The sequence below is a fragment of the Scardinius erythrophthalmus genome (assembly GCF_964197995.2).
Source record: "Scardinius erythrophthalmus genome assembly, chromosome: 6".
NCBI lineage: Eukaryota > Metazoa > Chordata > Actinopteri > Cypriniformes > Leuciscidae > Scardinius > Scardinius erythrophthalmus.
In genome coordinates, this window is record NC_138226.1 from 47,039,571 (window position 1) to 47,111,659 (window position 72,089).

The 72,089-nt window shown below is 40.6% G+C and overlaps 1 long non-coding RNA gene across 1 annotated transcript; it reads left to right on the forward strand.

Annotated features, from left to right (window-relative positions):
• The first annotated feature begins 38,421 nt into the window (after positions 1-38,421).
• Positions 38,422-42,363, forward strand: LOC308692753. The gene is made up of 5 exons (XR_014030369.1): positions 38,422-38,458; positions 38,715-38,850; positions 38,987-39,181; positions 40,774-40,886; positions 41,622-42,363. It is a non-coding gene; the product is annotated as an uncharacterized lncRNA (long non-coding RNA).
• Positions 42,364-72,089: the final 29,726 nt, after the last annotated feature.

Genomic DNA, 72,089 nt, shown 5'->3' on the forward strand with positions numbered 1-72,089 from the left:
CTAAATAAAGGACTGATGATGGTGACATGTTCTCCTTTCTTTGTCACTTTAGAGGAAGAAAGACAAAAGGATAAAAAGTTACTCAGATTTGTCACTGGTAGATGAAATGACTTTTGATGATGAGAATAGCCTAATACTTTTAACTACATAATATATAAATCCCAATGTAAGGTTTAGAAGCAATGGTTAAAATTGACTTGCATCTTACTAAAGTTGATAATCGTGGTGGATTTGTCTCTCCGTTGGGTTCCTGTTCACCCCAAAAAATCTTCTTCCAATGCTTGAGATATATCCATATGTAAATGACTGTTTTATCAGTCACTTTACTCATTCGGATGCTCCTTCCCGAGAAAAATTTTTTTTAATAAAAAAATGATATTTAAATATATTTAGAACACATTTACTTATATTTAATTTATAATTAAACTTTATTTGGAGCCTTTCTTTAGTACACAATGCACATTTTTTAATATTACGACAACATTTTAAAAAATATATAACCATTAATAAAGTGTACCTAAAGTACACTTGCAATAGTTTCACTTTAACACAATAAAAATACACTTAACCTCAGCACGACTTCCAGATAACTAAAGTGCATTAAATACAACATTTTTTGTTCTTATTGACTTTAAGTATATATTTTAGGATACCAAAGTACAATTGCAGGGTATTTATATTAAGTACATGTATGTAAACGCTTTGCAGTAAACTTAGCATAAAATAAATGTTTCAAATATATTTTAGTATTTTTTTTATTTTCCATTAGGGTTTTCATGTGTTTGAGTTTTAAACTAACTGACAACATTGACATCAGAGGCTTCAACGTTAAATAAGTGCATGCTAATCGCGATTAGCATCTTACTGTAAACAAATCAATGGTAACGTTAGACACACAGTCACACACACAGCTGCAGGTTGTAGTACGTCCGTTTATCCGTGAAAGTTAACTTACAAAGAACATTTCTGGGAAGTTAATGAACTCCATTAACACACGATTGGCTTACCTGCATTATATATTCTACCATGCTGAACTATATTAACATTCTTATCCGCTTATTTTAATGTAATACCTAAACGTTTAAATCTGTATTATTAATTGATCTCTATTTTTCTAAAATGATAGTGGATAGGACATGAATACGAAGCCTAACTTTACGTAATAGAGACTGAAAAATATTCTCTTACCTGATATCGCCAAAATGTTTGCACGACTCACACATCCAGACCGACCTTCCTCTGTGTTCACATATCAGCTTCTGTTCTCCTCCGTTTACATGTCACAACGCAAATTAGTTTAAAATAATAATTTAACAGGCATAAGGAAAGACCGAGTAATCTTGCCGAGCAGTAGCACACACATGTCGTCATACAAACTGATGTATTTTCAAACTTGACCAGTAAAAAGGCGCGCACGGTTGTCATTGGCCAGTTACGTAGATGGCAGTCATATTAACCAATCATGATCAAAGAAGGTGAAAACAACCAATAGCAATTGTTTCAGCGTGGTAATGGAAAATATTACTTTTTTTTTCTTCTTTTTTTTTTTTTAAGAAATGTGTGTTCAGTTTTATTTGTAGACTATGTTATTTAACTAGTTGGTCAAATAGTGTTTTGATGACAGTGTGAATAAAAATGCAATCCTGCATGGTAAGCTTAGGCAAACACAAAATTGTCCAAACAAACAAAATCACACAAAGCAAAAAAGTTTCTGCTGCACTTCTCTCTTGAGATTGAAATTATATCCATTATTATTATTATTGTTAATAATATGATTATATTTTAACATACATTTAGATTTTTGAAGTGGTGTTTGGATCAAAATATTATACAATGCTAAAATAACAAAATAATAATTAGAAATAATTATAATTCAAAGATGTATTATTTGAAGACATGACATTGATTCAACATACAGATTTTGTAAAAAAAAAAAAAAAACCTTAAAAAAAAAAAATTTAACCCCAAACCTAACCCTAACCCTAACCCAACAACTGACATTATTTCAACCGTATTTCAACTTTGAGGGTCAGTCATGTGCCAACTATGACTGAGAATAAAAGTCTGTACTGTTGGCCTCAAAAGAAAACTGAACTCAAAACACAATATGCTAAATGAATGAAACTGCACTTTATTCTGTACTCCTGTATATGGTGCAAATATGATTTCTGAATTTACATTGGCTTTTTCCTTCAAACCATGAATTTCCATTCTATCTTTCTTTACTTGGGCTATTTCATCATCTGAACTGATGTGCCCCTTACAATAATCAAAACCCTAACCCTAACCCCAATATTCAATCTCTAGAATTACATTGTCACTAACCGACTGACCAGAAAACTCTGGAGTATCTCAATTGAATAAGGGCATATGGCTGTTGCTAGGGTTTTATTTCTTCTACCCATCTCTAAGCCATTATAATTCCATTATTTAGATAGATTTTGATAGACAGAATTTGATAACTTCTGTAACCCGTTCTTCATATTGTACAGTGACCATTTTCTGGATAATTTTGAACCATTTGTATATATATATTTGAAATAACTATATGGAGATAAGCATTTTGCAGTAACTCACAAAATCAGACCACTAAAAGTTGACACTTTGAATATTTAATGTCATGGGTTGGAACTAATGTCTGCTGAACACCAACACTCCAGGACTGGATTCGAAGAGACATGGCCTATACTGTAACCACATACACTATATTGCCAAAAGTATTGGGACACCCCTCCAAATAATTGAATTTGGGCGTTTCAATCAATTCTGTGGCCACAGTTTTATAAAATCAAGCACTAAGCAGACGCTTCTACAAATTTTGTGAAAGAATAGGTCGCTCTCAGGAGCTCAATGAATTCAGTGAGTTCAAGCGTGGTACCAGGTTTCTAATTGTGTAATAAGTCCACTTGTGAAATTTCCTCACTACTAAATATTCCGTAATCAGCTGTTAGTGGTATTATATGAAAGATTATAAATTACAAATATACTGCATATAATTGTTTTAATGATTGTACAGATATGTTGTTTACAAGTGTATAGTTTATGATGCAATTTACAGATGCACAATTTATATTTACTACATAATTCATTATATTCACAATTATACTTGTATGTATTTCTCCATTCAGGGTCCATATAGAGTTTACCTATGTGGCTACCACCATAAGACTGATTGTGTTTGCTCATGACACATATGGTTTATCAAAGTGGGTCCCATATGTTTTTCCCATTCATAACCCATATAGAGTTTACCTATGTGGGTACCACCTTGGGCCCATGTAGGCAGCCTATATAGGACTGATTGTGTTTGCCCATGTCTGACCCATATGGTTTATCAAAGTGGACCCCATATGTTTTTCCCATTCATAACCCATATAGAGATTACCTATGTGGGAACTACCTTGGGCCCATGTAGGCAGCCTATATGGGACTGGTTGTGTTTGCCCATGTCTGACACATATAGTTTGGCCAAGCGGGCGCCATATGTATTTCCCCATTCAGAGCCCATATAGAGATTACCTATGTGGGTACCACCTTGGGCCCATGTAGGCAGCCTATATAGGACTGATTGTGTTTGCCCATGTCTGACCCATATGTTTTATTAAAGTGGGCCCCACATATTTTCCCCATTCATAACCCATATTGACATTACCTATGTGGGTACCACCTTGGGCCCATGTAGGCAGCCTATATGGGACTGGTTGTGTTTGCCCATGTCTGACACATATTGTTTTGGCCAATTGGGCGTTTTATGTATTTCCCCATTCATAACCCATATAGAGATTACCTATGTGGGTACCACCTTGGGCCCATGTAGGCAGCCTATATAGGACTGATTGTGTTTGCTCATGTCTGACCCATATGGTTTATTAAAGTGGACCCCATATGTTTTTCCCATTCATAACCCATATAGAGATTACCTATGTGGGAACTACCTTGGGCCCATGTAGGCAGCCTATATAGGACTGATTGTGTTTGCCCATGTTTGACACATATGGTTTATCAAAGTGGGTCCCATATGTTTTTACCATTCATAAACCATATAGAGATTACCTATGTGTGTACTACCTTGGGCCCATGTAGGCAGCCTATATGGGACTGATTGTGTTTTCCCATGTCTGACGCATATAGTTTGGCCAAGCGGGCGCCATGTGTATTTCCCCATTCAGGGCCCATATAGAGATTACCTATGTGGGTACCACCTTGGTCCCATGTAGGCAGCCTATATAGGACTGATTGTGTTTGCCCATGTCTGACCCATATGGTTTATTAAAGTGGGCCCCACATATTTTCCCCATTCATAACCCATATAGAGATTACCTATGTGGGTACCACCTTGGGCCCATGTAGGCAGCCTATATAGGACTGATTGTGTTTGCTCATGTCTGCCCCATATGGTTTATCAAAGTGAACCCCATATGTTTTTCCCATTCATAACCCATGTAGAGATTACCTATGTGGGAACTACATTGGGCTCATGTAGGCAGCCTATATAGGACTGATTAGCCGCGTTTCCACTGTCGGGCCAGGGCCGGGCCGTGCTAGTGCGTGCCAGGGCCAGTCGCGTTTCCACTGTCAGTTCCGGGGCTTGATCGGGGCTTACTCGGGGCCAACGGCCAGGATTTCTGGCCCGTCGAATACCTTGGGCCAAAGCGGGCCAGCTCGGGCTAGAGGAGTGGTTACCAACAGAGGAGGAGTTTACCGTTGGGAGACGGCAGCGCCGGATGATTCTGTCAGCATTAAAGACTTAAAAATAAAATTATTTAAATCGCGTTCATGTTTGAATGCCTTCTGTTTGTGATGCAAAAGATTATGCGCGCTAACCGTTACCATAGTAAACATAGTAAACGCTTGAAGATACGCATAGTTAAAAAAAACATAGCGAACGCTTGAAGAAATCAGACCAATCTTAAAGGCTATCACAGTCATGTTTTTATTTTATCTGTCATAGCCTACGTCTCGTCTCTTTAAACCGGACTATCATAAAATAAAGTAACTTTTTTTTCGGGAGCTTCCTCAGTTTCTCTGACTGAAAATATCTGCATGGGAGTCGAGAAAGTGCTAAAGCTCCTCAGGTCGTATGGCATATTTGTAGAAATTATCATTTTTTCTAAATGTGATGTAAATATGTCCTGTAAACCTGTGGTAAAACATCGATGCTTGGGTTTTAAATATTCAAGTAAACAAACAAACAAAAAAAAGCTAGCAAACGGCCGCTTTTATCGTGTTTGTTTTCAACGCTGTTTCCAGTGATTTCTGATTAGTTTTCTGATAAAACTTCCATTTGTTGGTGAAATTATGGATTATTGTGACGTTGTTCCAGAGAGGCGTGTTACGGGTGTGTTTTAGTGAAGCGCTGTGGAGCTTCTGGCCTGACAGTGGAAACGCAGGCCCTATGCTATTGGCCCGAGGCTATTAGCCCGGCACGGCCCGTTTAAAGCCCTGGCTCGCACTGGCCCGACAGTGGAAACGCGGCTATTGTGTTTGCCCATGTTTGACGCATATGGTTTATCAAAGTGGGTCCCATATGTTTTTCCCATTCATAAACCATATTGAGATTACCTATGTGGGAACTACCTTGGGCCCATGTAGGCAGCCTATATGGGACTGATTGTGTTTGCCCATGTCTGACCCATATGGTTTATTAAAGTGGGCCTTACATATTTTCCCCATTCATAACCCATATAGAGATTACCTATGTGGGTACCACCTTGGTCCCATGTAGGCAGCCTATATAGGACTGATTGTGTTTGCCCATGTCTGACCCATATGGTTTATTAAAGTAGGCCCCACATATTTTCCCCATTCATAACCCATATAGAGATTACCTATGTGGGAACTACCTTGGGCCCATGTAGGCAGCCTATATGGGACTGATTGTGTTTGCCCATGTCTGACACATATAGTTTGGCCAAGCGGGCGCCATATGTATTTCCCCATTCAGGGCCCATATAGAGATTACCTATGTGGGTACCACCTTGGTCCCATGTAGGCAGCCTATGGGACTGATTGTGTTTGCCCATGTCTGACCCATATGGTTTATTAAAGTGGGCCACACATATTTTCCCCATTCATAACCCATATAGAGATTACCTGTGTGGGTACCACCTTGGGCTCATGTAGGCAGCCTATATAGGACTGATTGTGTTTGCTCATGTCTGACCCATATGGTTTATCAAAGTGGACCCCATATGTTTTTCCCATTCATAACCCATGTAGAGATTACCTATGTGGGAACTACCTTGGGCCCATGTAAGCAGCCTATATGGGACTGATTGTGTTTGCTCATGTCTGACCCATATGGTTTATCAAAGTGGACCCCATATGTTTTTCCCATTCATAACCCATGTAGAGATTACCTATGTGGGAACTACCTTGGGCCCATGTAGGCAGCCTATATGGGACTGATTGTGTTTGCTCATGTCTGACCCTTATGGTTTATCAAAGTGGACCCCATATGTTTTTCCCATTCATAACCCATCTAGAGATTACCTATGTGGGTACCACCTTGGGCTCATGTAGGCAGCCTATATAGGACTGATTGTGTTTGCCCATGTTCGACACATATGGTTTATAAAAGTGGGCCCCATATGTATTTCCCCATTCATAACCCATATAGAGATTACCTATGTGGGTACTACCTTGGGTCCATGTAGGCAGCCTATATGGGACTGATTGTGTTTGCCCATGTCTGACCCATATGGTTTATTAAAGTGGGCCCCACATATTTTCCCCATTCATAACCCATATAGAGATTACCTATGTGGGTACCACCTTGGGCCCATATAGGCAGCCTATAAAGGACTGCTTGTGTTTGCTCATGTCTGACCCATATGGTTTATCAAAGTGGACCCCATATGTTTTTCCCATTCATAACCCATATAGAGATTACCTATGTGTGAACTACCTTGGGCCCATGTTGGCAGCCTATATAGGACTGATTGTGTTTGCTCATGTCTGACCCATATGGTTTATCAAAGTGGGCCCCATATATTTTCCCCATTCATAACCCATATAGAGATTACCTATGTGGGAACTACCTTGGGCCCATGTAGGCAGCCTATATAGGACTGATTGTGTTTGCCCATGTCTGACACATATGGTTTATCAAAGTGGGCCCCATATGTATTTCCCCATTCATAACCCATATAGAGATTACCTATGTGTGAACTACCTTGGGCCCATGTAGGCAGCCTATATAGGACTGATTGTGTTTGCTCATGTCTGACCCATATGGTTTATCAAAGTGGGCCCCATATATTTTCCCCATTCATAACCCATATAGAGATTACCTATGTGGGTACCACCTTAGGCCCATGTAGGCAGCCTATATAGGACTGATTGTGTTTGCTCATGTCTGACCCATATGGTTTATCAAAGTGGGCCCCACATATTTTCCCCATTCATAACCCATATAGAGATTACCTATGTGGGTACCACCTTGGGCCCATGTAGGTAGCCTATATAGGACTGATTGTGTTTGCCCATGTCTGACCCATATGGTTTATCAAAGTGGGCCCCATATGTTTACCCCATTCATAACCCATATAAAGATTATCTATGTGGGTACTACCTTGGGCCCATGTAGGCAGCCTACAGATGGTGGTCAACCAGAATGAGACTTTTACCGCCGCCGTTCCCGCGGCGGCAAAATTGGGATGTGTATTTGCTGCCTTTTACCGCTGAGTGGCGCTGTAATCACAGACTTTGAAAAGTGTCAGTTTATTCTCTTTATGACGTAATCTGCCGCGGCAGTAATCTGAGCTGAGGTCACAGATAAATTCAAGATAAATATTGTGGTTAAACGAATTCAAATTCATTAAATTCAAACAAAGTAGACACACGTTAACATTGTGTGCCCAGTTTTTCTATAATTTAGAAAGGCTATGTCAATAGGTTACTTGTCATTTTCTTCGTGTTATTTTAATGTGTTTGTAGATTTATTAACTGAAACATAACAGTGAAATAAATTAAAATAATTTACCGTGAAATTAAAACATTTTCAGGACTTGCAGCTCCTAACCGATGTAGTCGGTTTAATCATTCTTTGTTATATTCAGAACTAAATATAGCCTTACATGTTACAAACTTTTAAAACAGAGAAAATAGTAGACGTTGGCGATTCAGACGGTAGCTCTGTGGTCAAAGCATTAACAATAGCCTCTCGGAGCTTCAAACGATCTGAGATCGAATCTCAGTGTAGCCGACAGTGTTGTTGATGCTTAAATATGTATCTGTTTATTAAAGTCAATCATCTTGTTTAATTATCAATTGTACATTACAACATAAATTTGCTACATTCCCGCTGCAAAGACGACACATCTGATGAAGGAAGACTGTCAGTCGATCGCACCAGAAAATGAAGATGATGAAGCTCGTCTTTAATCTGCTAAATTATTTTTTTGTGTGTGTGTGAATCATTCACGAGATTGAGATGACTGACAGTATACCCGGCCATATCAACGGAAGACATTTTTCAAAACAGATCGAACAAATCAGAAAAATACTTTCAATACAGTATTGCTTTCAATTAAAAAATAAACAATGAAAATGTAAAATAAAAATAAAATTAATTAAGTTTGAAAACCCATCGCACATTTTAAGATATGAATAAAGTGTCGGGACAGTTTATTTATTTAAACAGGGTTGCATCGATAGAGTTTATTCCCTTTGTGATGCAAAATAAGAAACACAGAATCTTAGGCCTATTCTTGCAACATTTTAAATTTCTATTGTCAAAGAAATTGCAGCTAAATTAAAAAATTAAAACGGTACAAAACGGAAAAAGTTCAAAGCAACATAAATTAAGAACAGGCGTTTTTCTTTGCCTCTCTCGCGCTGGATATTTTTTTAGTAGGCTAAGTTTGGTCTCCCTCACTGCGCGCGGTGGGTCTTTCTCGAAATTAAGCATTTCAGCGTAAAAAAACACCATACAGCTGATAATACTGTATATGTCGCTGTGTGTCATCCACACAAATCACGAAAGAAAAAACTGTAACAAATAGCTTTTGTTCCTTCAAAGATACAACATGCCTTGCTGAATTCACCTTACAATAAAACGAGGTGGGTCGCCAATAAAAGAGCTCTGTATCTGCTAAATTTAAATTGTTTGTGGAAAACCTATACAATCAATAAAACTACAATATATAATTTAATAAGATATAGGGCCTACTGTACATAGGCTATGGACTTTTGGAGATTTTGAGATTAATCCTTAAAAGAATTTTGCCTTTGCCTCATCAGGCTGGCTCCGACACTCTCCATATGAAAGACGGAACATTAACACCTCAGTCCTGCACCCCCACGATGAAGCAACTATTGCCTTCTCCAAACCCCCCACAGGCTAGCTGAGTTTGCAAAACAAAACAAAGAGTTTGCCACTCGTCGTGCCAAACAAATTATAAACTTCAATATTTAATTCAAAGCAATCTCAAAACGCTTTGTGACATTTTGAAAAGCCGTGGATGCATTACTGCCACTGGAACCATGAACGCAAATACTGGTTCTGATTTTATTGTTTGTCGTTTAAACGTCATATATATGAATTATTATAGGCTACAGAAGTAAAGTCATTGTATAATATTTGTTCCTTAGTGTAAAATGGAAATGCATGGCGATTTTATTTTGTAAATAGGCAAAAAAAATGTTTTAGAAGACAAATCTCTCTGCATCAACAATAGACTATAAAATGCATTAATAGGCTAATATAAAAACACCAGTAGTCCAAGTTAGTTCGGGATTCGAACCCGTGTCATCTAAATGATCGTATACGATATAACGTAAGTTCAACCACTCGGCCACTATAATTCACTCGTTGCGATACGGCCTAACGTTCCAGTGTGTGTTCGCTCGCACGAGCGAGAAGCGCTCTTCATTCAAATGAACGCGCCGCCGCATTTGTTGAACACTAATTCAACATGCCAGAATAAAACCTGGCTTTAGAACAATGCATAGCGCCACTCGTCGTGGTGTGCCAAAAAATGTACAATAATTTAGTTTAATTTATTTCAGTGTTAATGTTTGAGTTAAAAAATCCTCTACAAATTAAATTAACCCAAAGTCGGCTATAAGAGTCCTTTAGGCTACGTAAAAAAGTAAAGGGCTTACAGTCTTAACATTTAGGCTACTTTGCTTAAATTCGATACATTTATTTTCAGTAGGGCCTAATACATTTGTAGGGATGTAATTTCAGTATGCTTTACCAACGCTATGTATTCAATTAAAGTTCCAAGAGGTCTGGTCTCTATATTTCCTTCTCAGCTGACACTAATATGCAAGTGCACAGCAAAAATCACAACTTGTGCTTGCTGCGAACGCAAGTTATTTAAGGTGTCTCAACTGTACACAGTCTACAGTGTGAATTCGTTACAAGGTTTCATTTAATTACATTAACGTGCAGCAATTTGTACAAATAGAGTCTATAGGCCTACTATACTGTTGTAGACATTAAATAATCTCATTTAGTATCATATTTGTTAAAATATTATAATGTTGTTTTTTCAATCTATGTTGAATATGAAAAGTGAACAGCATGAGTAAGATAAGATGCATTATATCGAGAGATGGATATGGAGTGGGTCAGACATGATTTTGACCACTTCATTAAGTTTTGTTTAGTAGAAACCTTTTTTTAAAGTGAATTTCGTTTTCTATAAATTGTATCTTAATTTTAAAAATTTTTTCATCACCCAATTGTCTGGATTCAATAAGTAAGAGAAGCAAACAGACACTAATCATAGAGGCGCCCGTGAGGTCACTTGCATTGCACGTCAGCTGGAGCGCATCTCATCCTAACTTAACGAAACTCAGCGTATGCCTCACACAGACATGATAAATACATCAAATACACAAAGCTTGAAATGTCTTCAAACGAAATAATTCAAAACGAAAAAGAAAAAGGCTACTCTCTGATTATGTCTTTGTGCATTTCTCTCTAGGTGCGTTCACTACAAATATGGCGATCGTCAACTTCATCTTTGCAGTCGACACTGTCAGAAAACACTAGTTCATTGATAAAAATCATATGAAGACAAGGCATATATTAAGTTATTTTAGCTGTTATGAGAAAAATAAATCTAACAAAACCTAAAATCTAAATCTAATAAATAAATAAAAAAAATATTAACGCCAATTCAACATGCCAGAATAAAACCTGATTTTTGAACAATGCGTAACGCCACTCGGCCTGGTGTGCCAAAACACTACATTTTAAACTTCAATGTTTAATTCAAAACAATCTCAAAACGCGTTGTGAATTTTTTTTAAAGCCTAGCCTATATACATTAAGGGCATTGAAACCAGGATCGTAACTAAAACGTGTTCCGCGTAATCTCTCAAAAAATATGCCACACTACTCCATGTAATTTTTTTTTTAAGGACTGCTTTTGAAATCACTATAAATTACTGTGCAATTGTATCGCTCACGAGAGCTCTTCGTTTATCTAATTCCTCAATAGAATAGTAAAAATATTCAGCGTCATTGCTCCTAACATCGTCTCTATTTTTAACTTTTGATTCTATTTTTTTAGCTGTAAAATTGATTCTATCTTTGGTTCTATTCTGTTGTAGCCTAATAGGCCTATTTATATATATGAAAAATATGCCTATTATTTAACCCACTTACATTTTAAAATACGGCAATTGCTGCTGTTTTGCACAATGTCCCTTTGCGCCACCTGGCGGTCATTTCGGGAACGACTTTGAAATGCGGCTGGTTTATTTTCGCCGCGGTAATTTCGCCGCGGCAGCTGGCGCGGCGGTAATAGGCATTCTGGTTGACCACCATCTGTATATGGGATTTATTGTGTTCGCCCATGTCTAACCCATTTGATAAACCCAAATGGGCCCCATTTGTGTTGCCCATTTTGAACCCATGCACTCATTTCCCATTAGTGACCCAACTAGGACCCACATGGGGAGCCCACCTGTTTTTGCCCATGTGGAACCTACTTAGCTGACCCAAGTGGGCCCCAGATAAGATGCCCATTTTGGGACCATACCCACTTGGTACCCGCGTAGCCCAAGCATAAACCATGTGGGGCCCACATATACATGTTGGCTGGGATTAAACATTACACCACAATCAAAACCATTTCACTGTGTTACGCCCCATCTAGGGGAAAAGGGTGCAACATGAAAGACTCAGAAATATGCAGGATATTTGAACAAAGGTACATTTATTTACTTAATTTGGGACTTTTGATTCAGGAGCTGACTAGGCCAAAATAACAAACAAAACAACCTTGTCTTTAAACCTCTTTCCTAAACCCTTACCCAAAAGAAAATAATAGAGATCAAACAGTTTACAATAAACAAAAAATGGCATCAGACTCCTTACTTTCCCAAAAAATCAGTATTTACAATATATTTACAATCGGGCAAACAAACTGAAAAGGGCAGTCCAAATCAGTGTCAGAAACAGGCAAAGGGTCAAATATACCAACAAAGATATTCAGATACAAACATCTTTCAATTCAAATCAACAATACTCACAGTTTCATATACTATTAACACTCTGAAAATACTCTGACAATACTCTTAACACTCTGAAAACACTCTGAAAACTCTGAAAATACTCTTAAAGGAGTCATGACCTAGTATTACCTTGGATACCTACTGCTGTATTATAGTCTTTCAGGCCCTTCTAAAAAAGAAAAGTGGAAAAAAAATAAACACAGAGCTCCTCAGACCCTTATTTCTGAAGGCATTATTGTCTCGCGAGATCTGATGCGATATTTTGGCTGTCGTGGACAGTCATTTTAATAATGCAAATGAGGGGCGCGTTGATTGGTGGCAGGAAGGAGGGGGTTGACACCGCAGGTGACGCTTTAGCATATCATTACAAAATGGCATCATGGCGCAAATTATGAATGAACCCGACCTGGCCACGACCGGCTTCCCGGCCAGTGTATAAGGGCTTAAATTAAACTTCATTCACGCACACATATATGAAACACGCTTGCATACATACTAAGTAGTCACACATACATGTATATGAACTCTCCACGCACATACTCATACACATAGTTACTCATATGAGACGTGAGCACACACACACACACACACAAACTAGACGGCGCCTCATATATAAGCGTTAGGCAATCAATATACAATAGCCGAATTCATGATGATCTCAGTCATTTGTTGTTTGCAAAGTAACGTTAGCAGCCATTCCCCATGTTTACCTCGAAGCTAAAACTCCCGCTAGCATACAATAGCCGCATTAGCAGTTGGCTGCTGTTTGTGACACAGAGTAGAGCAATAAAAACACATTCTTACTGTTTCAATTGCAGGCAAGTGTCTGATTGTTGAAAATGGCCCCTTTTTCCCGAGCTTCGATGCCAACTTCGCCTGATATTGCCTCAAATTTGTGAAGGATTCCGGCGTAAAATGTTTAGTTAGCACAGACACATAACGTTAAGCCATTGGGAAGGGTTGTAGGAACCGCGTCATTAAAAATGAATTTAATCCACTGGTCCCTGACAGCTTGGTCCGTTCTTGGGAGAGAAAACACATTTACATGTTGATTCTGGCAGTCAACAACAGAGCAACTCAGTGTGTACTACGTTTCTGCTTCTTTCTCGACTGAATATGAGGGGAGGAGGGGCGCCAGGGCGCACTTCCTGCGGCAGGTCTGCGGTGTCCATATATGGGATATCCTGCCCTGTCATGACGTCAAGTCGGGGCTGAAATCAAAATCTCGTATTTGAGTGCGCGTGCACGCGCGCTGGTTTATGAACCCTGGGGTAAACGAACGCTTCACTTTTAAATATCGGCTTCCCGGCCAGTGTATAATCGTTAGGCAATCATAACATACATTGATTCTCGTGGAAAAGTGAAAATTGCAGGTCATGACTCCTTTAACACTCTGAAAATACTCTTAACACTCTGAAAATACTCTTAACACTCTGAAAATACTCTTAACACTCTGAAAATACTCTTATTAATTGGCCAAGAAGGAACTGAGGAAGAAATAAAAAAAGAAATAGTCAACTTTTTCTTTAATGGTTTGTATGACTTGCATGTCACGGGGAATTCTCTGAATGAACATGTCATCTTCTGTGTAAATGACAAAGTCACACCAGTCACACCCAGAAATCAACATTTGTCCCTGGACCTGCCAATAATAAGGATGGGTTCGCCTCAGTGTGTGTGTACCATCCTTTATCATAACGTAAGGGCAGTCCACATAGCTAGTTACATTTGGGCATTTAATTTCTACCAGGCCAAACGCTGGCTGCCCCTCAGGATCGTACACAATCCCATCAGGTGTTGACCCCATCCATGGTGAGTCAGGGTGGATCAGGAACCCACATGGGTAGTGGTTGACTTCCCTCACCTTGCAGTACTCCTCTACTGCTACAGGCTCCAGGGCAAGACCCCGACGCATGTCAGCACTCTGATGGCTAGATCCCAGAAGCCTTTTTGCCAGGTTTTCAGCAGAGCTTTCCCCCCGGGTGTGGCAAACTTCTCTAAATTTAGTAGAGGTGATGCGGCACCTCCTTAGTTGGTGCCACTCAACGCAGGAACTCTGCTCTCGCGTGCTTTTCTCAATTTTGTGTGCCGTCTCAAAAGATGTTGCAAGGGATGCCAGATGATGGTGCTGATGTTCAGAAAACACAAATGCACAGGTAGGGGGTCCCAGTCTGTAATCCGAGAGTGGCAGCTGTGGGGGAGAAGGGGCATCTGTGTGTGGACAGGTACTGGGGAGTGTCCTTACTGGTAGCTGATAGGAAAGCACACTTCCCTCCTGCACCAGACCGAACATGGACTCAACCAGAGGTACATCTATGGCGTCATTTTTTAGTCAAATGTCATGAGCGTGTAAGACATGCTCACGAGCACATTATGTTATTTCACGCGCGCAAAAATGAACCTTCAGCTGGCATGATAAAAGTACTCGCGCACAAATTCAACAACCGAGAGGTGTACAGGTAGCTGCGAGCGAGCGCCTGGCATACTCTCATGCTTGTACAGTGGAATCCTGCTCGCGCGCAGTGGATTTCTGCTCGCGGAGTGCTGTTTTGCTCGCGCAGTGGATTTCTGCTCGCTCAGCTGATTTCTGCTCGCTCGAGTCTACATGACTTTTGACAATTTGGGGGCGGGAACCAAGGAGGGCACTGACCCTCTTATGATTGGTCACTTTCATCATGGAAAATCTTGGGAAATCCTAACCCCGCCCACCTTCTGACGCAGCGCGAGTCACTCAGCTCGCTCTGCTACTCCGGCTATCTCTGTATATTTTAGACAACGAAATATGTGATAAAACACCATACTAACTCTTTTCGTTTTCATTTAAAGAAATCTTAAACATGATAGCCACACAAATGTGGTTCATGCAACGCGTATTGATTATATTCACTGCACATAACGTTTGCCTATTAAAAAAAAAACTAAATATAAAACACAAACCTGCCTCTTTTCGTTTTAAATATAATATAAAAACATTAAACATTTTAATATGGTCCAGGCAATATGTGCATTTGTACTAAACAACAGATTTTGCAGTAAACAACATTACAGTTTTTAAATTTTTAAATACAATTATTACAATTTAAAATGACAAAACTCAACCCAGTCTCTTTTTGTTAAATTTCAGTTTTATCAATATTAGCCATTATAAAAGTATAAGTAAAAGGTATAAGAAGCTATACAAATAAAGCAAACAATTCAGTCAAACACACAAAGTCAGCGCTCTACTAAAACCATACAACGGTAATGTTAAATAGCTTATAAAGTTATGAAACTTCCCCTCAGCCAAAACGATTGGCCACAATGGCCAGGGAATAAATTATAGATTCACGAGACCAAAAATCGCCCGTTAAATATACACAAGACGAATTATATCTCATGTTTAACCACTACAGAGACGCCAGCGAAAGCGGCGAACGTCAGAAAGACTATAACCGAGGAAAGGCTGTTCCAGGCGGGGTACATGAGTGCCGAGCGCCCGGTCATCGTTGTATGGTTAGACAAGAGCGCTGACTTTGTATGTTTGACTGAATTGTTTGCTTTATTTGTAGCTTATAGCTTCTTATACCTTTTACTTATACTTTTATCATGGCTAATATTGATCAAACTGAAATTTAACAAAAAGAGACTGGGTTGAGTTTTTTTATTTTAAATTGTAATAATTGTATTTAAAAATTTAAAAACTGTAATGTTGTTTACTGCAAAATCTGTTGTTTAGTACAAATGCACATATTGCCTGGACCATATTAAAATGTTTAATGTTTTTATATTATATTTAAAACGAAAAGAGGCAGGTTTGTGTTTTATATTTAGTTTTTTTTTTTAATAGGCAAACGTTATGTGCAGTGAATATAATCAATACGCGTTGCATGAACCACATTTGTGTGGCTATCATGTTTAAGATTTCTTTAAATGAAAACGAAAAGAGTTAGTATGGTGTTTTATCACATATTTCGTTGTCTAAAATATACAGAGATAGCCGGAGTAGCAGAGCGAGCTGAGTGACTCGCGCTGCGTCAGAAGGTGGGCGGGGTTAGGATTTCCCAAGATTTTCCATGATGAAAGTGACCAATCATAAGAGGGTCAGTGCCCTCCTTGGTTCCCGCCCCCAAATTGTCAAAAGTCATGTAGACTCGAGCGAGCAGAAATCAGCTGAGCGAGCAGAAATCCACTGCGCGAGCAAAACAGCACTCCGCGAGCAGAAATCCACTGCGCGCGAGCAGGATTCCACTGTACAAGCATGAGAGTATGCCAGGCGCTCGCTCGCAGCTACCTGTACACCTCTCGGTTGTTGAATTTGTGCGCGAGTACTTTTATCATGCCAGCTGAAGGTTCATTTTTGCGCGCGTGAAATAACATAATGTGTTCGTGAGCATGTCTTACACGCTCATGACATTTGACTAAAAAATGACGCCATATACATCACTGGAGATAGCCATTGCTGTGATCATAGGAGCTTCGTCTGCACTAAGTCCATGGTACGCCTCCTGAACTTTCAGAGTGGAGATGTCTGGCAGAGGGCAGTTAACTCCTTTATACAAATTGCTTCTGTGAAAAAAAGACAAACAAATGTGTTAGAATTAAGAAGTACATGTGCAAAGGCAATGAGTTTTGTGCGTGTGACAGATCGCAAATGTATATCGCAATATGCATATCGCAATGGCTTGCACTAACTGCGGTCATGAACAAAAGACAAAGAAAATCACTCACTCTTGGCTGAATAACTTTAGTAGCTTTAATAAGAATCAGTCAAAATTGTAGGGATGTTTTCTTGTCACAAAAATAACATGAAACATGTAGGTTATATAATTTTAAATATATTTTTAAGATAATTTAAGTTTATTTTACACACGTCAAGCATTATTGTATCACATATCGAATATCGATGTATAAAATATATCGTTTATATAAATAATGTTCATAAATCAATTTCCTAAACTTAAACCTCTATAACTTTTTTTGGTTTCACTTTTTTAAACTATTTTTTTGTTTTACTTTTAAATGAGACCACACTTAAGTTCTGTGCTCTCAAGCTTCATTTTTTTTGACACAGTCATTTTTGTCCACCATGGACCTATCACCTATGTGTAACTTTTTTTAATTGATGCACAAGGGTTGCGCAAGTAAGTACTTCTGAGGGTGCGTAAATTAATGTGTGCAAATGGATTTGTTGTGTGTGTTTAGTATAGATAACAACACATACCTGATTCCTTCTGCAAGTCTCCTTTCTTTTGGCCTGGCTGATATAACGACCATGTCATTAACAGGACCAGGTTTAATACCCTGCATCAAAATAAAAACATGTTTGAGAAACATGCACGAGTTATAAATACATAAAATGAAAGAGTCATTAAAAGGCTTGCTACCATGGTCCTTGGTTTGTGCCACTTTTGTTCAGTTTCTGTGCAGCTGAACACTGGGGGAACTGATGTAAGCCTCAGCTGGGAGTAGTGCGCTGTCTGGTACAGTAGAGCTGCCACATGACTGCACAAGGCTGTACCTGCCACACAGGTACACTGGCATCTCAGTAACTCCACTGGCTTTGAATCCCTCAGCACAATCTGTTACAACAACAAATATTTGTTAGAAAAATGTACCAGCTACAACTGCAATTAAACTAAGAGAGACAGCCTTTTACACAATAAACGTGTGAACTTCTGTTAGTGAACTTTAAAATGTGTAAAGTGATACAGGGATTGTTACAATTTATTTAGCTTATAGTTCTGTCAAATATAATAGATCATGATTAATCTCACTTTACTCATTTTAAAATAGCAGTGCAGAATAAGTAATGAAGAAACTATGAGAACTCTTAACAAAATATAGCTTCTGTGGGAGTCATTAATTTTACATTCTTTCTTGCACACCCTGTATTCATATTTCACATGATATCTCAGGTACCATATGATTCAGTGCAATATGGTGGTGTTTATCTGGATCTAATTCACAGCAATAATATGACTTACAGAAACTTTATTTTGACAAAAAAAGGAACCTGTTTCTTCTGAACCTGAACTGAACCTGCACTGAACCTGCAGAATGACTTTCCCTTACACTCAGACAGTGAGGCTTCTGGCTTTTCCTCATAGATCTGAAGCACTCAGACCTAACCGTGACCTCTGCTGACTCCTTGTTTGAAACTGTGATTAACATAGAGATTAGGGTATTGCATTTCAGAAACACAAAATATTCATGACGTTAACCTATCACTCTGCTAACATTATTAACGTTGCTTCCTCACTGTGATAACTTTGGCTAGTAAAGAGCCAAGGAGCTAACGTTAGCATGTATAATTTTTTTGTAAACAAAACAGGCTTGTTAACTTACCTTCGTAGTTGTTTATATAGCTGGACACATACAATTTAAAACCTTTGTCCTTTTTTGATGTTGGTGTCTTCGATGTGGCCTGGATGATCCGATTTACATCGTTTGCCGTCATACTCGGCAGGTCCTGAAGCGATCGCGTAAAAAACGACATGGCTGCGGCAAACGTTAACGCGAACCGGAAGTACTAAAGCTGGCTGAAGAGTCCGGAAGCATCAGAACGGAAGTGCGCGGCATTTAGCCTATTATTCAACCCGCCAAAGTGGCTAGTTGGAGTGACTGTGTTACCCGCCACGCGCAAAATCCACCCGCATTTGGCGGGTGTTAATGTCAAGCCCTGTACACATTCCAAAAAAGTTGGGACAGGTAGCAATAAGAGGCCGGAAAAGTTAAATGTACATAAGGAACAGCTGGAGGACCAATTTGCAACTTATTAGGTCAATTGGCAACATGATTGGGTATAAAAAGAACCTCTCAGAGTGGCAGTGTCTCTCAGAAGTCAAGATGGGTAGAGGATCACCAATTCCCCCAATGCTGCGGCGAAAAATAGTGGAGCAATATCAGAAAGGAGTTTCTCAGAGAAAAATTGCAAAGAGTTTGAAGTTATCATCATCTACAGTGCATAATATCATCCAAAGATTCAGAGAATCTGGAACAATCTCTGTGCGTAAGGGTCAAGGCCGGGAAACCATACTGGATGCCCGTGATCTTCGGGCCCTTAGACGGCACTGCATCACATACAGGAATGCTACTGTAATGGAGATCACAACATGGGCTCAGGAATACTTCCAGAAAACATTGTCGGTGAACACAATCCACCGTGCCATTCGCCGTTGCCAGCTAAAACTCTATAGGTCAAAAAAGAAGCCATATCTAAACAGGATCCAGAAGCGCAGACGTTTTCTCTGGGCCAAGGCTCATTAAAAATGGACTGTGGCAAAGTGGAAAACTGTGGTCAGACGAATCAAAATGTGAAGTTCTTTTTGGAAAACTAGGACGCCATGTCATCCAGACTAAAGAGGACATGGACAACCCAAGTTGTTATCAGCGCTCAGTTCAGAAGCCTGCATCTCTGATGGTATGGGGTTGCATGAGTGCGTGTGGCATGGGCAGCTTACACATCTGGAAAGGCACCATCAATGCTGAAAGGTATATCCAAGTTCTAGAACAACATATGCTCCCATCCAGACGTCGTCTCTTTCAGGGAAGACCTTACATTTTCCAACATGACAATGCCAGACCACATACTGCATCAATTACAATATCATGGCTGCGTAGAAGGATCCGGGTACTGAAATGGCCAGCCTGCAGTCCAGATCTTTTACCCATAGAAAACATTTGGTGCATCATAAAGAGGAAGATGCGGCAAAGAAGACCTAAGACAGTTGAGCAACTAGAAGTCTGTATTAGACAAGAATGGGACACCATTCCTATTCCTTAACTTGAGCAACTTGTCTCCTCAGTCCCCAGACGTTTGCAGACTGTTATAAAAGAAGAGGGGATGCCACACAGTGGTAAACATGGCCTTGTCCCAACCTTTTTGAGATGTGTTGATGCCATGAAATTTAAAATCAACTTATTTTTCCCTTAAAATTATACATTTTCTCAGTTTAAACATTTGATATGTCATCTATGTTGTATTCTGAATAAAATATTGAAATTTGAAACTTCCACATCATTGCATTCTGTTTTTATTCACAATTTGTACAGTGTCCCAACTTTTTCTGATTTGGGGTTGTAGTAGTACTCATAGTACTGGCATATATTTAGAGGAACTAAAGAACATTTTTGAGGTAGGTCTCATTGACTTTTGTGGAGAGGTTATACCCAGTGCCCCTGTATCTCCAGCGCCCCCTGTGTCTCCAGAATACCCGCCCAGTCTCCCTCTCCCACCTCCTCAATCAGACAGTTCCTCAGCCCGCCTCCGCTGAAGTCCTTCAGCTCCTCTGCAGTTCCCATTGGCATTGAGAACCTACCAAGCGTCTACAGGCCATCAGCTCCACCCAGCACTGAGGATCCCGTCTCCGTAACCAGCCTCCGGGCCCATCGCTCCACCTCGGCCTGTCAACACTTCGTATTTGGCTGTCTGCTTCGATCGCTCCCAATACCAATCGGGGATCGAATAAAAAAAAAATCCACTTGATGATAAAATTTGCCCATTGTGCTTAAAGTTGAGTGAGCTTGTTGAAGTGATATGTGCACCGAAAATGATCAAGTAGCCTTCATGAAATGTCATTATTTATTTAACTACCCTGAACTCGCACTTAAATTTGGACCACTGATTAGACTATGGACTTAGTAAGTAACCACACATATTTTAAACAGTGTGCATGAAAATTAAGAAACTTCAAAAACCTATGGGAGCACACAAGCTGAATGACATCATCTATTGCAAACCCATTTGAGTGCTGGCTCCATCTTTCCTCCAAATGTGCAAGAAGGTGAAGTTTCACAGTCACTCATATTACACCCGTATTCAAGAAGCTGTAAGGATGCAAGGCATTCATGACTCCTGACATGTAACACCTTTGTTACATTAACTGCTACATACAAAGGAACCAGGTACCAGACATCAATGGTTGATGTGGGAGATCACACCCCATACACAAAAGAAATATATTTGAAATATATTTTCAGGATATATTTTGGAATATATGCAAATATTTGAAATTGGCCCAATAAATATATTTCATACTTATATTTCATATATTTTTGTTATATTTTAGAATATATTTCAATGTATTTGGAATATATGCCACATATATTTTTGACACTTTTGGGGACCCATACAGAAAAAAATACATTGAAATATATTCTGAAATATGACAAAAATATATGAAATATAAGTATGAAATATATTTATTGGGCCAATTTCAAATATTTGCATATATTCCAAAATATATCCTAAAATATATTTCTTTTGTGTATGGGACTGATGCTCTTTACACATTCAGGAAATTTTAAATGATTCTGAGTGTAATGATTCCACTGATGGCAAGTTTGAAGAACCCAAGTGCAATATTTATTTAAATACAAACATGAACAAACTGAAAAACAAAGCCATGGCTTGACATGACCAGTCAAACTGAACAAAGTGGTTTCACGTACAATACAAGACAAGGACGGATGTTAAATACGAGGGCTTAAATACACAAGGAACATAACAGGTTATTTTTCATTAATCAATGACAACATGACACAAGAGACTAGGGAAGCGCATGACAAGATCACATGAGTGCAAAGTATCACTTGACAAGACAGGAGACATGACTGTAACATGAAACCAAAACAAACTTTACATTACACTGATACACTTCTCAAAATTTTTCTTTGTTGTTGAAAAGTGGAAATTAGTCCAAGTTCCCAGCTAACAAAAATAAGTTGTCAGAACGTTTTGCTAACATTCCCATTAGGTTAGGAAAACGTTATTTCGGAATGTTTTTTACACATTGAAAACGTTCAGTTTTTTAATGGATTAAGAACGTTCTATTTTATAACCCAAAGAAAACCTTCTCAGAACGCTCCCTGCAGGTTATTTTTAGGTTTTATTTAAAAAAAACTGGATGTTTTGAACGTTTAGAAAACATTTTTAAAAAATTATGTTTTCATAACATTTCCAAAATGAGAAAACTTTAATACTTAAAAAAACAAACAAAAAAAACAGTTGTTTGGAACGTTCAGAAAACATTCAGAAATAACGTTTTCATAACTTAATGGGAATGTTAGAAACACATTCTAAGAACATATTTTTGTATCTGAGAATGTTGTTCTATGAACGTTTTCAATAGTATGAGAACATCAGTCAAGTACAAATAACATCACAAGGACGTTCCATGAATGGTGTTATATATGAACGTGTTATAAGAACGTTTTCACTCAACATTATGAGAACATCACAAGGACGTTCAATGAACATTGTTATAAGAACGTTTTCACTCAACATTATGAGAACATCACAAGGACGTTCAATGAACATTGTTATAAGAACGTTTTCACTCAACATTATGAGAACATCAGTCAAGAACAAATAACATCTCAAGCATGTTCCATGAACGTTGTTAGATTCCAAGAACACAGGATGAGATGTTACTATCCTTTGTGCAAGCACTTCCAAGAGTTCATGAACAGTGAGCCTGATGAAATTTGGGGAGCGCATCATCAGTAGTGTACCTTTGGTTCCTAGGGTGTTTCGGCCTTTCACACTATACACCCTCCCCAAAGGCGGCCAGCGACAGGGTGATCAATCCTATGCTTGCGTCCCATTCCCAATTAGTCATAGGAGTTGCCTTGTTGTTGATAGACAACATCCCATGGGACTATGCATGGCAGGGGCGTCCTCCTCCCTGTGTCAAGCATTGTTGACCGCATACCTCCTTGCCCTCTCACTTCGGGGCCCAGCTGGGGTCTTTCCTCTTCATCCAGAGCCACTGACTGCTGCCTTCTGCCGCCTCCGATACAGCTCTGATTGCCGAATGCTGGCTCTGTCCCTTAATTCCCAGGTCTCTAAGCAGTCTGGTTGTAGATGTTGCCACAAAACCTCTGCAGCCCACCTCCACTGGTCGGACTTCTGTGTTCCAGCCATGATGCCGTGCTTCGGTAGCTAGATTGGCATAGCGCAGATGTTTTCGCTCATAAGCCTCATCTACTGAGTCCTCCCAGGGTACTGTTAGCTCAATAATGAAGACCCTCTTGAGCGAACAGGACCAGAGCACCCTGTCAGGTCTTAGGGTGGTCAACACAAGTTGCGACCAATGTCAGCTAGCATTTTCCAGTCGTGGGCCAAGCGCAGCTGGTCTCACTCTGATGGTGTAGAGCTGCTCTTCGGTGGTTTTGCCCCTTCGCGGACAAAAGTCGTCCGTAAGGGGTGTGATGCTGCTGGGGGTGGTAGGGAGTTGGTGGAAGCTCGCTTGTCCTCCAGGGCGGACGCAAGGTTTTTTAGGACTTGGTTGTGATGCCAAGTGTAGCGTCCTTGGGTGAGGCTTGTTTTACACCCTGTGAGAATGTGTCTGAGGTTGGCTGGCATGGAACAGAGGGCACAGTCCGGATCTTCACCATACCATTGGTGAAGATTAACTGGTGCTGGAAAGACGTCATATGTTGCTCTGATGGAAAAGCTCAACCGCCTCGCTTCCATGGCCCACAGATCCTTCCAGCTGATCTTCCTCTTCTTCACACTGTCCCATCGAGTCCACTGTCCCTGTTTGGCAAGAGAGACTGCCTTGGCCCACCTTGCAGCCTCCTCCTGATGGCGTACTTCCTGCACTACCATCTTCCGCCGCTCTGGTGCAGTGGCCTTACTCCAAACAGAACGGCTAGTTAGCCCAAGGCCTCCTCTCCCTTGCTGAACATGACCCACAATGTCAGCATGTCTGAGGGCTGCTGTTGCCTCCTGGACTGCTTTTCCTGGCCTCCATTTGCGCCCAGTTGCCAAGGTCGGTGCGTTGTTGCTCACCACTGGACGTTATAAGAACGTTTTCACTCAACATTATGAGAACATCACAAGGACGTTCAATGAACGTTGTTATAAGAACGTTTTCTCTCAACATTATGAGAACATCAGTCAAGAACAAATAACATCACAAGCACGTTCCATGCAAACACGTCCAATTGGGGCCCACATGGGCCTCACTTGGGCTAGTTGGGCTTCAGCTGGACATGGGCTCAGAGTGGGCTTTGTTGTTGGGCAGTAGATGGGCACATGGGCAGTAGATGGGCTAAACTAAGTGGGCTCCAGCTGGGCTCCACTTCTAAGATATTCAAAATTGATTATGTCAGATATGGATGCTATTTTTAACAATAGCCACTGGCCTAGGTCCACTTTTCATACAAATTTTATTAGACTATTAAGCTATTTAGAAGCCATAGCAATTTAATAGTGGTCTTAAGCACTATACGACTTTCAACAAACAAGTTTGCTACAGGTTTCCCCACAAAATGTTCAAACCCTAAAGTAAGCAGTGCGCACTCTGTGCAGCGCACATCCGGAAAGCTCCACCCCCATTACCGAGCGAAAGAAATTTGCCCAGCAACAACTTTGCTGCCTTTGAGTCTGCTGTCCATTAAGGATCCATTACAGTGTCGTGTGGACAAAAGACAGGTAAGAATCTGCCTCAATGTGTTATAACTGTACGTTCACACCACCGCCGGCGAGAGCGGCAAAATTCGCTCTCGCCGCTCTGCCACCAACGCCGTAGAAAGATTCGGGGACGCTCTGACACTCTGACGTAGATTAGAATACGTGATTTTTTTTTTACTTTATTTAAAGGGGCCGCAAAAACCGTAGCTACAATTGGTCAAAATCATTATTATTTTGAGCAAATGAATTGCATTCCCGCTGAAAAAACAAGCGTTTTTAGTTCAAAGAAGTTCTAGCGTGAAAATGTTGCCTATAAAAAATGTTGCGCGGCTTTTTCTAATCAATCTGACAACACTATGGATGACAAGTCGTACAATAACAGGAAACCCACAACAGAAATGATTAATTTTTCCTCCATTTTGCTTAGGAACTAATGTGGTCGGAACCAAAGTTTACAGGATTGTGTTCTCTTGTATCCTCTCAGGCGGAGGACTTCTACATTCCGATTGGTTGCCGCTGGTTGCCGCCGAACCGCATCATAGCTTATTACCATAAAGTTGACTTGATTTCAACTCCTCTCGCCGTCCAAGACGCGCCGCGCCGCCCTCGCCGGAGCTCGCCGCCGGCTCTCATTGAAAATGAATGGCTTCCGGCCACTTTGACGCTGTCGTCGCCGGCGGTGTGAACGCACAGTAAGAATGTTTTCACTCAACATTATGAGAACATCAGTCAAGAACAAATAACATCACAAGCACATTCTAAAAACTTTGTTCTATAAGAACGTTTTTCTCTCAACGTTACGAGAATGTATTTTAACTCTATACAAATTATAAGAACGTTCCAGAAACATTATTTCAGGAAAGTTTTTTACTAACATTTACATAACTTTTACATAACGTTAGTGAAAGTTATGGGAACGTTCCCTGTTGGCTGGGTTGTTGATCTGGGTCTGCACTTTCTGCAACATGATTTTGAGCTTTAATGAGGAGCAGTGGGTCCGAAATTTTATGATGAGCACGCCAACCTTTGATATGTTGTGTCAACATTTGTCCACATTCCTCTCCTACGACGACACAATGTTTCGTCAGGCCATCCGTCCCTTTGCAGATGTGCCTCTGGGTTTCTCTCGTCATTAAACTGCAGAGACGTAGCCTAATGCCTCAGAAAATTCCGATCTGCCTGTTTAAATGACAGTCACATTGGCACATATCTGATTTATATCTGATTTATTTCCACATATGAATGAGGCCTGAAACCGATCTCGAAATATCCGAATGCATGCGTTTTTTTTCCCGTTTACACGGTCATAGAACACATCTGATCTGTGTCACATGAGCAAAAAATCGGAATGGGGTCACATTTCACTGACAGTGTAAACGAGACCTTATTCATCTCTTCAAAAGTAGAGATTAGTCATTCGTATATATGAAATATACAGTTGATAAAAAAACTGCTTATTTGGGTTTTAAGCCATATTCATGATCAATGAAGTAGAAATATGTACATTTGTCAAATGATTAATTTACTGTTTATTAAATACTTTGTCACGTTTCTACAGTACATCTGTTAATTTAGATTTTTATGTTCAATATTTAATTTAGATAATGAAAATGTTGTAGTTACTCAGCCAAACATCTGTCCCAACTCTTCAACATTCGCTGTGCAGTATCATGGATCCAGTCCAGTTACAAATCAAATCAAGAGTCCTACATCCACTCCAGTCCCAGTTCAAAGTGAAGCATGAGTGTCAGATTTTCAAATCCTTGGGGTAAGATGACACCAAATGTAAGAACCTGTCTTGCACAAGGAAAGCAACCTGAAGCCTCAGATACGAGACACATGGTTAGGGTGATTGTGGATTCCATTAAAGAGGTTAAATCCAACCAAGCGGCAATGTTCAGAAATTGCACAGTCAATCATCCAGAAGTATCCAAACAGATTTAGTGACAAAACAGAGGAAGGAGAGTTAATTGGATGTGGTCACTACTCTTTGTTGTGTCAGTTGAAGACAAGGGTGTAACATCTTAACCAGAACAATACAATGGCTCGACATACAAAGCCTAAACGAACAGGAGACAAAGTGGATGATAGCCAATCCTCAACATCTAAATCCTCTAAACTGGATAGATATGGTTGTGTGAATTGGAACATTACTGAACTTCCTGAAGGGGAAACTTTTGAGACTTTAGAGATAAAGAGAAAGGAGATGCTTAGTCTATTTCACAAAGAAGGACCTTATTGCACAGCGTCATAGCATTAATGCCAGCCCTCCACCCAGCATCTCAGATCTTCAGGCAAGGTGGCCTTTTCTCTTCTTGAAGAGATTCTTATGCACTAATTTTAAGGAACTGACTGGGATTGATCCTGACATCAGATTAAAGGAATACCAAAGGAAAAAGTATTCTCTACTTCTTCAAAAATCTAAATTCCAAGAGGGAAAAAAAAGTTAGAACAGTCCTCAAAGACATCGACAGAGAGGGCAGAGATGTTGACCCAGGCCTTGCAGCTGTCGTGTTGATAATGGCCCACTTGAAAGAAAAGGATGAATCACTGTTCCTTTTTAGCCAATGTGAGTATTTTTAATTTATATAATTGATAAATCGATGTAACTGACAGTTAGAAAAACTGTGTGTGTGTGTTGGTCACAACAACTTCGACAGATGCAAAGACCAGACTTTCACTTCCTTCTACTTCAAGGCTGATCATGCTTGGTAAGATCATTTAATACAGTGGTTCTCAACCTGCGGCCCGTCGAAACTGCAAATGCGGCATACAATATGCTGACCACATTTAAAAAATTCCAGTTTTACAATTTTCTTTTTTAAATTATGGTTTAAACAAAAATAAGTTTGAACTGTAATGTTTGTTTTTTTGTCATATAAAATAATTTTGGTGATCAAATATTCATATATATATATGTATATTCATACATGTGCAGACTTACTATGCACTGACGCAACGCAGTTAACGAACACTTACAAGCGCACATTGGCAGAATTCCAATAGTATCAGTAGCCACTATTTTTGTTAATGGACAAATGTATTATTAGAGGAGAAAAGCGAAATGAGGAACATACCAATGAAGGAGCACATGCTAACAAGAAGAGTCGTAGCATCAACAGCGAAGATAGGAGAGTACAGGAAGAATGGAAGAATCAGTTTGCTGTCAATGTGTGAGATGGGCAGCCTGTTTTCTCTATAGTAAAGTGGCATATGCAAAACATACAGTGTCAAAAGACATGTGAAATGATGTGTTTGTTTGATATAGTTGTGTCATAATCCTCAGTCAGCATGTCACCTCTGCACTACATTTCCCATCATCCTCTCTGGCTACCACCTGTTCACTCTCAACAATCACCACGCCTGTCTGCAGCCTCATCATTTCCTCCATAAAAGCCAGCACCAAACACATTTCTCTTCACTACCTGAAACAAGACTTTCATTCACATGCCAGTATCACCAGAACTATCTGCAATCAAGAGACTCACCTGCTAATCATGTGTGTCATTCAATAAACTCCATTCATAGTTTACCTGTGTTTGCAATCTTCTGTTCCATGATAACTTGTATTTTAATGGCCGCGGGAATGCGGCCAACTCTCGGCCGTGCTAGCAGATTCTGTGCGAGATTCAGAGATGGTCTTATTTTAGGGAGATGAGAGGGCCTATACCTCTTACCATTGGAGAAAGCTTAATGGCTACTTGGATCACATGAGGCACCTCAGCCTATCATGTAATGGCAGTGACGTCAGTGGAAGCTGTTCAAATTTTTATGCAACCATTGAAACAATATTGAGTCAGTGTTGATGCGTCAACGCTGATTACATTGAAATGACGTTAGAAAGTGATGTTGCTTTAGCATCACTCTTGCACCCTCGGTTAATATTGAAATAATGTTCAGATTTCAACCACAAATCAATAGTGTTAATATTGCTTCAATATTACAAAGTGATGTTGTTTCAATGTCACTTTTGCACCCTCGGTTAATATTAAAATAATGTTCAGATTTCAATCACAAATCAATGGTGTTAATATTGCTTCAACATTACAAAGTGATATTGTTTCAATGTCACTTTTGCACCCTCAGTTAATATTGAAATAATGTTCAGATTTCTATCACAAATCAATGGTGTTAATATTGCTTCAACATTACAAAGTGATGTTGTTTTTGCATCACTCTTGCACCCTCAGTTAATGTTTAAGCAATGTTGAGATTTCAACCAAAAATCAACGGTAATAGTGTTGATTCAACATTACAAAGTGATATTTTATCAACATCACTTTTGCACCCTCAGTTAATGTTGAAACTGTTGAACAAAATTCAATAGTAATGCTACTGAATCAACATTACACTATGATTGATTCTACATCACCGATGCTGAATCAATACTGAAATTAATTAACGCTTGCGTGCCGCCCCTGAGGAGCTGGCCGTGGACACAAAGGGAAAAGGCGGACACAAAATTCAAAATAAATATGCTCTTTATTAAATAATAAAAACAATCTTAAAAAGTCTCTTCTTCAGCGTTCTCTTCGTGTATCTCAGCACTTTCAGACAGAGAGAGGAATGAACATAATTCACAGCTTCCGCGTTCTCTTCTTCAGCGTTCTCTTCGCGTATCTCAGCACCTTCAGACAGAGAGAGGAATGAACAGAATTCACAGCTTCCGCATTCTCTTCTTCAGCGTTCTCTTCGTGTATCTCAGCACCTTCAGACAGAGAGAGGAATGAACATAATTCACAGCTTCCGCGTTCTCTTCTTCAGCGTTCTCTTCGCGTATCTTAGCACCTTCAGACAGAGAGAGGAATGAACATAATTCACAGCTTCCGCGTTCTCTTCTTCAGCGTTCTCTTCGCGTATCTCAGCACTTTCAGACAGAGAGAGGAATGAACATAATTCACAGCTTCCGCGTTCTCTTCTTCAGCGAGCTCTTCGCGTATCTCAGCACCTTCAGACAGAGAGAGGAATGAACATAATTCACAGCTTCCGCATTCTCTTCTTCAGCGAGCTCTTCGCGTATCTCAGCACCTTCAGACAGAGAGAGGAATGAACATAATTCACAGCTTCCGCGTTCTGTTCTTCAGCGAGCTCTTCGTGTATCTCAGCACCTTCGGACAGAGAGAGGAATGAACATAATTCACAGCTTCCGCGTTCTCTTCTTCAGCGTTCTCTTCGCGTATCTCAACACCTTCAGACAGAGAGAGGAATGAACATAATTCACAGCTTCCGCGTTCTCTTCTTCAGCGAGCTCTTCCCGTATCTCAGCACCTTCAGACAGAGAGAGGAATGAACATAATTCACAGCTTCCGCGTTCTCTTCTTCAGCGAGCTCTTCGCGTATCTCAGCACCTTCAGACAGAGAGAGGAATGAACATAATTCACAGCTTCCGCATTCTCTTCTTCAGCGAGCTCTTCGCGTATCTCAGCACTTTCAGACAGGGAGAGGAATGAACATAATTCACAGCTTCCGCGTTCTCTTCTTCAGCGTTCTCTTCGCGTATCTCAGCACCTTCAGACAGAGAGAGGAATGAACATAATTCACAGCTTCCGCGTTCTGTTCTTCAGCGTTCTCTTCGCGTATCTCAGCACCTTCCGACAGAGAGAGGAATGAACATAATTCACAGCTTCCGCGTTCTCTTCTTCGGCGTACTCTTCGCGTATCTCAGCACCAGGCTCAGGCAGGGAAGAGGTTAATGGCATTTCACCAATGCAACAGGTTCAGGCAGAGAAGAGGTTGATAGTATTTCACCAGCGCAGCTGTACACTCACAGGGCTCAGGCAGAGAAGAGGTTAAGTATCTCAACAGATATTTCACCAATGCAGCTGTACACTCACAGGGCTCAGGCAGAGAAGAGGTTAATGGACAGCTGTGACTGCGAGTGAACGGCAGAAACACAATTCCCACACTTGTATATTCACCACACACTGTAAGGTTTCACTCGTGCTCATTTCCACAATAAAACTTCAATTCAACAGACTCACGGTGCAACCAAGGCTTACACCCGCAATCCAGCCGAAGTCTTCTGTCTCTCTCTTTCTCTCTCTTTCTCTCTCGCGGCCGCGGCCGCTCACGTGCTGCGTGCCTCACATCTCCTCTCTCCTGTCTGCCTTCTTTCCTCACCGCCAAAGTGTCCTTTTATGAGCCACCTTCCTCCTCCATGTCCCAATCACCATCCCATATCCTCTCCTCTCACACCTGCCGTGAGTTTTCCTCATCCGCTTTGGTTCGCGGCGCTTTTCCGGTGTGGCGGATAATATGGTTACTCGGTGTATTGGGTCCGGGCGAAGGACCCCATTAGTATGCCAGTAGTATGCCTGATCTAAATCTGTTCTCGCGATAACTTGAAGCTAACGTGAGCTGTTTTAGTGTTATTATGTGGTAGCTTTATGAATGCTAAATCCCGCTGGTCTTCAGAGAGACGCTATATGCAATGTATATTAAATTAAATTTTATATTGTACATGTAAATTGTGTATATTCTATAGCTAATATTTAAAATCTCAAGTTGCGTCAATAGCAGGAGAAAGACCACGAAATTTAAAAATACTACTGTTAATGTGTCACGAAATGTAGTTTTAAGAGTTTTTCAGTCGATAATGTAGTTGTTTTAATCTCAAATATGTTGTTTGTTTATACAGATAGCGCCTATTTAAAAAATTTTTCTGACGTTTTCGGAGATGTGAGATCCACAGGGATCAACGGGCGCTCAGCGCTCATGTATCCCGCCTGGCAGAGCCTTACCTCGGCCAGAGCTGCTGACGTTTTGCCGCTTAGTCTAGTGGAGTGGTTAAACATGAGATATAATTTGTCTTGTGTAGGCTATGTCTAACGGACGATCTTTGATATCATTAATTTGTTCCCTTGCAAATCGTTTTGACTGAGGGCAAAGTTTAGTTTTATAACTATGGCTACTTATACTTTCATAGTTGCTATTATTGATCAATAAAATTAAATTTAACAAAAAGAGACAGGGTTGTGTCATTTTATTTTATATAGCCTATGTAAGAATATTTTTATATATATATATATATATATATATATATATATATATATATATATATATATATATATATAATTATGATATCACCAACACAGCATGTATTTTTTTCATGTATGGGATGGGAAGTAATTCAGAGTAGCCTATGTTGTCTTGAAAGAAATCAAGCATCACTGACAAAGGCCCAAAAGAGACCATGACTTTCTAAAAGATCTTTTAAATGCAGATTGTTTGTGTTTTTGTTTTACTTTTTGGACTGGAGACGTGTTGTTTGTGTGTTTTTGCAGAGCTCCCTCAAGTCAGTCCATCCATGACACCCAGGTTCAACGGGCTAGCTGCGTCTGCTGCTGCGTTGCACCTTTGGGTTTGCATATTAAAAGCAAAAACAGTGAGTGGTGTTCCACAGCACTAAAGACTGTGCAAGTGTACAGTTGCATGTGACGTGTTGTTTGTGTGTTTTTGCAGAGCTCCCTCAAGTCAGTCCATCCATGACACCCAGGTTCAACGGGCTAGCTGCGTCTGCTGCTGTGTTGCACCTTTGGGTTTGCATATCAAAGCAAAAACAGTGAGTGGTGTTCCATTGCACTAAAGACTGTGCAAGTGTTCAGTTGCATGTGACGTGCGGTTTGTGTGTTTTGCAGAGCTCCCTCAAACTACAGCAGCTCGAGTTCTTACCAGAAGCAGGAAGTATGACCATATTAGCCCGGTTCTGTCAACACTGCACAAATTTTAAAATATTGCTGATTACTTACAAAGCACTAAATGGTTTAGCTCCCCAGTACTTGAGCGAGCTCTTAACGCATTATAGTCCTTCACGTCTATTGCGATCTCAAAAATTCCGGCCAGTTGATAATACCTAGAATATTAAAATCGACTGCTGGCGGTAGATCCTTCTCCTATTTAGCACCAAAACTCTGGAACAGCCTTCCTACCATTGTCCGGGAATCAGACACACTCAGTCAGTTCAAAGCTAGACTAAAAAACACATCTCTTTGACCTAGCATTCACATAACACATTATAGACTTATATAATTCCATATATTTTTTTAATTTAATCAATCAATGACAAAAATATATTAAAATATCATTTAAAAAAGAAAGGGGGAAAAATAGGACAAAAGCATTTCAACCTTTAAAAATAAAATTGGCTTCAGAAGTCTGATGTCATAACTACAGGTGGTCCAACGGTTCAGGTTTTTAAAAATCTGTCTTACATCAGACTACTGCCTCTTTTCCTTTGGGTTCTCTGAAATCTGAAAAAGCATGATGTTACTCAAGAACAAGTCAATTCAGTTGCCACATTCAAGAATGTTAATATACTAGTAAACAAAATATGATTAACTTTTTTAAAAAGTTGCTGAACACAAAATATTCTAACTACGATTAAAGTATCGTTAAATTCTGTTAATTTAATTTATTTTTCTAAAATCTATTAATGCTTCAATATCAAAAGAAAGCAGGGGGGTCCGATTTTATCTCCAGCCCTAATTAAACACACCTGAGGCAGCTAATCAAGCTAATCAAGGTCATTAGGATCAATGAAAACTTCCAGGGAGGTGTTGGAGCTAAACTCTTCATGAAGAGGAACAAACACCTATGAGCTATAGCCATTAACTGTATCTCAGTTCATTTTCTGTGAAACTACATAACATTCAAGAAACAAGTTTATCTTGTAGAATAAAAGAGCTTAGGTTTTTTCAATGACAATTTCTTTAAAGGGATGGTTCAGCCCGAAATTAAAATTCTGTCATCATTTATTCACCCTCAAGTTGTTCCAAACCTGTATGAGTTTCTTTCTTCTGTTGAACACAAAAGAAGATATTTTAAAGAATGTTGGTAACCAGAAAGTTGACGGTGGCCATTGATTTCCATAGTAGAAAATAAATACCATGGAAGTCAATGGCTACCATCAACTGTCTGGATGCCAACATTCTTCACTCTATCTTCTTTTGTGTGCAGCAGAAGAAAGAAATTCATACAGGTTTGGAACAACTTGAGGGTGAATAAATGATGACAGAATTTTCATTTCGGGCTGAACTATCCCTTTGAAGCTGCAGATTCACCTTATGTAGACCTTAATCTCTTTAAATATCACAAAATAGCCATGTCAGCCACTTTCTTAATAAACACAAGATGTTTTTTGTTATTGTGTTTCAGTGGAAACAAGTTAAACTGAATGGAAATCAGTTACATTTTTCAAATTGAATACAGATTCAGGAATATGAATGATTACCTGATTAAGCAGTGATAAGGCACAGGATATCATCAAGTCCCAGGTCAGGTGATTATGGTGTCGACAACAACTCAGTGTATAATCAATGTCAGCATTATCAGGAGGGTGCTTCTTTTTTTTTTTTTTATTGCCCATCTTCGTCACCTTCATTCCTACTAAAGGAGCAATGTGCTCTGCATGCAAGCACTGACAGATGCAAGACATGGGCTATGTTTGCAGTGTAACTTTCTTGCTCATGTTTATGTCTCCTGCACTTCAAGAAATGTGTTAAATGATGTTAGAACTTTATTCAGGAAATTCGTAATAAACTTTACTAAAGCAAAGTGCATTTTTAGCGCAATTTTCCACCGGACAAATTGCGATTGTTAACTCATGATTTCTGTTCTGTGCGTCTGTGCGCACCAATCTTGCACTTCTATCTACTCCTCAACCAGACCACCTAGAGACTTCGGGTTTTCGGCATTATGTTAAGGAAGGTCTAATCTCGGGAACGCACAAAAAAAATCCAGGAAAATATTTACTATCTCTTAGTGTTGTGATCCCATGAGGTGAGAAAATTGCGCTAAAACACTTACCGAGTTTTTATTACTTGTTTTAAGAATGTAGATGCACCATTGTTTGAAACTGTGCTAGAGAAGTCATGTAAGTGTTTTCTCTCTAATGAGAAAGCATTAGACTACTGAGAAGTGCGCATGCAAAACCAAAATGGGCGTTTACCAATCAGTGGCCAATTTCAAACTACAATAAATGTTTTTCAACCATTTTTCAACAGACTTGCTAAACCACCCCACCCCTAAACCAAGCCCCCAGTGGATTAGAGCAAATCAGGTAATGCGGTTGAAAATGCCCATTGTGGTTTGAAAACGCCCCACTGATTGAGAAACACCCACTAGGGTTCAGCAGAGATACATGCCTGAATGATCTTGTGCTCATCAACTACAAATCAATGTTAGTTCAATGTCACTGTCTCCACCCATGTGTGCTGTTGGCTTTCATCAAAATTTCAATGCTGATCCAACACACTTTAAACACTGAAATGTCAATCTCACCCAAAATTATGTTTTGGATCAAAACTCAACATTGTATCAATGTCCCCATGCTATCTGTGCGATTTATTTCAACACTTTACTTACTTTGAAAATGAATGTACAGATGGTACTCAACCAGAATAATACTTTTACCGCCGCCGTTCCCGCGGCGGTAAAATTGCGGGTGTGTATTTGCTGCCTTTGATCGCTAAGAGGCGCTACAATCGCAGACTTTGAAAAGTGTCAGTTTATTCTCTCTATTGCGTAATCTGCCGCCGCGCCGCGGCTCATTGAGAGTGATTGAAATGTGATACTAGCAGATCAATTCAAGTGAAACATGTAGTTAAACGAATTCATATTATTCGCACAACTCTAAAATTAAATGTAATACATTTAATAAATAATTAAAACATTTCTACACAAAACATTGCAATAGAAAAATATTAGGCTACATCAATGAGGCATAAGATGTGATGTTAGCAGCGGTCCGATGATAGCTCTGTGAACAACGCAACAGCACGAGCTTCACGGAGCTTCAAGCGATGCGAGATCGAATCTCACTAGCCTTGGCTGACAGCGTTAAATGTTTTACTTGATGCTTAGATAGGTAACTGTTTATTGAAGTCAAGCGTTTTGTTTAATTATCAATGACACATTACAACATAAATTTGCTACATTCCAGTGGCGGTGCTGCCGAGACGAGAAAACTGATGAAGGAAGATTATCAGCCGATCGCGTCAGAAAATGAAAATGATGAAGCTATCTTTAATCTGCTAAATTATTGTTTTGTGAATCATTCACGAAATTGAGATGACTGACATTGATACCCGCCATAGCAAAGGAACATTTTTTTAAAAACAGATCCTGGACATTTCAAGGTTTAAATAAAGTGTCGGGGGCAGTTTATTTATTTAAAACAGGGTTGCATCGAGTTAGAGTTTATTTTCTAAGTAAGAAACAGAATCTTATTCTTGCGACATTTTAAATTTGTATTGCCAAAGAAATTGCAGCTAAATAAACAATTAAAACAGTAGGCTAGCTAGTCTACAAAACGAAAATAGTTCAAAGCAACATAAATTAAGATCATGCGTTTTTCTTTGCTTTTCTCTCGCGCTGGATCTCTTTTATTTTAGTTTATTTAGTCTCCCTGCACTGCGCGCGCCGTGTCTCTCTCGAAATTAAACATTTCAGGGTAAAAACCCATCATACAGCTGATAATACTGTAGTATGTCGCTGTGTGTCATCCATACAAATCACGAAAAAAAAACTGTAACAAATTATTGAGCCTTGCTTCAAAGAAACAGAATGCCTGGTTGAATTCACCATACAATAAAACGAGGTGCATCGCGAATAAAAGAGCTCTCTGCTGCTCACTTGCATTCGTTTAGTTGGCAAGAACGCGTTTCCTCAATACTTCATGTTTAGATAATGCCAGATTGTTGACAAACACACTGCTCAAACATGTTAAAATTCTACAAAACCAGTTGAAACAAATGGATTGAACACTTCAACTAAAAGTGTGTGTGAAACCCCTTTAAATACAATACATAAAACTACAATATTTATAATTTAAGGGCCTACATTTGGACACATCGAGAGATTTATCTTTAAAAGTATTTCGCCTTTGCCTGGTCATCAGGCTCACTCTCCATATGAAAGACAGAACATTTAACACCTCCTGAACCCCCCAACCCCCCACAGGCTATCTGAGTTTGAGACCGACTTAAAACAAAGAGAAGTCGCAATTCACACTTAATTCTAGACATTAGCATTAGGCTAGTAAAGTGTTGATAATGAAAGAATTTAATTATTTAGGCTACATGTAGGCTAGTAGGCTAATATTTCTGTCATAAAAGTTTATTACTAAACATTTAATTATTTCAATAATTGAAGAAATAAAACGCTACCTCGGTTGCAGCTTTTTCCAAGCAAACCTACAAACGCATGTTCATTTGTTTAAACGCATGCTCATTTGTTGTCATGAATACAATGTTCAACTCAATGTTAAATTCCACGGGGATCTTTGGATCCTTACAACCAGGGTGCATGCGATTTGTGAATTATTATTATTTTTTCCGAACCACAGTGCTTCGTGCTGCTGCTAAACTAAATAACATTTATAGAATAATTATGAACTTGAATGAAACAATATCGCAACATTTCGACAAATGAATTATCTGATCTGTTTTTACAATTTAATTCAGGGCGATTTAGCCTAGACTACATTTAATTATAGCGAGATTTTCACCCTTGTCCGTTCATCATTGGGACGCGCTCACATAGCTAGTTTGAGTAGATCCTATGCACCTCTCGGTTTCATACGGATTACCTAATCAGATAACATTTATTAAATATTTAGACATTTAAAGGCTTTAGACATAGCCGATTTCTTATCGTGACTGAGCTGAGGAAAGTGTCTTTCGGTTCATTTTTGTGACGCGCAGTTCCCGGAGACAGAGACGACAGATACACTTTTGTCGTTAGCCTAATATGAATAAAAGTTTACAGTTATGAACGATGTAGGCTACTCTACTCTGATCTGTAGGCTACACAGTAAAAAACGTTGGGTTATTTGTGTAACCCAACCGTTGGGTTACACATATTGGGTCAATATGTTGGGTTATCTTAAAATTTATTGGGTCATTTGTTTATGTCGTTGGTTTATTTTTAGTTATAACCTAACCGTTGGGTTAAATAACCTACGGTTTCCGCAGCGACAGTTCAAATTTTAACGGTCCAGTGACAGACAGTCAACACAGAAGCTGCTGCTGCATCTTGATTATAAAAGGTAAGTCATATCGTTTTTATATACGTATAACATTAAGTATTGTATATTGAGACGTTGAATATAATTACTCTAAAACTGAATTTTATATTTTAAAAAAACGAAGTTCCCCTTAGTCCGTTTTAATGATCTCCGGGAAGTGAGATCGATTGGAAATTAATCCTAGCTATCCCCGTTAGCTCGCTAGCAGAAATAAAATAATTAATTAAAAATTATACTAGTAAAACCATTTAGAGATGTACGTTACTACTACTGAGTTACCTACTACAATATTATACTAAGTAAGTTATGTCTAATCTGAAATCATAGCATTACGCCTGTTTTACGGTATTCGTGATAGCAAATTTAAGGGACTTTAGTGATGGTCTGTCACAGCTGAAGCAGTGCTCCAGACTGGTAATGTACTTTTTTCGTACAGGTGCGACTACAATTGTCACTAAATGCGGAACGAAAGAGCTCTGAACCGTACTAGTGCACGGACCATTTATCAGCTCGGCCTCGCGGCGCGAGCTCAGACATCGGTCACACGACACCACAACAGTGCGGTGAGAAGCCTTTGAATTCGCTGAAATCTCCGCGATGAAAGAAAGATGAAAAAGTGCAGATATTCCTAACAAAATTGAAGTGGAAAACATGAGAAACACTTTGTAACAAATAAACTATTAGTTCATGATTAGTTAAAGAAAGTTTGTTATGTTTTCCAATACACAGATTACCTTGATTTACTGTAGTAACAAGTTTTTAAGGACTAGTTTACTTTTTTGAAAATATTTCTTTTTTTTCTGATTCATTCTAACACAGGAAGGAGTAAATTAAAGTTTTACGCTACTGGATGACAATGGTTCTCAACTTTGGTCCTGGACAGTGTACAATAGTACACATTTTGGATGTCTTCCTTATCTGGCACCGGTCTTGGAGTCCCTCTACTAACAAGCTGGTAAGTTGAATAATGATTAGAGATACCAAATGTGCAGTGCTGGGGCTACTACAGATCCAGGTACAGATAATTACTTATGTTTTTTTTTTCCAGCTGTCTTCACTTATTTTAATACAGTATGTTTTAATTTCAATAGAGTCTGAGCTGTCTGATGACTGACAATGTTTGAGTGGCAAAAGAAAAGCAAGAAGTCCTCACAGCCAAGTCGAGGAGTTCATGAGAGACACACAACACCTCAACAAACTGCAGTGCATGGAATTGATCCTCTGGAACAAAAACTACCGAAGAAATCATTAGAGAACATCCTAGACTTCACAATTTTCTTGGAATGGTGAGTTTAATGAAGTTCAGTACAGAGGGTATGCGCGTGACGTAGTAGTGGGAAGTTCGGATAATTTTACTGACTTGGATCTTTAAATCTCGTTCATAAAAATGAACAAATCTTTTTTCAAGTCATTTCGTTCATTTCATATTTATTTAAATGTTATGTCAATAGCCAAATTCCCCAAACACATCAAATGTTGATCACATTTAGAATAAGAAAAAAAATTGCAATGCAAGGAAGAGGCCAAATTATGAGAAACAGAAACGATTAAAGGTCCTGTTCTTCGTGATCCCATTTTTCAAACTTTAGTTTGTGTGTAATGTTGCTGTTAGAGCATAAATAATACCTGTAAAATGATAAAGCTCAAAGTTCAGTGCCAAGTGAGATATTTTATTTAACAGAAGTCCCCTTTCAAAGTCAACAGTGAACGGCTTGTTTGGACTACTTCCCTCTACTTCCTGCTTTTAATGACGTCACTAGAACAGTTTTTTGACTAACCTCCGCCCACAGGAATACACAAAAAAAGGGGGCGTGGTCTTGTTGCGCTCCCACGGAGAAGAGGAAGAGTTGCGTTTGTAGAGTGTGTTTGTCGCCATGTCGTCGAGACGCTGATATTTTCTTCCCGGAGTCAAATCACCTTTGTTTGGCCTTCCCAGGGGCGCTGTACTTAGAGATCAATGTGATCATCTATGTTCTTTGGGTCTGATTCCGGCTCAAATTGAATTTAAATTAAAGACATGTTTACAATAACACTGAGAGCATGCATCTCCACGTTATGGTTAGAGGCGTGACCTTTCCGGGCAACGTGCGCTAAGCTGCTGTCGAATCACAACACAGGAACCGCTGCACAATCAGAACTCGTTATGTATTTCTGAAGGAGGGACTTCATAGAGCAAGGAAGTTATCAGCCCGTTTTTAGGACAGTGAAAACAGCGCTATACAGATAAGGAAATTGTGTGAAAAATACTGTTTTTTTTTTTTACACGCGAAACATGAACACATATTATATTGCACACTGTAAACACAATCAAAGCTTCAAAAACACAGGAAAAACGGGACCTTTAATTGATTTATCTGGGTCTTCAGGCTATGCAGTCTGTTAGTTTACCTCAACTCCCAATCTAAGCCGTTAAAACATTAGTAACTCATTTATGGTCCAGCGCTGTCATGTGACAAAAGAATGAAAGACTCAGAAGAATCAGACCCGAAGACTCGAGAGGTGAACTAATCCATTCTCTTTCCGGTACTGACAGCATAGCCTCTATGAGACTGACAGGAAGAACGAAATATGAATATCCATGATCACTGGATCTTTGATAAGTTGTAAGGAACACTATATCGAGTCCAACCTTTAGTTTAAACTGATAATCATTTGTTTTACTCACGTTTTCGCAGTTACCCCTATTAAATCCAGTCATGCAGCAGCTCTTCGGCGGGAAAGTGACGTCAGTGCATACCCTCTATAGGGAAGGAGTGTCTTATTTTGGAAAATTGTTTTGGCTGTGTCTAAGTGCATATGAAATTAGGTTGACACACGTGTGGTATAGTTGAAAACTGGAATTTTTTTTTTCTTTTTTCTTTTTTCTTGTCTTTCAAAGATGATCCCGGAGAAATGGCCTGACATCCTGCCATCATCGCCATACCTCACAAATGGAAAAATGGTGTGTCCAACATATGCTGAAATGAAGTGCAGCTTTTTGACATTAAGCCTGTAAGTAAAAGCAACACTATCAAATCAACTTTGATAAATTACACTGCTCTTCGGCTTATGTTCGTCCTCTTCTTCTTTTCTTCAATGATTCCGCTTGTTAATGGGATTGTTCATCCAAAATTGCTCGCCCTCATGTCGTTCTAAACCTGTAAGACTTTCTCTCATCTTAGGATCACAAAAGAAGATCTTTTAGATGAAATCTAAGAGATTTCTGTCCCTCCATTGACAATCTACACAAGTACCGCTTTCAAGCCCCAGAAAGGTAGTAAAGACTTCATTAAAGTAATCCAAGTGACTCCAGTGGTTTAATCTTAATTTTAAATTATGTTTAAGGGATAGAATATACTCATGTCACTTCATAAAATTGAGGTTAAACCACTGGAGTAACATGTATTACCTTTATGATGTGTTTGCTACCTTTCTGGGGATTATAAGTGATAGTTGTGTAGCTGTCAATGGAGGGACAGAAATCTGTAAGACTCATCAAAAAGATCTTTATTTGTGTTCCGAAGATGAACAAAAGTCTTACAGGTTTGGAATGACAAGAGGGCGAGTAATTAATGACAGAATTTACATTTTTGGGTGAACTAATCCTTTAACGGCAGGTGTAATGACTAATTAGAGTGACCATAATTTAATTCAATACAGCACTGCTTTGATGTAACTTTTTCATAATTTAACACTGTTGATGTTGTCACAGTGCATGCCCAACTGAACATTATTTATTCTTTTAAGGATGGAGACAAGTGAGAAACAGTGAGACAAGCCCGGATCCACATGGCTTGATGCTTAATTGGGGACGAAGAGAACTCACAAGTTTTTATCATATTCAGTGTGGAAGCAGTTGAACAGAAGACTTTATTTCAAGCAATGGATGTGTTTCAAAAATGTTTTACATCTATGACAAACTACTTCAAGACCTCTGCACCCATTTTGGGAGTTTTTGTAGCATGCAAACTTTAATATATCTAGAGATATATCTGGAGGAGTTCCTGCCTCATTAAGAACTTTGATCATCATCATCATCATTAGGTCCAGTATTCAACATATGTATTTGTAGTTTTATTACTCAAGGTATGTTTACACTAACACATCAATGCATTCAGTGTACAGTGAAGAACTTTTAATAAAGTTGTGATTAGGATTTATTGTTATTAATTTGTGTATTCTTTCCATATTTGTATAGGTTATTGAATTAAATAGGTTATTAATGTGTAGTTCTTAATTTAGTGTTCATTTTGAATTTTTGTGTGCTGTATGCTGTACAATTGTATGTATGCTATGTGTATTTTTGTGTAGGTTTTGAATGTGTTCTGTTTGTACATATTTGCATAGGTTTTGAATTTATTATGTGTGTTGTATGTACAATTATGTATATTTACATTAAATCCTAGACTCCACAATACATAGTTTGTAATTGAAAAATATATTTGTTGAAACATATGTATTGTTTATACAAATAAACAATCTGTATTTGAAAACAATGTGTATTTTATTTATTAAAATATGGTCATAAATAAAAATAAATATTTAACTCAACTGTTGGGTTATTTTAACCCAACTGTATTTTAACCCAATGCATTGGGTTAAAATAACCCACAGTTGGGAAGGTGCTATACCAATCCACAGTTGGGTTATTCGTTGGGTTATTTTTAACCCAACATTTTTAAGTGAGTATGACTAAAAAACTGCGGAGTAGCCTATTAGGGCCTAAGTTATTTTAGCTGTCTGTTATGAGAAAAATAAATTCAAATGAACGCGCCGCCGCGTCTGTCGAACACTAATTAAACATGCCAGAATAAAACCCGACTTTAGAACAATGGATAGCGCCACTCGGCGTGGTGTGCCAAAACACTTAATTATAAACTTCAATATTTCATTCAAAATAATCTCAAAACGCTTTGTGACATTTTGAAAGCAGTGCATGCATTAAGGCCACTGGAACCGTGAACGTACTGTAACTCAAACTGGTTCTGATTTTATTGTTTGTCGTTTAAACGTGCCTATTGCATATCTTTATTTTATATATTTTATATGGTCTATTGGTGAAGTAATTTATAGCATTGATTACTGTGGAGGGAGGGGGGATTAAAATAATTAATCAGAAGCAGGGATGTTTAGACCAGAAGGAAATCCCCGTCCCCCTTGACAAATCGCACCTTGCTTAAAACCATGTTTTTACAAACTCTTTATAGGCTAGGAACCAAAAAAAAAAAAAAAAAAAAAGGCTATCCTGTATAAAAAAATGTTTTGTTTGTTTGATTGTCTGCATTAATAATAGGCTATGACATGCATTAATAGGCTAATATAAAATGTACAATAGTCTATGTATGTTCGGGATTTGAACCGGTGTCATCCAAATGATCGATACGTAAGTTCTACCACTCGGCCATGAATTTACTCACTGAGAAATGCCCGGTTTCTCCAGTCTTCTCCAGAGAAGCGCTCATCATTCGTCTCATTCCTCAATAGAATAGTAAACAAATAATCAGCTTCATTGCACCTAATTTATTTTTGTTTGTTATTTTTGTTATTATTATTTATTTATTTTTTATCACGCTGCTCCCAACGGGCAATAGGCTTATGTCGCCCACTGACGTCTAGGCGTAGGCTACAATATGAAATAAAGGCTATATTGTTCTCGTCTCTATTTTTAAATTATGATTCTATTTTTCTGTCCTAAACAATGTTCTATAGTAGCCTATTTCATCTGTTAATTGACATTAACCCCGCTTACATTTCAAAATACGGCAATAGCTGCTGTTTTGCACAATGTCCCTCTGCGCCACCTGGCGGTCATTTCGCGAATGACTTTGAAATGCGACTGGATTATTTTTACCGCGGTAGTTTTGCCGCGGTGGCTGGCGCGGCGGTAATAGGCATTCTGGTTGAGTACCATCTGTATGTTAGTAGATTTAGTAACAATAAATAAAATGCAAGTAAAACGCATGCTAAAAACAGAAATACATTATATGCACCATTGTTTGAAACTCAGAGAGTTCATGCATATCAAACACACAAGACTTCCGTATAGGACGCACCTTGTGTTTTCTCTCTAATAAGGAAGCATCAATTAACTACTGAGAAGGCCATATGCAAAACCAAAATGGGTGTATACCAATTAGTGCCAATTTTCAAACTACAATTGGTGTTTTTCAACCATTTTTCAAAAGACTTGCTAAAATCATGAGAGCCCACCCCTAAACCAAACCCCCAGTGTATTAGAGCAAATTAAGGTAACACAATTGAAAGTGCCCATCATGAACTGAAACGCCCCACTGATTGGGAAACACCCAGTAGTGTTTTGCACAGATACATGCCTGCAAGATCTTGTGCTCATAAACTAAAGGCGGGCATACACTGTGCGATTTTCGTCCGATTTTGAGACGAATTCTGACTCGTGCGACTCTTTTTCAGGTCGGGCCGATTTTCTGCTTTGTCGTGCTTCATGCGGCGTTTGTCGTGCAGTGTTCGTGCAGTGTGGGTAGACTGGGTACAGTTGAGACACTTTTTGCGTTTTGATTTTTCACACAAAAATAGATACTGAAAAGAAGTGAATTTCCACATGACATGCCACGTGACATTTCATTAGCTTGTAGACTAAGATATTATCAATCAATATTACCCATAAGTAGTTTATATTTTCCACAATTAGCTCATAAAAATAAGGTGCTTTTTGTCTCAACTTTGTCTCAACTGTACCCATATGTGGTACAGTTGAGACAGTACCATGGTACAGTTGAGACACCCATTTTTAATGAAGTAAAGGTAACTAACCGTCCATTGCAAATATAATAAATAAAGACAAATAAAGAAAATAACATTTGGGCAACATGTTTGTTTATTCATCCATTTAAATTTATTCATTTTATTTAAATTAGCACTGGTTAAAATGTATAAAAAAGGAACAAGATATTTCATGAACAGATATTGCAACAGTACAAATGGAAACATTCCAATAACAACACTAACAATAACAATGTCAAAAGTAACAGTAAACAACCAACAAAGGAAAAAATTGATTCATGTGTCACTTTCACAATGATGGCATGTGTAGCTGTCTCCGCCAAGGGTACACTCTACGTGTGACCACATGCTACACCTAGAGCAGGACACCCATTTCTCTCCCGACCGTGAACTTGAGAACCATTCGTCACACACCAGGCATTTTGTGTCTTCTGTGCTTTTCTTTCTTCTTTTTCCTCCTTCCTTTTTCTCTGTCATGATCTTCCTCTTCACCTTCATGGAGGATCTTCTTTTCTCCTCTTCAAGGGTCTCCTTTACAGGGGTATCAGTGAGAATTTCAGTGGTCCTTTTCCTCCGACATTGACCATTGGCCTTTCTGGGGCCAGCTTTTGGATGAGGCCTGACTACTTCAGGACTAAACTTTGGAACATGCTGGACCTGGTGAACATAAACACACACACACACACACACACACACACACACACACACACACACACACACACACACACACACACACACACACACACACAGGTATGAATATTTCATTTTCAGAATTGTATGTATAACACATTGCTTGAAAATTAAAACAATTTCTCTTACTTCCGTGATGATTTCCTCCTCTTGTAATGAAAGAGGAAATAAAGTCAGGGTTATTTCATTTACATTTACATTTTACATTTTACATTTAGTCATTTAGCAGACGCTTTTATCCAAAGCGACTTACAAATTAGGACTAAATTAAATGAGTCATCATGAAGAGGCAAAAACAACAACAACGCAAGAAGTGCTAGAGATGCGAAGTTCAGGCATTATTCAGAGTAGCATAAGCCCGATAAGTGAGGTTTTAAAGGGAAAGGTTTTTTTTTTTTTTATGAGGTGAAGTGCTCACGGAAGAGATGGGTTTTCAGCGGTTTCTTGAATGTTGCCAGGGATTCTGCATTCAGGATGAGGGTGGGGAGAGTGTTCCACCCGCATGGAACTGTGAATGAGAATGTTCTGGAAAGTGATTTTGTGGCTATCTGTGATGGAACCACGAGACGTCGCTCATTGACCGATCGTAGGCGTCTGGTGGGGATGTAGGCTCGTAGGAGTGAGTGAAAGTAGGAGGGAGCTGAGCCTGTGATAGATCTGTAAGCAAGCGTCAATACCTTGAACTTGATGCGAGCAGCGAGAGGTAGCCAGTGCAGAGAGATGAACAGAGGAGTGACGTGGGCCCTCTTGGGCTCGTTGAAGACAAGACGAGCTGCAGCATTCTGGATCATCTGTAGAGGTTTGGTTGCACATGCTGGAAGTCCGGCCAGAAGAGCATTGCAGTAATCAAGCCTAGAAATGACCAGGGTCTGGACGAGAAGTTGTGTTGCATGCTCAGTTAGGAAAAAGCAAACCTGAATGATCGAGCTGTCTTTGAAATGTGATCTGTGAAGGTCAGCTGGTCATCAAACGTTACTCCAAGATTTCTGACCGACCTTGATGGGGTGATTGATGATGAATCTAGCTGGATGGTGAAGTCGTGCTGTAGAGACGGATTGGCAGTGAGGACGAGAAGCTCAGTCTTTGCCAGGTTGAGCAGGTGATGTTCCTTCATCCATGTGGAGATGTCTGCCAGACAGCTTGAGACCCGTGCAGCTACTGTGGGATCATTTGGTTGAAATGAGAGGAGGAGCTGTGTGTCATCAGCATAGCAGTGGTAGGAAAAACTGTGTGCCTGTATGATGTGTCCCAGTGATGTAGTGTAGATGGAGAAGAGGAGGGGACCAAGAACTGAACCCTGGGGAACCCCTGTGGTCAGTTGATGTGCTCTGGATACCTCGCCTCTCCATGCAACCTTGAAAACCTACCTGTGAGATAGGACTCAAACCAGTGGAGTGAAGTTCCTGTGATGCCCAGTGATGAGAGGATCGACAAAAGGATCTGATGATTCACAGTGTCAAAGGCAGCAGACAGATCCAGGAGAATGAGGACTGAAGATTTGGAAGCAGCTTTTGCAATCCGTAGGGCTTCTGTGACCGACAGTAATGCAGTCTCAGTTGAATGCCCTTTCTTGAAGCCAGATTGGTTGATATCCAGCTGGTTGTTTAGAGACAAGAAGGATGTTACTTGGTTGAAAACAGCTCTTTCAAGTGTTTTCGCAAAGAATGGTAGGAGAGAGATAGGTCTGTAATTCTATACAAATGATGTGTTTAGTGTTGTTTTTTTAAGCAGTGGAGTAACCCGAGCCTGCTTGAATGCTGTAGGGAAGGTGCCAGTATGGAGGGATGAGTTGATAATGTGTGTGAGTGCTGGTAGAAGTGTGGGAGAGATGGCTTGTAGAAGGTGTGAGGGGATGGGGTCTAGAGGGCAGGTAGGATGACTGGAGAGGAGAAGTGTAGATACTTCTTCCTCGGTTAGCGGAGAAAAGGAGGGGAGAGGGTTATTGGCTGTGGAAGGGGTCGGTCTGGGTTCCTGTGTGTGAGGGGCTGAGAACTGACTGCTGATAGTTGTTGTTTTGTTGGTGAAGAAGTTCGCAAAATCATCAGCAATTAAAGAGGAGGTGGGTGGTGGTGGAGGTAGAGGTGGACAGAGGAGAGAGTTGAATGTCTTGAAGAGTAATCGTGTGTTGGAGGAGCTGTTGATCTTGTTGTGGAAGTATGAAGATTTTGCAGCATGACCATCAACAGAGAAGGGAGGAGAGATTTGTACATACTCAGGTCAGATGCGTCTTTTGATTTGCGCCATTTCCTCTCTGCTGCCCTGAGTTCGGTCCGGTGTTCACAAAGAACCTCAGACAACCAGGGGTAAGAGGGAGTAGCGCGTGCTGGCCTGGAGGAGAGAGGGCAGATATTGTCTAGAGAAGAGGTTAAAGTGGAGCATAAGTTATCCGTTGCGGTATTCACATCCAGAGATGAGAATTGTGAGGGTGGGGGAAGAGAAGCTGACACGGCAGAGGAAAGATGGGAGGGGGAAAGTGAGCGCAGGTTACGCCTGAAGGTGACTGGTGGTGGGGTTGGTGGTGCAGGGGTAGAGAGTTGTAGACTGAAAGTAATGAGGAAATGATCTGAAACATGGTCTCACCAAAATGTTGTCTGTGGTGCAGTTGCGTGTGTAAACCAGGTCCAGTTGGTTGCCTGATTTGTGAGTACCTGTGGTGATGAGTCGTTTGAGATCGAAAGAGGCTAGGAGAGAGGTGAAGTCTGTTGCATGTGGCTTTTCGAGATGAATGTTGAAGTCACCGAAGACTAGAAGTGGGGTGCCGTCCTCAGGGAAAGAGGACAGCAGCACATCCAGCTCCTCTACGAAGTTACCCAGCTGACCTGGGGGGTGATAAATGACTACAATATGGATCTTATTGGGAGTTGTAAGTGTGATAGCATGATATTCAAATGAGTTGTTGTTGCATAGAGAAGAGAGCGCTGAGTATTTCCAATTGTTAGAAACGAGAAGCCCTGTACCCCCACCCCTGCCAGACTGGCGAGGGGAGTGAGAGAAGGAGAAATTGCTAGAGAGAGCAGCGGGGGTTGCTGAGTCTTCTGGACGAATCCAGGTCTCAGTCAAGCCCAGGATACTGAGAGTAGAATGAAATGCAAAGGCTGGAATGAAGTCAGCTTTATTGACTGCTGACTGACAATTCCATAGACCCACGGAAAGAGAGAGAGGAGTGTGTGAGGATGGGAGAATGGGACGCAGATTAGCAGTATCGCGCTGCCTTTTGCGCGTGATGAAAGGGCGTTGCCGAGAGATAACAGGAATGTATTGAAAACACATGTTGATTAAGGTGAACAGTAAGATAAAAAGTGGGAAGGAAAAGGGACAAGGAGAGACTTGAGTGCCTTTCTGGTGTCCTTGCTCGGTGGACAAGTCTTCACACGAGGAGGCTGAACACAAGAGCTGAACGCTTCCGCGACAGCGCGCAAATTACATAGATATAATGCTTTCACCGCTTGAGTGAGGACAGCTGTCTCGGTCCGGCAATTAAGTCAATAAAGCGAAAATGGGGCAAATGGGGAAACTGCTAGGAGCAAATACTGAAATGCAATTAAACTGCAATAATAATTTTCACACGTGGCTGTTTCTTAATGTAGCAACGCGTCTAAATAAAATACAGAATTATGTGAAGTTAAAAATACAAAATAAGCAGAGAATCGAAGATAGGCTTACCTTGACTTAAATACAACACTGAAATAACAGGAGAACTGAGTATTCTAGAAAACCACTTGCGCGCTCTTGGCGTGCGTCTTCTGCTGACCGCTGGTCCTGAAGAAATTACCTGAAACTCCTCTATTTATATCTATTCTTACAGTTGCTGTCTCGGTCCGGCAATTAAGTCAATAAAGCGAAAATGGGGCAAATCGAAACTGCTAGGAGCAAATACTTAAATGCAATTAAACTGCAATAATAATGCAATTAAACAGCCCATTTCATGAAGACCCTCAGAATTTATAGTCATTGTTGGCCCTGTAAGAGCAACAAGAGCATCATCGGCAGACGGCCCAGGTGGTGTGAGGGCGGCGTTGGACGGCCCAGGTGGTGTGAGGGCGGCGTCGGACGGCACAGGTGGTGTGAGGACGGCGTCGGACGGCCCAGGTGGTGTGAGGGCGGCGTCGGATGGCCCAGGTGGTGTGAGGGCGGCGTCAGACGGCCCAGGTGGTGTGAGGGCGGCGTCGGACGGCACAGGTGGTGTGAGGGCGGCGGCAGACGGCCCAGGTGGTGTGAGGGCGGTGTCAGACGGCCCAGGTGATGTGAGGGTGGCGTCGGACGGCCCAGGTGGTGTGAGGGTGGCATCAGACGGCCCAGGGAGAGATTCATCTGGAGGGGGCCTGTCGGTCACTGAAGCTGGGAGAAAATCCTCTCCCTTGAAGATAAGTGGATTGAGCGGCCAGATCCCAGTACTCTTAAACCCCTTCTTTACATTCAGAGGTGACGCTGCCAGCAGTAAGATGTTGTTTAGCAACTGTGGCAGGTCATAGATGGTGATAGTTTGTCCAGGATTCTCACGGTGCCACTTGTCCATCTCCTCATTGAAGAACCTCTTTAACGGACCGTAGACAGACTTGTCAAGCGGCTGCAGATGGTGAGTGCAGTGTGGTGGAAATGAAAGCATAACCACACCATTGGCCCTACAGAAGTTTATAGCTTCTATTGAGATATGGGAGCTGTGATTATCCAACAGCAGCAAGACTTTGCTCTCCTCTTTTGCCCGGGTGTAGTGTACAAAATGCTGCAAGAAGACAACAAAGTCCTTCTCCATCATCCAGCCACTGCCATTGGCTGTGCCGATAGACCCCTCTGGGCTACCACGAATGAAATGCGGAAGGTATTTCTTCCGGGGAAAGACGAAATGGGGGGGAATAATGTTACCAAGAGCATTCCCTGCCAGTGCCATGGTATCAAGAACCCCCCTCTCAGCTGATGTTATGCTACCCACTCGTCTTTCCCCCTTCGTCGCAACAAGAAAGCCAGGTTTCTGGACCGTCACAAGCCCAGTCTCATCTACATTCCAGATATCTTTAGCCTGAAATCCATGTCTGCTGTAGACAGTTGTCAAATTTTTGAAGACCCCTGTCGTGGATATTTTTCTCTCAAACCTAATTACCTGGCTCTATCTTTTGGGTCTCGTCCTCAACGTCCCCACTCTATAGATCACCTGTAACTGACTACCTGGCTCTATCTTTTGGGTCTCGTTCCTGACGTCCCCACTCTATAGATCACCTGCTATTCTGACTCGTTTTCCCTAAACCTAACTATCTGGGGCGTCTGCACTCGACACCCACCTGATCTTAATATCTCTGGCGTCTGCACTCGACACCAATACCTTAATATCTCTGGCGTCTGCTCTCGACACCAATACCTTAAACTCTCTGCTCTTGCGTCTTCAGTCGACAACTGGCCGAGTTTCTAACTGACTTGCTTCCCTAAACTAGCTTCCTGCGCAGGAATAAATTGACAAACAGACCTGCAAATGTCCTTTAAATGCTTTAATCACGGCCAGGAGATCTTCCCGAGCAGTTCTCAGGGAATCTCTCCCAAGAAGCAAGGCCGGAGGATCTCAGACAAATTCCATTGAGAATCCCACCGAAAAATACATATACAACAGTTTTTATAGTATAGAGGTATGGCATAAATTTCATGCTGCATTACATAATTTCCCCACTATTTGATTGGTTCTTCATATGCAAACCCCTCTGTTACTAGGTAAAGCAAACTCTGATCTTGTGATTACTTATCACAAGGTTTTAATGATGACTTCATTTGTTCTAACAGACTGTCTAGTTTAACTTCCCAAAACTATGTTATTTTTACCCATAGACACATACTCAAAGTCACAAGTTTTTCCCCAAAGAGTTTGGAAACATTAAAAGCATATGAATGTTGTTCCTGCAAGAAAAACAAATGTTAGTTGATTAATTAAAATCCATCACACCCCACATTCACTTCATTTAAGTTTGTTGACCTGTACAAACTTGTAGCCTGAGGCCTTCTGATGGGGAGAATGGGGTGCCTCCGCATAAAGTTGGTAAACCAACTTGCACTTGCCTTGCCATTTTTAGTCCACTGCTCTGGAAAAGGCAATCTGTAAAAATCGGCCAATTCAAAAGCCAATTTGCGAATCTAACAATAAAGAAAAACAAAATTAGCTGATAATGCAGTTGTACTAAGATATCCCATGTATAATTTAATTATTTAAAGTTAAAGGCTGTTAAAAAACACATTCAGCCTACAGAAAATGTATGTGCAGCAAAACAATTGTTATGGATTTGTAATACTGGCTTATTTGTCATTGTGTCTAACCTGGTCTCTCCCTATTGTTGGTTTTTAGTGCATTCCTACCTCTTTAGGGGGTAGCCCATAATATAGGGCTGCCGCTGTCCTGATATAAGACACCAGGCTGAGCTCCTGGTCATAAGTTAGAACTGTTAGAAGCTCTTTTTCCCTACTGAGGGCAGCAGGCCTGGGCCCTCATCAGCAAGCTCTCACCTTTTCTTCACATATCGGGCCAGTGAAGCAACAGGAATCTGTAAATTCTCAGCTACCTTCCTAATTGATCTGCCCTCCTCTACCTCTTTTGAGGCCCTCTCTCACTGTAAAAAAATGCTGTAGTTTTTACAGCGAAATTCTACAGAAAATTATTGTTTTCTAATTCTACAAGTTATTACTGTAATTTGCAATGCATTATGGGTCAAAAGGAGTATTACAGTTGTTAACAGTAAACTTCCCTATCAACTGTAAATTAATTTACAGGTATGAAGTGTTGTCACTGTAGCTCATATGTTTTTACAACAATTTACTGTGATGTGGCTGTCACGGGACGGGAAAATGGTGAAGCGAGGATTCAAGTGCAGGAAGTAGGGTTTTAATAGACAATCAAAATAAAACAAAACTACAAACAAAACCTCCCTGTGGGGGGGGAAAACAAGACGGGTCTCAGGTAAAACATGAACACGAGGGAACATATATACAACGAACCAGCACAGGACTGCAAACACAGGGAGACTAAATAGGGAACAAACAAAAGAAGGGAGACTAAATAGGGAACAAACAAAAGAAGGTAACGAACAAAGCAGGTGGGAAAGATAAACCAATAATGAGATAACGAGATGGGAGGGGCTAGACAATTGACATGAGAGCACATGGCACAAGGAAAACAAGACAAGCCATGTGCTCACAACAACCCAGACAAGACACATGACAAACCCGACACTGTGACATAACCCCCCCTCTACGGAGCGGCTACCAGACGCTACAAGACCACAACACAAAACAAGAGTCCAGGGTGTGAGGTAGAACAGTAGGGCATCAGGGGAAGGAATGTGGCCAGGTCCATGGAAGGGAAACGGGGACAGGGAGTGACAGTCCTTCAGGCAGCCAGGGCGGAGATGACCATTCATCGGGCGGCCAGGGCGGAGCAGACTTTCCCTCGGGCGGCCAGGGAGGAGCAGACGGTCCCTCGGGCGGCCAGGGCGGAGCAGACGGTCCCTCGGGCGGCCACGGCGGAGACGGCCCCTCGGGCGGCCACGGCGGAGACGGCCCCTCGGGCGGCCACGGCGGAGACGGCCCCTCGGGCGGCCACGGCGGAGACGGCCCCTCGGGCGGCCACGGCGGAGACGGCCCCTCGGGCGGCCACGGCGGAGATGGCACCACCGGCTCGGGAACTGGAACTGGCACCACCGGCTCGGGAACTGGAACAGACACCACCGGCTCGGGAACTGGAACAGACACCACCGGCTCGGGAACTGGAACAGACACCACCGGCTCGGGAACTGGAACAGACACCACCGGCTCGGGAACTGGAACAGATACCACCGGCTCGGGAACAGACACCACCGGCTCGGGAACAGACACCACCGGCTCAGGAACAGACACCACCGGCTCAGGAACAGACACCACCGGCTCAGGAACAGACACCACCGGCTCAGGAACAGACACCACCGGCTCAGGAACAGACACCACCGGCTCAGGAAAAGACACCACCGGCTCAGGAACAGACACCACCGGCTCAGGAACAGACACCACCGGCTCAGGCTCAGGAACAGACACCACCGGCTCAGGCTCAGGAACAGACACCACCGGCTCAGGCTCAGGAACAGACACAGGTTCGACTGCGGCCATCTTGTCAGGGGACCCAGGCTCGGCAGGCGTGACGTGAACAGGCTCGGCGGCAGCCATCTTGTCCGAAGACACAGGCTCGGCAGGCGTGACGTGAACAGGCTCGGCGGCGGCCATCTGGTCCGAAGACACAGGCTCGGCAGGCGTGACGTGAACAGGTTCGGCGGCGGCCATCTTGTCCGAAGACACAGGCTCGGCAGGCGTGACGTGAACAGGCTCGGCGGAGGCCATCTTGTCCGAAGACACAGACCCGGCAGACGTGACGTGAACAGTCTCTGTGGCGGCCATCTTGTCCGAAGACACAGGCTCGGCAGACGTGACGTGAACAGTCTCTGGCTGGGCAGATGTGACGGATCGCTGGGGTGGTGCAGGCAGTGCGAGCAGCTCGGGTGAGGCCAGTAGAGCATGACACCTGGGCGGCGCGGGCAGAGCAAGACACCTGGGCGGTGCGGGCAGAGCAAGACGTCTGGGCGGCGCAGGCAGAGCAAGACGCCTGGGCGGTGCGTCAGGGACGGCAGTCACCTCCGGGATGGTCTCCGTGTTTGGAGCCACCGGACTCGGGACCACCGGACTCGGGACCACCAAAACAGTTACGGAGGGAGCCTTTCTCCTCCTCCTGTGTTTTGGGACCACCGGAACTGGGACCACCGGACTCGGGACAACCAGACTCGGGACCACCAGACTCGGGACCACCAGACTCGGGACCACCGGAACTGGAACCACCTTACTCGGGACCACCGGAACTGGGACCACCGGAACTGGGACGGGGATGGCCTCCGGGACAACAGCGGGCTGCCTAACAGGAGGACTCTCTCGTTGGACCAGATAGGCGATGAATCTCCAGAACGTCAAACGCTCCAGCCCTGCCATTGTCCAAACATCTACAGGCTCCTCAAGGGCGTAATTAAACAGGTCCTTAAGGGCCATTTCACCCAGCCCCAGCCCATCTGCAGCGGAGCAAAATTCTAGGCCAAAGTCCTTCACATTTTTCCCTTCTTGACGAAGGGAACTTAAGGCGGTGAACTTCACAATGCGTTCATAACGCGGGCAGAAAATAGGAGAGGCTGGTGGCTGGCGTGAATCCTTCCGCTGAATCCTCATATTGGCTGGTTCGTTCTGTCACGGGACGGGAAAATGGTGAAGCGAGGATTCAAGTGCAGGAAGTAGGGTTTTAATAGACAATCAAAATAAAACAAAACTACAAACAAAACCTCCCTGTGGGGGGGGGAAACAAGACAGGTCTCAGGTAAAACATGAACACGAGGGAACATATATACAACGAACCAGCACAGGACTGCAAACACAGGGAGACTAAATAGGGAACCAACAAAAGAAGATAACGAACAAAGCAGGTGGGAAAGATAAACCAATAATGAGATAACGAGATGGGAGGGGCTAGACAATTGACATGAGAGCACATGGCACAAGGAAAACAAGACAAGCGATGTGCTCACAACAACCCAGACAAGACACATGACAAACCCGACACTGTGACAGTGGCATTATGGGATTGTACGCGCTGCATTCAGGTTTGAAAACTGAAGAGCAAGCAGCAGCAAGAACAGCAGAAGATAAAAGTCAATATTCAATCAATTATTGGTAAGTTCTCTTAAATTTAAATTCATAAATGTGAAAATCAAATGTATAATGCCTACCTTTAATGACGTTTAAGCGATTCATATATTTTGAACAGAATTAATCATTTTAATTTTAATAAATTTAGGCCTATGTCAGATGTAGTGAATTGTATTGACTTTTAGTTAACAACTGCGTGTTATCAGGATATTTAGTGTGTTGTAAACGTACTCGATTCCAATGACATTACGTTTATTTAGTAAAGAATTGTGACGTTGACTTTTGAACGTTGAAATTTCTTGTTTCAGGCGAGACAAGAATCGTAAAAGGGCGCGCGCCATCTGCTTTCAGGTGGTGAGAGACGAACCTGTTATAAAAGGTAAAAACATCGCATGTCATGCTAATATGGACGAATGCAGCAGTTTGTGCAGTTTCTTGCAGTTTTCTTCGCCTTTGCGATTGAGAGTAGAGCATTTGCAGTTTGGCAGACACGACATATTGACTGAAGTGCACTGGTGAGACAAAACTACATTAATAACGTTAAGTTACGTGTAGATTGCATTGCTGACGAAAAACATTAGAATATATGATATTAACGTCGTTGGATGCTGCAATTTTCTCATTTATTTCACCAGTTTGGATTTTTGTTTTTATTGAGAGCATGTAAAACCAGTGTTAACAAAAGCCTGCTGCGTCATAACTAAATTGAACGTAACGTAATTTGCAGCGAACAATGATGAAGGAATGCATCCGTCGAAATTGGCAAAAGATTTTTTATTTTAATTTATTTCACTGTGTTCAAAGTTCCCATAATGTGCAGATTGCTTTGCTGACGAAAAACATTAGAATATATGATTTTAAAATCGTTGGATGCTGCGATTTTCTCATTTATTTCACCAGTTTGGATTTTTTTTGAGAGCGTGTAAAAGGCCTGCTGCGTCATAACTAAATTGAACGTAATTTGCAGTGAACAATGATGAAGGAATGCATCCGTCGAAATTGGCAAAAGATTTTATATTTTAATTTATTTCACAGTGTTCAAAGTTCCCATAATTATTGTTTACTCACTTTAACTTGAACCTAAATCTAAATGAGAGATGTATCACTGTAAACTGTGTCAACATGAGAGAGCAATACTATTGCTATTGCTATTAAAAATGCTATTGCATTTTTTATTTCTTGTAACTTAGGTGTTGGCAACAGCGGCTAATGTGGAAAAAAATTCAACACTTCCAGACTCTCTGATTGTCTTAGGTAATGTACAATGTTCCAAAATCTTTCAATTATTAAATGAACTTTGCCCGTTGTATTTTAGCTTGTATTTTCTATGTTGCTTAAATTTATTTATTTTAGGTGAAATTCTCACTGCAACCCAGTGGATGCTGAGTATTGAGGGTCAAGTGGTTGTGAATCCACACCCAAACTTTGTGGCTGGATTTGCTGCATTGTTTGCGTCATACTACAACTTCAATCTGGTGTTCCAGCACGAGACATCCTGCACACTTGAATTTGTTCAAAGGTAACAATTTACTTAAATATAAATGTGTATACGACGTTAACACTATTTAAAGAAATAGGTCATCCAAAATGTTTAATTTTGTAATTTACTTACAGTATCTTCATGTTGTTCCAAACATATGAATTTCTGTCTTCTGTTGAACATAAAAGAAAATATTTTAAAGAATGTGGGTAACCAAATACTTTCTGGACACATTGATAGCATGGAGAGAGAAAAAAGCATGTCAATGTCAATGGGGACTAAAACTGTTTGGTTACACATTCTTTGCAATATCCTCTTTTGTGTTCATCAGAAGAAAGAAACTCATACAGGTTTGGAACAACTTGAGGATGAGTAAATGATGACAAATGTAGGGTGAACTAACCCTTTATAATACAGTAGTAGTAAAAATAAAATGCTTATTGTAAAGTGGTATTTTTTAAATTAACATTTTATTGAACAACTTTCATTAAATTCTGCACACGATCCTAAAGCTTCTGCTTGTGTTTTTCTGACTGATTTTTGTGCAGATGTTTTGTTGGAATCAACCCTGCACTGGCACCAAGACAGCCACAACAAAAGTAAAAAAAAAAAGTGGAAAGACCTCAGAGAAGTGGAACAACACAGTCAATCCTCATGTGTGTACTCTTCTCAGAAGGCTTATGGACTTTGAGTGGTTAAGCATGTAAGTTAACATGCATCAACCACAACTACAGGAAGAGATGTCAATAAAATGACAATTGCTTTGAGGAATATATGTTCTAAAAAATGTTTTAGTTTTTTTCTAAAATCTTGTTCAATAAGATCGTTCACTGCCAAAAAGTGGTCAACTTACATGAAAAAAAATGTAAAAAATTACTTTACTTGATGTAAAATAAAAACAAAAAAACCTTAAAGGGATAGTTTACCCAAAAATGAAAATTCTCATCATTTACTCATCCTTCTTTTGTTCCAAACCTGTGTGAGTTTCTTTCTTCTGTTGAACACAAAAGATGATATTTTGAAGAATGTTGGTAATCAAACAGTTGACGGTAGCCATTGACTTTCTATAGTAGGAAAGAAAAATATGGAAGTCAATGGCTACTGTCAACTGTCTGATTTAAAAAAAAAAATTCTTTTAACAGAAGAAAGAAACTCATACAGGTTTGGAACAACATAAAGTTGAATTAATGAATTTTTATTTTTGGGTGAATTGTCCCTTTAACTTTTATTGAACCCAGAATATTGCTTTAAAGGAGTCATAACCTGCAATTTTCACTTTTCCACAAGAATCAATGTATGTTATGATTGCCTAACGATTATACACTGGCCGGGAAGCCGATATTTAAAAGTGAAGCGTTTGTTTACCTCAGGGTAAATAAACCAGCGCGCGTGCACGCGCACTCAAATACGAGATTTTGATTTCAGCCCCGTCTTGACGTCATGACGGGGCAGGATATCCCATATATGGACACCGCAAACCTATGCCGCGGGAAGCCCGCCCCTCTCCCCCTCATATTCAGTTCAGTCGAGAAAGATGGAGAAACGAGTACACACCTGAGTTGCTCTGTGGTTGACTGCCACAAACAACATGTAAATGCAGTGTTGCCAACTATTTTCAAAGGAAAGTAGCTAACGCCTCCCCTAAAAGTAGCTAAATGTCGCTAGATGACGTAATACGTCAATTAGCATATTTATGACGTCATCGCGGCGTACTTGCGTTCTGCCTGCCTAATGTTTTTTCTCATTAAAATCATGCTCACATACTGTATTTTAATATAACATAACATAACATAACATAATATAATATAGGCTATAGCCGAATGTCCAATAAAGCTGTTCTCATTTACTATATTTTTTTTTGTCAGACAATAGAACGAGTAGCTATTGAATATTTTTTTTATATGTGTAAAATTATCTGAATTGAGAGAGTTCGGGAACTGGGTGAACTAAAGCACTGTGATAGTGAGTAATACAAGTAATAAGCACAAGAAAAGAAAGGAAAATAAAATGGTCAAAATAAATTCTTTAACTATAAAACAAAAGATAAGTGATAAGTCCGTCCGTGGAAACAACACTGCTCATTCACGTCTGTTAGCTGCCGTGCTGCTGCCCTCAGCCATTCACAGAACAGGGACGCAGAGAGAGGTGTGTGACGGCAAGGAGAAAGCAAATCTCGCGCTCGCAGGACTCATGCTGGCAACATTTGGAGGTTACTGAGGTTTGTTCAAAAAGTAGCTAGATTAGTCGCTAGTCGCTTTTTTGAAAAAATGTCGCTGAAGGGGTCTGAAAAGTCGCTAAAAATAGCGACAAAGGCGCTAAGTTGGCAACACTGTGTAAATGTGTTTTCTCTACCAAAAACGGACCAAACTATCAGGGACCAGTGGATGAAATTCATTTTTAATGATGCTGTCCCAACAACCCTTTCAACTGGCTTATCGTTAGGAGTCTGCGCTAAACTGTTCACACAGGAATCATATGGAGAGTTCATATACATGTATGTGTGACTACTTAGTATGTATGCAAGCGTGTTTCATATATGTGTGCGTGAATGAAGTTTGATTTAACCCCTAAACGGCGCCTCATACTTATACACTGGCCGGGAAGCCGGTCGCGGCCAGGTCGGGTTCATTCATAACTTGCGCCATGATGCCATTTTGGAATGATATGCTAAAGCGTTACCTGCGATGTCAACCCCCCTCCTTCCTGCCACCAATCAACGCGCCCCTCATTTGCATTATTAAAATGACCGTCCACGACAGCCAAAATATCGCATCAGATCTCGCGAGACAATAATGCCTTCAGAAATAAGGGTCTGAGGAGCTCTGTGTTTATTTTTTTTCTACTTTTCTTTTTTAGAAGGGCCTGAAAGACTATAATACAGCAGTAGGTATCAAAGGTAATACTAGGTTATGACTCTTTTAAAGTCTCAAGAGTCTCAAGATATTTGGGTACTGGTATTGTATTTTCTGAAAGTTGAAAAACTTGAAAAATTGTTGTTACCAGTGAATGTCTTGCAGTAATTTGCAAATTAAATATTTTTCTTACAACAGCTTTGACTTTGTTTTTTGTTTGTTTTTAAATGTTTATTTGAATGCATTTACATCAATATAATACTAAATTATAGAGTATTGTCTACTGTTAAAATAATTATTTACAGCATTTTGAAAGTAAAAATGGTTACAGCAACATTCTGGCTTTTGGGGCATTTACAGGATTTTATTGGCAACTTTAGTTGCCAGGTAAATTCTGTAATTTATGGTAATTACAAAAAATTACTGTAATGTATAATACAAGATGAATTTTATTATCCTGTAAAAAAGCAATAATATACTGTATTCCACAAACAACAATTTACTGTAAACTGCTTAACAGTATAATACTGTAATACATTTTACAGCAACTAAAAGCTATTTTACAGGATTTTATTGGCAACTTTTTTGCCAGTAAATTCCTGTAAATTCTACAGTATTTTTTTTTTACAGTGTAGGTATCCTGGCACTCCCCTATCCATTGTCCTAGCTCTGTAGTGGGGCATCCTGAAACAGGTGTAACAAACAAACAAAACTAATAAAAAAAAGCCTCATACAGGCTATGTATACACATCATAAACAGCATAGCACACACACACACACACACACACACACCCACCCACACACACACACACACTCTTTATGTAACCCCAGTAATGATACCCGCTATATTAAAGCTGGGGCCTGGGTAAGTATTCGTGTCAGTTATGATTACCTATAACATTAATAATCACATGTATTCCATTCCCTTCAGCAGCAATAAAGACTATTGAATCAAAAGCTTGTCTTACGAGTCTTTTTTATGTGAAATGTAATAAATTAAAATAGGAAAATTCAAAACAACCTTTTGGAATAAAATGAAATATCAAATTAAATAAGTTTAAAGGATTTACAATTTTAGAAAATAAACCAAACACTTAACTCACAAGTGTTAAACACCCTCACATCTGTTTAACTCAATAATACAGTCTTCAAATAGGTATTCAATGAACTACTCAGTAATTCAAATCAAAACTCACTTAAATGGGCCCACATTCACGCTCTCATTACCACACACACTTTACGTTGCAGGCCTGATGGTTTCCCGAACGCGATGTGTCCCGCGATAAGACAATGTCAATGACGGCGCGCGTGAGCGGCTGCCCCACTCTCCCGCGATGCAACAGAGGAACTCCGGGCTTTTCCGGTCACCCGGAGCGCTATCTGTTGTGACGACTTCTCCCTCGTTGCCAGAGGAACTCCGGGCTTTTCCGGTCACCCGGAGTGCTATCTGGTTCGCCTCTGAGATGCGATGGACTCGTTGCTCGCGCGAATCACCTCACGAGCGCATGGAGTGAAATCCAGGATGAATATCACAAATAATGGCTTAATAAAGTTATTATTAGCAAACCAACAATACTAATGACTGATTAAATCTGTATATACGGGACTATCGTGTGAGAATCCCAATACCTAGCCCTCACAATCTTTTTCCTCGTCCGACTCGTCTCGTTTCTCCTTCTTCTCCCTTTCATTCAGCCACACCCTTCCTCTCGTCAATTGCATCATACGTCAGTACGTAAATCAGACATTAAACATTAAATAATATTATATATAATTATATAACTATATACATACAGATGAAAACACTGTAAAGGCACAGACTAAATAAAATATACACATTATAATGTAAAATAAACATTACTTACAAATTTAGTTTCTTTAGGCTCACCGGGCTACACCCTCCCCCTTCTAAATGTTTGAGGTCCTCATCAAACTTTTGGGACTTTACAGGTGTTTAATTCTTTTTCTCTCAGGTACTCTACTGCATTTATGGCAAGTAGCAAGAGGGTGGCACCACACAGTGTTACAATTATTTCTCCTACCCTCTGAAACAAAACTGCAGTGCACCGGCATACCACGGGTAATGGTATATATTGGGCGGTTTGTAGATTTACCTAACTCATCATAACTGAGTTTTACTACAGGCTTTATTTCTCTTTTAGACCTAATTTCTCTAGCAGGCCCCAGACCATTTGGATTATTTCCACCATCAGGTTCTTCAGGAAAAGGTAAGTTATTCCCTTCTACCACTGGAGTGTTAGGTCTGTCAACTTCTTGCGTTGTGTCATCATCACATCTTTCTCTTTCCAGAGTGTCACCCATCCTCTTTGACTCAGAATCTTTAACAAAGTGTATTACGTTCCCCTCACTGTTGTCACTTTTTGATTCACTCTCTACAGGAACAGACACTCTTCTTTCCTGTAGAACAGATCTCAAATTCTGGGACTCTGGTAATCTTTGAAGTTCTTCCATGGTTTCTAGAGGTATGTATGCATTAACATCCTCGCAATCTGAAGATAACTCATCCTCTTCATAACTTCCTTCCACAAGTACATCAGCTGGTCCTGCTTCATGGAGAGGAGTTTGTTGAAGAGTCTGGGACCTTGTCGCTGGTCTCTGAGGTACTTTCTTTTCCTCTGTCTCTTTTGGCATTCTTACCAGATATCCGATAGGCAGAAGATGATTTCTATGCAATGTCTTGACAATTCCCTTACCTTTCTCAGGTTTTACACGGTAGACAGGTAAGTTTGGCATCTTACTGACGACCACATACGGTAAGGAACTCCATTTGTTTCCCAGTTTGTTCTTTCCTGTGACTCCTAGATTTCTCAGTAGAACTCGATCTCCTTCTTCAAGTATTTGATCTCGAACTCTCTTATCATGAAGTCTTTTGTTCTTCTGGTGGCTCTTGTCTGCAGCATCTGAAGCTACTTGGTAGGCCCTTTTTAGGTCTGATCTTAGCTTAGATACATATTGCTGGTAATTTTCTGCTTCGCCTTCAGATGAGACAGAGAAACAGAGATCAATTGGGAGTCTTGCTTCTCGTCCAAACATGAGGACATAGGGGGAATATCCGGTTGCGTCGTTTCTAGTACAATTATAAGCATGTACTAGTTGACAGACATGCTGACTCCACTTTTGCTTCTGAGACTTGTCAAGAGTCCCAAGCATCGACAGCAAAGTTCGGTTGAACCGTTCTGGCTGCGGGTCCCCCTGAGGATGATATGGGGTCGTTCTTGACTTTTGAATCCCCAACATCTTCAGCAACTCATGGATTAACTTGCTTTCGAAGTCTCGACCCTGATCCGAATGTATACGTGCTGGTAATCCGTAGTGAACAAAATACCTTTCACATAACACTTTGGCAACAGTGAGAGCTTTTTGGTCTTTCGTCGGAAAAGCTTGAGCGTACCTAGTGTAGTGATCAGTAACTACAAGGATGTTGAACACTCCTTTTGAATCCGGCTCCAAGGACAAGAAATCAATACAAACAAGATCCATGGGACCATTGCTGGTGATCTGCTTCAAAGGTGCAGCTCTTTGGGGTTGTGTCTTATGAAGAATACACTTTCCGCAGTTCTTCACATACTGTTCAATTTCATTTGACATCCTCGGCCAATAGAAACGATCTTTTATCAAGGCAGTGGTCTTATCTACTCCTAGATGTCCAGTTTCATCATGCAGGGACTGTAAGACCATGGACCGATACTTCTGCGGTAAAACAAGTTGAAAACACTCTTCATGGTGTTGTCTCTTTACAACCCGGAATAATAGTCCTCTCCTTACTACAAGTTTGGATCCTTCTTTCTGTAGTAGATGTACTTCAGGATCTTTGTCCCTGGATAATGAAAACAACTGCCCTTTTTTCACAGCATGTCTCACTGGAGAAATAGCAGGGTCTTCTTCCTGAGCTTTTATTAAGTCATGGGAACTCAAATGCTCAAGGGAACCAACGTCTAGTCTGGTGGGAAATGCATAGCATTCAGGTATGACTTCAGGAGACACTCCCAACTGCTCTACACATTTTTGAGTGTTCGTCGTTTTGCACAGGGCCTGAATACCAGAAGGTGATATTTCTTGCCAGTCTTGTTCTTCTGCAGTGGAAGAAAAGTTGCGCGACAGAGCATCAGCATCAATGTTGCTTTTTCCAGGTTTATACTGTATGTTGAAGTTGTATGTGGATAGTGCAGCTAACCACCGGTGACCAGCTGCATTGAGCTTTGCAGTGGTAAGTATGTAAGTAAGTGGGTTGTTGTCTGTTCTTACTGTAAATCGTGCACCATACAAGTAATCATGAAACTTGTCTACCACTGCCCACTTGAGTGCTAAAAACTCAAGTTGGTGGACAGGGTAACGCTGTTCAGATGCCTTCAGCTTGCGGCTGGCAAATGCTACTGGCCTTAAGCCTTCTGGGTACTCCTGGTTTAAAACTGCTCCCAACCCATTCAGGCTGGCGTCTACATGCAGAATGTAGGGCTTGGTTGAATCAGCAAATGCCAACACTGGTGCGTTAGTAAGACAATGGATGACCTTCTTGAATGCATCCGTACATTCTTCCGTCCACCTACCCCCAAAAGCTTCAGCCTCCTTGTAGTACATCCCTTTGTTCTTTACTGCTCTCTTGCCATGCTGAGTAGGCGGATATCCCTTGGTAAGCTCAGTAAGGGGTCTGACTATAGCAGAGTAATTTGCTATAAAGCGCCTGTAGTACCCACAGAATCCCAGGAATGATCTGAGGGATTTCAAATCAGTGGGTTGCTTCCAATTTGTCACAGCTTCAACCTTTGCGGGATCGGTGGCAATACCCTTCTCAGAAATGATATGCCCCACATATTTGACCTGAGGTTGACAGAACTGGCACTTGTCAAGTGAAACTTTTAATCCACTTTCTTCAAGTCTATCTAAGACTTTTAGCAGACGTTCTTCATGTTCTTCTAGTGTCTTGCCGAACACTATGAGATCGTTCAAGTACACAAGTACTTCCAGCAGATTCATGTCCCCTACGGCCTTCTCCATTAATCTCTGGAACGTAGCAGGGGCTCCAGAGATTCCTTGTGGCATCCTTTCAAACTGATAGAACCCAAGCGGGCATATGAAAGCGGTCTTGTCCTTGTCTTCATCAGCCATCTGGATCTGATAGTACCCGCTTCGTAGATCTAAAACGGAAAACCATCTGCTGCCCGTAAGACAATCTAAAGCTTCATGAATCCTTGGCACAGTGTATTGATCTGGAATGGTTCTTGTGTTAAGAGTTCTATAATCGATACACATGCGCACCGTTCCGTTCTTCTTCCTGGCCACAACAATGGGGGAAGCATATGCACTCCTGGACTCTTTGATGACTCCAGCAGCCAACAACTCATGAAGATGACGGCGTATGTCATCAATATCAGCAGGTGCTAGCCTACGGGATCTCTCTCGAAATGGGGTGCTGTCACTCAGGCGAATGTGGTGTTCCACTCCTTTAGCACATCCAACATCCCATTCATGGAGTGAAAAGACATTCGTTCTCTCCGACAGTTTTTGGGAAAGCCTATCCTTCCAATATTTTGGAATCGGTGAATCTCCAAAATTAAACAAGCATGGATCTACTGGTGATCCTCTTGCTGAATGATCTTTCTCCACAGTAGTGGCAACTTCAGTGGTGTACCCGTGCGCCACCACTGAACCCACTGGAATACAAACTTCTTTCTGCGATACATTTCTCAGTAGCACAGGAAATCGGTTCACTTGGATCGCTGATGAGGGAATGATAGTAGGCTTTACTAGAACCTCAGCAGGACTACTAAAGGTTGACGGTTGATCAACAACTAAGATGCTCTTGTCAATGGATTGCTTCAACTTGACTTTGCAGGTAGCTTTACACTCACTCCTTGGCGGAATACTGAGTGGACCTGGACCTGACCAGTGAATTTCAGCCACAGCATCTTCTGGGTTTGTCTGTTCTCCGGCTTCCATTTTGAACGTCTTTACTTTCTGAAGATTTACTGGCATTGTGCTAACAATGTCTACTCCAGCCGACTCTTTACAAAGCTTGGCTAACCGTTGGAACATACTGGCATTGGTACCAATGAGTAATGGAACCTGTTTGGGTCCATGAGGCTCTGGACACACTAAAGCCAATACACTGATGGATTGTTGCACTCCTGTCAACTTCTCCGGAAACTGCAGCTCCACTTCCACATAGCCACGATATGGGAAACTGGAATCACTCAAGCCCCAGACAGCTAGTCCAGAAATGGGATGAATTGGAGTATCAGCCAGGTATTGGTTATACCATTCTTCAAAGATAATGGTTACCACAGATCCACTGTCCAGCAAAGCTTGACAAGGTGTACCATTTACCTTCACTGGAATAACAGAAGATGGTCCCACTAGTCCTTCAGGAATACTGATGGTTGGTTTGACTTGAACCGCGCTTCTCTTCACAGAACAGTTATGTTCCTCTTCGGGAGCCTCTTCATTATTCTGTTTTCCTCTAGCTTTTCTCAGAGATTGAATGAGCTTCTGAATCACTTTCTTCTCATTTACAGGCGCTTTGCATTTTGAAGCAATGTGTCCGTCACCTCCACACCTGTAGCAGAAGTAATCTTCTGAACTTTTAGAAGATCCAGGTACTTTTGATCGGGTGAACTTCACTGATGCTTGGTTTCCATCTGAAGAAGTTTCTTTCTCCACTTTAGATGTTGGTTGTACAGTCATCACTTTCACTTGCTGTCTGAGTTTTTCCACTTCTTTCTTCAGAGCTTGTACCTCATAACTTTCATCAGCTGACTCTGAGACTTGCTGGCTTTTATGTTTCTTTTCAGCAATCACATCATCTTTTGACTTAACGGTTAACTCTGCCACCATAATTCGTAAGTCTTTGATCTCAGTTGCAAGCTCTTGAAAGAATGGGTCTTTGATATTCTCACTTCCAACTTGCACTTGACGAACTGTTGGATTAGACTTTCGTCTTTCAGCTTCTCGTACCTCCTCTTCCCGAATCTCATGTAGCAGATCTAGGAAATCAGGTGGGTTACTCTTTCGTTCCCTTAGCCGTAACTGAAGCAGCATGATGTCAGACTGGGTTGCTCCTCTGATGAGCTGCTCCAGACGTGCTTTTCCAGCAGACTGGGCAGGTAGGCCTCCCCTTTGTACAACCCTGATCAAGATTTTCTCAAGTCTCCTCAGAAAATCCGACAAACATTCTCCATGACGTTGCCGTAGTGCTCTGAACTTGAAATACAGATCTTCACCAGACTCTGAGCTTCCAAAAGCACTTTCAATAGCTGCTAGGTACTCTTTTGGAGATGCTTCAGCATTGGTAAACCTTACCGCTTGGATAATCTCCAAGGCTGGTCCACGCAAACTCTCCACAATTCTTAGCTTTTTTTCTTTTTCGGAACGATCACTTTCCTCAACCATGAGCATTGCTTGTTCCATCCAATTCTCTAAATTATCCTCTCCGCCCGGAATGGGAGTGATACCCGAAAAGGTCCTCAGCCGTCTAAAAGAACTGCTTTCACTTGAGATTTTGGTGGTTTTAGCAAGCAATTCACCAACCGCCCTGATGATAGACTCAGGCGTAGAAGCATTTAACAATTTAGGTGAACTTGATCCTTGATGTTCTTCTCTTAATCCTGATTCATCAGGTGCGACGAAACTTTCCCCTTCTCCATCTAAAGCATCACCCTCCATTCTGTTAGCACTCAGGATCCATGGGTCTGATCCATCAGCAGGCAATACATCAAGAGGAAGTCTCTCTGCATGCACCTTCTCACGGCATTCACAGAGCACTACCAGAGACTGTGATTCTTGGCTATACATCCGTCCTCTTACCCTGACTCTTCCAAGGGCTTTGATAGAATGCATAGTGTCTTCAATTTTAGAAACATCTGTCTCTTCTGGAATTCTACTCACAATGATGGCATAATCTGGATCAATGCCTTCACCTCGACACCAACTTTTCAAGTCAGGGACTGAGATAGGGGTCTGCAAATGAGCCATTGCTAGAGCTAAACTGTTTCTTGTTACTAGAATTACAAAAAAAAAATTTTTTCTCTAGGCTAATGCTGCTGTAGTAATAAGGGTAATGGATCCCAGCGGTGCCTCCAATTTATGTAACCCCAGTAATGATACCCGCTATATTAAAGCTGGGGCCTGGGTAAGTATTCGTGTCAGTTATGATTACCTATAACATTAATAATCACATGTATTCCATTCCCTTCAGCAGCAATAAAGACTATTGAATCAAAAGCTTGTCTTACGAGTCTTTTTATGTGAAATGTAATAAATTAAAATAGGAAAATTCAAAACAACCTTTTGGAATAAAATGAAATATCAAATTAAATAAGTTTAAAGGATTTACAATTTTAGAAAATAAACCAAACACTTAACTCACAAGTGTTAAACACCCTCACATCTGTTTAACTCAATAATACAGTCTTCAAATAGGTATTCAATGAACTACTCAGTAATTCAAATCAAAACTCACTTAAATGGGCCCACATTCACGCTCTCATTACCACACACACTTTACGTTGCAGGCCTGATGGTTTCCAGAACGCGATGTGTCCCGCGATAAGACAATGTCAATGACGGCGCGCGTGACCGGCTGCCCCACTCTCCCGCGATACAACAGAGGAACTCCGGGCTTTTCCGGTCACCCGGAGCGCTATCTGTTGTGACGACTTCTCCCTCGTTGCCAGAGGAACTCCGGGCTTTTCCGGTCACCCGGAGTGCTATCTGGTTCGCCTCTGAGATGCGATGGACTCGTTGCTCGCGCGAATCACCTCACGAGCGCATGGAGTGAAATCCAGGATGAATATCACAAATAATGGCTTAATAAAGTTATTATTAGCAAACCAACAATACTAATGACTGATTAAATCTGTATATACGGGACTATCGTGTGAGAATCCCAATACCTAGCCCTCACAATCTTTTTCCTCGTCCGACTCGTCTCGTTTCTCCTTCTTCTCCCTTTCATTCAGCCACACCCTTCCTCTCGTCAATTGCATCATACGTCAGTACGTAAATCAGACATTAAACATTAAATAATATTATATATAATTATATAACTATATACATACAGATGAAAACACTGTAAAGGCACAGACTAAATAAAATATACACATTATAATGTAAAATAAACATTACTTACAAATTTAGTTTCTTTAGGCTCACCGGGCTACATTTAAATTAACTATGTGACTGCTGCACACATCTTAAAAATGGTGTATCAACTGTACCCGTTTTACCACCTTGCCTATTTGACAACATGCTAGGTTATCCTTATAACATTCATGTTAGAAAATATTTTCATTAATAATATACAGTTGAAATATCACAAATATACAATTTTATTTTCATTTGCGTCCTATGCTGGCTAATTATGACATTTATCATAACACTGAACAACTAAACAGCGTGTGACGTAATAGAACTCTATTGCGGGTTGTGATAGATGTGACCAGTAAAGGAAAAGGAACACGGAGGCAGCAGGCTACTGCAAACGTTTAGGGGTTTATTTCCACAGAATGGGGTTACAAAAGTAAAGCAAATGTTGACCCAACTGAGGTAAACCAAACATACCAAAAAAAAAAAAAAAAAAAAAACATACAATAAAGATGAGTAACTGCATTTGCCTCTCAAACATTCACAGAGGTCTAAGGTCTACAGGACCTGTTCTCTCACAGAACACTACTCCCTCACACAGAAACAATTAACCAATTTATACATTGGTGTCCAGCACCAATTAACACAAAAAGGGGGATACAAAGACATATAATGGCCATCACACACAATAAACAAATATGAAAACATCAAATATACATAAACAAACACTTCAAATAATACTATGAAATAACTTCACTTAATAAATGTACTTCTTATACCTAAACAACAAAAAGAAACGCGAAATAGTCCTTGGAGTTCCCCCGGAGCAGAAACCAGAATGGTCGCGGCCCGATCATTGGCCAGAACCATATATATATGTCCGATGTTTCCACCCGAACCCCCTTTGATGGTGCACCGGCTCACGGGACTCCGATGTAACAAACAGACAAAAAAAACGGTAAGAATAAACTCAAACTAAACGTTAAAGAGTGTGCGCACTTAACCCCAAACGAAAGTTTAAATAAAGTTTATTAAACCAAATTAATGTTGTTGTGTATTCTTTGTTATAAAAAAAATCCATTTAATAAAAAGAAACAAACTAACCTGACCCAGGCTCACCAACATCCACCACACGGGTACAGTTGAGACAGTGTGTCTCAACTGTACCCTGATGGCCACCTCGCGCATTTCTCTAGATTTTGCAATGACCATGCATGACACAATACCATGAAATATGCCCGTTTTTAGGGCACAGAATAACGTTTGTGATTATACCAGTTACGTTTAACAGTCACATAAGGATAATAAGATATTCATTGTGGAGTGTGCATGGTGAAGTGAACGTCTTACCTTAGAAAAAAAAACTTTTGCCGATATCTTCGGATCGGAGATGCGTCCGGCGTTCAAATTTCCCACGATCAAAGAGGACACTAATACGCATGTGCACAGCAAAAAAACACAACTTGTGCTTGCTGTGCACGCAAGTTATTTAAGGTGTCTCAACTGTACCTATGTCTCAACTGTACCCAGTCTACCCTACAGGGGGAAACGAGAGGCGATTAACCTCTCCCGACCGGCAATCGGATGGTCGGATGAGTTTCTGGCATGTTAGAAATTTTGGTCGCTTCTCGTGACTATATCGCACAGTTGAAGCAGACCTACGAACCGACTGCCCTAAACTCAGTGTTTTTTCCCTCACTGCGCCTGCGCGAAAACAGAAAAAAAAACATCTGCAACAGAAAACATCTGCAGCAAAAAACAAAAACAAAAACAAAAAAATAAACGAAAAAAGGGAGATCTTTAAGTTCTGTAGTTCAAACTAGCTACAAATTACTGTTGCTTACTTCCAGTTCGTGTTGCAAAATGGATTAACCATTACCCACTTCTTCCAAGCCACCTGAGATGTACACTTTGCCTCTTTTATTAGTTTGTTAAACAATGTTTTTGAAATAAAGCTGTTTTTAATTTTCATTGATGAATTATTGTAGTCTTCGGACATATTATAGACTGTTAAGGGACTGTTCGTTTTTTATTTAAGGGGCCACCGGAGGAGTTTTAAGATCTGTTGTCAAAAAAGACATGACCCTCCCTTCGCCAGCAATACATTTTTCTATGACCCTCCAAAATGATTGTGAAAAAAGGCATGACCCTCCCCGATAATTTATTGATTAGCGTACTTCTGTACTGGTTTGCGCTTGGCAAAGATGTTCAGATAGCCTTTTTTTTTTTTTTAACCACAAACTCTTGCTTTCTCATCTTACTAGGGCTGTAACGATAGACCAAACCTACGATTCAGTTCGTATCACGATTTTTGATTTTAGATTTGAAAAAAAATCATGTTTTCGGTGCTGATGCGGTGTGACTCGTTCAACATGTGGGTGGCGCTGCCAACAAAGCATCTAAAAGCTGTCACAAAGAACCGGCAAAAGTAATGATTATTAATATGTCAAATATAGCAAGGAGACATTTTAATTGTTTATTAATAAACAAGTGTTTTCTGTGTAGACTGCAAAGATGAAGTTGACGATGCGTCACGATCTTCTCAGAACGCGCCAGAGAGAAATGCGTTTCATAAGCAGAAAGCAGTCTGTTTTCCTTCGTTTTGAATTGTTCTGTTTAAAAGTAGACATTTCAAGCTTTCTATATATTTCTCAGGTCTGTGAGGCAAGTAGCCTACCTTACGCTGAGTTTCGGTTCATTTATGAGACAAGAGTCCAGTTACTCGCCCACGCCTCCATGTCATGATGATCTATTTTCTACTATATTTACTTCTTATTTATTAAATCCAGATGAAACATTGATTAAAATTAAGATACAATTAATAAAAAAACGAAATTCACTTTAAAGAAAGGCTTTGTGCTTTCTGTTTGAGGTCTCTGTGAAATTTTTAAAGTCGCTTTCAGAGCAGTCATGTCTGTAATGGAGAACTGTCACGCCCGTAACATTGTTTTTTTTTTTTTTTTTTTTTCACATAAATGCGAACACGAAAAATAAAATAAAAATAATATTTTATGTTCTGTGGAGGCCGATCTTTATTCATCCGGTGGGTATATATCTTTTGGTTTGCACAGATTACTAAAAAATATTTTGACACCTAAAAGTTAAAGATTTTTTGTGTCACGACACGTGTATTTCCCTCATATTATAAAACGCATGTGTAGACTGATATTTTTCTAATGTCTTGACTCCTTTCAGACGTTTCAAAATATTGGTATTAAATGCATTTTCTGAGAATTTATATTTCAATTTTTGACTGCAAATGTCACGTCCATAACACTGGAAGCGCCCAATTTTAACGAATTTATCCTCCTTAGGTCTACGTATTTTATTATGTTAACTTAAATAATACTAATAGTAGGCCTAATTTAAATATGTGGTAGCCCTACATCTTACAAATCGTGGAAACAAAATAAGAATGGAAACTAAAATATGGTAGTATCGCGCTACAGCGCACATTCTATCAGCTGCAGTTCTGGCGCCTCAGTCCCAATACTGTAAAACTCGACGTACGTTCACATCACGTTAATGCAGCGGTAGAGTTACACTCACAGGACACTGTGCACTTATTCGCAATCACAAAAGTTCATTATTTGCTCGTGCTTTAAAGCTTTGCCAGGTAAACATTTCATTGGCGTTCTGTTCTGACATGAT